The sequence below is a fragment of the Apteryx mantelli genome, chromosome 5, assembly GCF_036417845.1.
Source record: "Apteryx mantelli isolate bAptMan1 chromosome 5, bAptMan1.hap1, whole genome shotgun sequence".
Taxonomy (NCBI): domain Eukaryota; kingdom Metazoa; phylum Chordata; class Aves; order Apterygiformes; family Apterygidae; genus Apteryx; species Apteryx mantelli.
In genome coordinates, this window is record NC_089982.1 from 71508559 (window position 1) to 71580647 (window position 72089).

The window sequence follows — 72089 nt, forward strand, 5'->3', positions numbered from 1 at the left end:
GTTTTTTTGAATGTGCCACATTTGGAACTCGATATACACATACAGCAAGCATTCACACAATACATACCAGATCAATATTTCATGTTTACAGAATGATTTTTTTTCACCAGAGCGACACTTTATCTCCTCTATTCCTTCATCTGCCCTGTCAACTCCCTACCATAGGAAAATCATTTTTAAATTAAGAAGTCATTTCTCTCTCCTCTTAGATACAGTAACAGTTTTCTAGTTGCTGTGTGTTACAAATGGCATGACTCAATACATAGCAAGGCTAGCAATTGGCAAACAAGTGCCTCTTGCTTTGCTGTTGTGCTGTGACATTTCCTTGCCAGTTTTGCCAAGAACCCTGCAGCTTTCCTGATATTGGGCAGTGAACTTGTGATGAACCCTGAGGGGATGTACAAAAAAAAGTCGTGGGACCTGAGATCTTTCTTATTTTGGAACTAAAACTCCTCCAGAGAGAAAAAGAGATAAACTATAAGTCTGTGGTAGTAACAAAAGAATTACTTTCCTACCAATTTCTTTGTAAGATCAACTACAAAATATTTTCTTGTTGGTGAAACTGAAACTTACCATAATAGAAACGATCATTAAAAATTTGGGACAGATTCAGCAACACACTTGTGATCAGAGGTCCACACAGATTGCCTGATGTGGTGTTTCACACCTTATGGTGTAAAGTTAAATGGTTGGAGTGGCTTGGTGTGCTGGGTGAGGCATTAGACACCAAAAGGTTTCCCCCAGGTGCTCCTACATGTAGTCCAAGACTAATATATGGTCAGCGTCAGAGCACTCTGGGTCTTACAGAAGCACTAAACACCTCAAAGGGAAGGCAAAGTGAGTGTGAAGTTATATATTTCTTCTCCTATATCTCTCTCAAGACACTGTGAAGGGACACTAAATATTTTTGCTTTGGTGTACATGAGGGAGAGAAAGGTTGCTCTCCAGGAATCATCAATAAAGCACATAAGGGTGTGTTGTGTTTTGTGTAAGGAGGGATAATTTGTTATCATTTTCCTTTAGCTTAAATAATAAATGCATGTGTTTTGAGGATCTGAAAAACTATTTACAGTCTCTCAAGTATGCATGATTATCCCAGGCACTATGCTTCAAGTCTGGAGATACCGGTTTGTTATAGTATGTGACTTTATAAAAGGGCTTTTACAAGTTATTTTAATAGGATTACCATAATGCTCCAGAAAACATTGAGACAGACTGCTCACCTACAGTATTTTACACCATTTCGCAATTGTGAATTTCAAGAATGCAATACCTGATGCAAAGTGAGACCACAATAATGCTTATAATCTGTCCAAGGCCTCTGTATTGGACACAGCCTATCTCTGAATTTCAGTGTTTGGGTTTCATTCAAATGGCAGTGAGAGCCTGAATTTTGCATGAAAACTCCTAAAATAACTAATTGCCTTTCTTCTTTCTCTTCTATTCTAAGTCATGGTACTTTCTTGCTTTGAATTTTCAAGAAAATCTTTCCAGAAGAAAAATATCTTAATCATAAATCTCAGTAATTTTCATCTCATGCAAAGCTAAATATTGGAACAGACCCTAAGCTTTGAAACTTTCAGACTCCATTAAAATTATTTTAGCTTTAAATGTGGCTTCCAAAATGGAGAAGAATGAGAAGCATGCTGAACTGGAGGAATCTAAGTTTGCCAAGAAGCTACAGTTTGCTGCATCTCAACAATAAGGCATCACAAGACAATTTTATTATGAAGTTTTCATTATTTATTTGTTTAGCTGCACTTCTGTTTCTTTTGCCTCTAATTTCAGTGAGTTTATATAATGAAAAGGGTTACATATTTTTACTTGATGGTATGGTACTTGCTGCTAATCTAATTTCCCAGAAATGAGTAATGGCAGTGAAGGCGTGCAAATTCAGCACTCTTCAGAAGGGTCAAGTAAGTGATAATTTTCTCTTAAAGAAAGTATAATATTCTGACATAACGACCCAAAAGTAAAAGTAACTAGAAACAAAAGTCAAACTCTTCCATTCTCACACCAGAAGAAGATCTATAATATATAAGTAAAGAGTTGAAGAAATGAAAAGTAAATTAGGTTTTTAATGGTATTTTTATTCTTTCCAAAATACTTTTTTTGTTAAATATGATTTCTTTACTCTAATTTGAAGTGGATCTATTAAACCTAATACACTGAACATTATTTGATCAGAATAAATTGGATCAAGAGAGCTAACCCCTCTAATGCAAAACCATAGGGAAAAAATATAATAAACTAAGTCATCATTCACTGCATCATCACTTCTCAGAAGCTAAACAGTTTCTGGGTAGTATAAATTTCTGTCGCTTATTTTATCTGTCTCAGCTGATCTTACTGGCATAAAAAAGTACTAGGGTGGGAAAATGTTTTTGGAAGCTTTCAGACATTTATAAGCAGCTCCTTACACACTCACAGATGATCACTTTGTCAGTTTAAAAAGAATAAAAATGTCTTCTTGGACCAGAAGCCAAACTTTCTTTGACAGGTCTTCTGTTCTCTTTTCATGACTTTGAAATAGTCATCTCTACTGGCAGAGGATGGTGACAGTTCCTGTGTAAAACAAAGCAAAACGAAAGAGGGATCAGTAGAACTGCTTCAGAGATTAGAACCCACCTTCTTGCAATGTTTTTTTCTGTTGTTTCTCACTTGTTGTGAGATACTAGAGCTGCAGAAGAGAGCATGTCAGACTGAATGAATATTTAAATTAGTATAAATTTATACACAGCTGTAAGTTTGCTAATATTCTCCTTAGAACAATTTGTCTGCACTGATCATGATTACTGATTCCTTATTGGCTGTGTTCCAGGTTTTTTTCTAATGTGTATGTGTGGGGGGGTGCTTGCACATACACTGAGTATGCATATGAATGTGTGAGAATATTGAAACAAATATAATGGTGACCCATCCTTCACTCTTCTAAGATCAAGAAGGCAACAGTAGTGGAAGATCAGGTGCTTAGCCCAGCAGGCAGACTTAGATGGAAAGCTTTCGGATGAAGTATTTGGAAGACAATATAACTAAATATCTGTCTGTTTCTCAAATACAATAAAAATACAGTATCATTCATGTTAAAAATGATGATCTAGATTCAGACCTAGGTTGCAGGCCACTGGATTACTCTTAGCAACACTTCCGTCTGGAATGGGCACTGCATAGTGTCACATATTCACTACTTGGGCTGCTGGATAACTTGCTGGTCCCACAAGTGAGGCACTCAGAAAAGAAGGAAAAAGGATCAAACACCCTAAGGTTTTTGTTATTTGTCCCTTTTCTTCTCAGTGGTAACTTCAATGTTGGTGCTGGGGAGCAGAATCTCCTTTCAGCTGTAACACTGAGATAAATTATGAAATAATTTTGAATTTGGAGAGAAACTTGATCTTGGGTTATGTGCTTCAGTGGGACTTACACTGTCTCAGTTCAGTTATCAGCTCTGTTACATATAAGTTTGAACAACAAAAGGACTAGAGCTCTAGGAGTCACAGCTGTCGTAGTGCTAACCACTATAGCACCAAATTTTTAGAACAACAGTGGAGGGAGATAGTTCTTTTTCTCTTAAAAAATGACTGAAGCAGCAAGATATATCCCCCTTTCATCAGCAGTGAAAACATTTATGAGATTTTGAGATATCAATTCAGTTTCTTCTTTTCCCAAGAAAAAGGGAAGACTATAGCCTAATTATGGTAGTTGAGGTGGGATGGGAAGAAGACGACAAGAAATGTCCCCTAATTTCCTGCCGTTAAAACCCTTCCACATTACATGGAACAATATTCACTAAGAGAGTAGAGGAGATCAGGTGTGATTATGACTGTACTTAAAGTCTAAGAAGTCCTCCCCATGGCACAGAAAACCTAGATTCCTGTCCCTGTTCCTCCTCTGTAATTTTGTTCCTTTGTAATTTGCAATTATCACTCAATGTCATTGAAAAACTGACTCTGATACCACAAGCCTCACTCTGTAAAGGTATATAATACTTTTACAGAAGTGTTGGGAATATAAATCTCACAGTTAGATAGCATTGTGCTGGGACACATGTGAATACCAAAGATGAAATAACATTATAATGGACAATTTACCACTTTTTAGTTTGGCTCATGGGTGTGAGAGGAGTGGTGATAGGCACGTAAAAGTCATTGTGTGAATACTTGTCACAATAATTTTCTGACATGCAAATTTTCCTTTCTTCTTGAGACTGTAGAAAATGGGTGACATGATATCAGTTTTTGTTTTATTTGGAGTTTTTTAGTGCTAAACATTTTTGAAGAAGCTAAACATTAATACTTCAAACGACCATGAAAAAGGAAGGTGGATGGGAAGCTGTGGGCTGGTACCAGGCAAGTGTCAAGGCACATTCAGTGGAAATGTTAGTGATGAGCAGTGAGGGTCCTTTCTGAACTAAGATGGCCCATTTTTTCTATTCTCCTGCTGACAAGACAAGCATCAGAAACTTTCATCAAGCCTGACTTCAGTCAGGGAACATCAGCAGGAAATTTAGCAAATAATTAGCAATCAGAGTTTACTGTGAAGAATCAGGTTGTCGGGATATTTTTTCCATCTCAGGGTAGAAGTTTGATAAGGAGGTCTTGCAGTCTGACACAAATCTCTCTGCTTTCTTCATTGCCTCTTTTTCTGTTAATCTGAAGGTTACAACTTAAAAAAAAAATTCATATTTCTAGACTTGATTTTTTTTTCACTTTGATGAAGACACTCAGCATGGCTAGCCTAATTATTTTCTTCCCACTGTCTCTTATTGTCAGCCAAAATAACAAGTTTGAGTATGTAATGGTCTACACAAGCTACTTACCTCCCTCAGCCCTGTCAATCTAGTCCTTTCCAGCAGACAGCTTCAATATGAGGTCCTGTAAGAAGTCAAGCACCCACAACTTTCATTAAGTCATTAGAGAATTAAAAGTATATATTGTCTCTCAGGACTAAACCCTCTATATACAGCTCAAAGCTTGATACCTGAAATGCGGCCAAGTGCATCATTCTCATAGCTAAACCTCATTAAACACTGAAGTGCTTTTATCCTTGGACCCATGCTCTTACCAGGAGAAGGAAATTACAGCTGCATACATTTAAAGTTACACTAGAAGTGTGATATTGTTGCTAATGGAGGGACTATCTAGTAACCCTACTTTTCCAGACACTCTAGCAGGATGGCAAACAGTCACCAATATGACTGTTGGTGATCAGTATACCTATCTTAAGGAATAGTGAAATCATATTTCTACTAAAATCTTCAGTAAGATTCCCATTCACTTAGAACGGGACAAGATTTCCCCAAATACATCTATACATTTTCCGTGCATCTGCTTACATAACAGGCACCTGAATCATGACATGAAAAGCAGCTTCAGTTATAATAATGACTACATACACCTGTGTTAGACCCTTGCCTTGGAGTTAATGGACTATTTATAGAGTGAATACCTATGAATAAGGCCTTTTGCATAAGGCTTAGAGCAATTTGTTATATGTTTGGCCTAAGGTGCGGAGAAGGTACAGTGCAAAGTTTACTGGGGTGGGAGAGTCATCTGGAACAATTTGCTGCTGGGAGTATAAGAGTGGTGTAGAGCTATGTCAAGTGTGGTTTCCTGAGGATTAAAGAGGTCAAAACTGGCCAGTACTGAACTAGAACTTCTGAAACATATACATCAGAGCTTTTCATACACATGGTGCAGGATAAATAGGCATTGTAGTGGGACTTCTAAACTGAATTTTTTTTCAGTGGTCACAGATAAAAATTCTTCTTAAAACCAAAAGATACTCAAATTCAAGATAAATTATTATTTTTACTTCATACTCTCACTAGCCTACATTTTGATGATGAAATAAAAATCAGGAAAAAAATTAATACAGTTTCAAATTAAAAACTTCAATGAATGAGGTCATTACTATTAAGGACAAAGCCAATTTTCTTATAAAAAATATTGTATTCACTGTATTATGTCCATTTTATTTTCAATTTTTAAAATAACAAGAAGTAGGACAGGAAAGGAAATAGGTTGTGGGGGATGGAACAAACCAGACTTGCAGCAGTGGAAGCTGCTGTTCACGTACTGACTCCTGCCTCCTTTGGAAGCACCATTATTGTCATTATATTCATCATTTGCCTTTTCAGGATTCTTTGTATTCATATGGTGTCATTCACCTGAGGATCTCAAATGTTTTACAAACAATTAAACCTATTATCGTTCATTCAGTGCTGAAAGGCTTGCTCCCCGCTCTGATCAGCCCAAGCTGCCAGCCTGCAATCACCCACTTGTTAGGTTTTCAAACCAGTGCTGTCATTCTTTCTCCTGTCCCTCAGGCATGTTGGTGTTCCCCTGCAAGCATCCCTAAAGCTACTTCATTGTTCTCCTTCAATCCCTCCTTGAAAATCACATTTGCCAAGGTGTCAACAACATTAAAACAAACCAGCAATTTGACAAATGGGTACACTGTTGAAGCACTGAGGCTACTGCCTGTTGTAACAATGGGTAATACACTCCTAAATTTGCATATCCAACCATTGCGTCTCATGTCTTCTTAGATTATAAGATTAGTGGCCGGGGGGGGGGGGGGGACAATTTTTTTGGTCCATGCCTATGAGCTATTAAGTAGCCTGAGGTCCAGGTATGTAACTTCAGACTCTTAGGTGCTATGACATTACAAATATTGTAGAAATACATAATAAATCTAACAAATGTATGATCACTCTAGATGTGAGGAAACGAGAAGCCAGGCTCTTAGTTAACTTACTGAGTACTTAATCACACAGCCTTCTAGGATACATGAGCATACCCAATACAGCTGAAGTTGCAATTCGAGTGATAAATTATGAAGCATATAACAGTCATTTTTAATATTCACAAGGCCAGCCTATTCATGTTCATAAAATCACTCTCTTTACACGAGAGAGAAGCAAATGACCCTTTGGATACATGACAACTTTTATCAGTAATCTAATATATTTCCTAGGCACATATCGCCGGAGTATTGAGGACCCACAATACCGTCCAGTGAAGTGAATGGAAGGACTCCCATTGAATTTTATGGAATTTGAATCAGCCTCGAAGCCAATTAAGAAAACTGGACATTGCTTGAGTAGCACAGCATTTAGGTTGCTTTCCAGTGTCTATCAATATTCATTATTTTTTTAAATGGAAACATTTTTGAAATAGTACAGACATTGATTTAGCATCATAACACCGTGAAATCTCCACTTACCAGAGGCTTTACATTTCGGTGATATTTCTATTAAGAGTAATGTCTATTGCTTGGAAAGGTAATATGGAAAGAAATCACACAGTTTGCATTAACAGAGCCGTTGTGACCAACAGATGCCTTAATCAGACAATGGCATGAATTCATCCCGAGTGTAACTATTTATTCAGCCTATTCATTACTGACTTTTTAAGGTACCTTGTATGTATTTTAAAAATCTGTCAAGTGCACTTGTTCCTTCCCTTGCTTATTACCACACTCTTGTGTGTTTTCAAGCATTTTCCTTTCTTAACACATTAGCCTTCCGTGACAAAGAGTATCTCTTCCTTAATTCATAGCTCATAGCAGAAAGATGATTTTTTTAATTGAAGAATATGTATTGTCCTAGTCAGATCGGCAGACTTGCGTAGCTCAAACAGGCAGACTGGTCTATGAGGTGCAGAATCTAACTTAATTCAGTGAGCATTTGAAAGGTATTTATTAATCATTACTAAAAGGTACTTGTATCTTTAAATGCCCATATGTGATGACCCATATGAGCCCCAAACTTGCTGTCTCTGTGGGGGTAGTTAGAGAAAATGTCTTTGTAAAGTGGGGATAGCTGTCTTTTATCACAGTTCTGCAAGCTGGCCACACAAGCTGCCATGAAAACTCTTTCACAAGACATCTGACTGAAAGAGAAATTACTGATCAAAAGGCTTTAACATGGACTGAAAAACAGTTAAACAGATTAAATCTGCATATAGGATCTATTTCCTCTATACTTGGGATGAGATGCCTTACTTGTTTTGAAGAGTAGAAATCTAGAGCTATTAGAGAACTTCTGGTTTTGGATTCCATTTTCTCTGTTTTAACATATCTCACTTTCATTACAATTGCTTTTGTGTGGTTCATGGCACAAAGACAGCAGGGACGGAAACCTATGAGCTCTTGTGAAAAGTGTTGAGGAACAAAATGTTATTTTGATCAGAGGCCGTAGACAATGTGTGTTCTAACCCAGAACGGTGTGTTCACATCTAGCAGTAACAAGTGCAAAGACGAACCAACACATAAAATGTGAGCTGATGGTGGTGATTTGCTGATCCCGGGAAATTTTCTGTGATTGGAAAAATGTTCCATTCTCCCCTGGATCAAAATCAAGAAACTTGTTCTCGCTTGGCTGGCAAAGAGCAAATAAGTGGTCACAAAGCTAATATCCAGAATGACCAGAAGTCTGAGTGTCAAGGCAGTCGTTTAGGAGACACAAAACCTGGCTTCTATTTGTATTTTAAACCTTGTTCTACTGGAATTGAAATGAAAATCTCCATTGGTCATACCTTTGCTTTCAAATATTCTGTAGTTATTTTTCACCCTCGTTAGCTTGTTTAGAACCTGAAGTCAATGGAAATTTCAACAATGACTTCAGTGGGAGCAATAGCAGATCATTAAACCTCAGTACTTTATGGTATCTTTTAAAAGTCATCCAGAGGGAGCCATGGGATAGAAACTAACCAAAGTGATTGTTACCATATGTCAAAGCTCAGGGAAAAAGAAAAGAAAAAAAAAAAAAAAACAAGCTACTCTTTCACTTCTTTAAATACAGCATCATGTACAGACTGGAGAAAATATTTTAGGAAGTCAATGAACTGAAATCCTGCTCTCTGATTGTACTGGGTATGCCAGCCAGCTCTAATTGATGGTATGCTACAGCAGCTCCCTTACCTGTTTAATTAATTTGGTAATGTCTGGTGCTCTCCCAGTCTTATTTGCTTTCTTCCAATCCAGAATTTCTGAATTTCTTCCATCTTCTGTTTCTACTCAGATCATTCCTGCTGTTTATACTGTATCCATCTTCTTCTAGCATGGTGCCAGCTTACACAGCCATCCTAATCTTTCTCCTTCAGTCCTTTGCAACTCCTACTTCCTATTGCTCTTCCACCTGCACACTGTGTTCATTATTAATCACCTCCCTTCAGTTAGCTTTGTTGTCATATATACTTAAATTGTCCCTGCTCGTACTTTACTGCTCAAACCCTTGCAACTTCTTTAGAGTTTTTCTCTCCACATGTAGCAGCTCTTGCTCTATCTGTCACTTCTACCTGTGGAAAAGTGTTGATGCCTTTGTGTAGCCAGAGACCTCGGTGTATTGCTCTGCTGTCTGAAATCACCCAGCTCTGCAAGGAATGTGAAAAGTTTTGCTGAAACAGTCTTTCTGCAGTGCTTTACATGCCAGAAACTGAGCATTGACTTTTTAGAAGGAAAAACAAAGCAATCACAACTTGATCTGACATGGAGGAAGGGTGTGGGGGGACCTAGAGGGGGTATTTAAGCTCATCTGCGCCCTTGAAATATTTGAGATCTCTTGGGAAAACAGGAATGCCTCTTTCTGTCTTTATTCACCAGCTTCCTATTGAATGGACTCTTTGGTTTCCCATTGCATGTCCAAAGGGAAGAGAGAAAGCAAAAACACACACTTGCTTCCCCCTGGTCTCACTTAGAAGTAACGCTACCTTGGGGCTGGGGACTGCAGGCAGGCAGCCAGATTTCTAGCCTGGTTTCCCTTCTGCTCTGTGCTGCAGATTTGTTTATGTAAGTGCTTTTTGAAGCAGCAGCCCATCACCTTTAAATGATTCCTTGATCACCCGCTGATTTCTCCAGCTTGTCTTTTCTCACCAGTTAGGGCAGCATTAGAACTGTGAGTGATTTATACAGAAAGGAAATGCTAGTGGGGAGCCAAATAAAGATGAAGATAGTGGGCCTATTTTCTCCCTTCCCAAACCAAAGATCAAGCATATATTATCAGTCCAAATAGCCTTTAGATAAAGAAAAACGCTAGCCAGGAGAGAAAAAATAATGCCTTTAAAGTGCTACCTTGACTCTGCCTTGCAAAATGGTGACTAACTTAATAGGCCTAAAGATACTTTTGAATTTAAGTGTCATACCTGAAACAAAAAGCCTAGGAACTGAATGAGGGCTTGTGAGCCTGAAAGTATTTACATCCCATGTGAAGAATTTCTACAAACTATAATGGCTGGCCTAATAAAACCTTACCTCTTCTTGCCTAACACTCCATGTATAACCAGTTGGGATTACAGAAAGGTGTATGGGAGTACAGAGGTGCGTATAGAAGGCGTAGCAGCTTAGCAAGAGGTCAAAATGCTATTTTCTTTATAAACTTCTGCAGGCAGTTGCAATGGGAGCTGTTGGTAAGAAACAACCTGTTTATATAGGTGCATTATTCTAATTAGCTGTGACTTAACATTTTGGTGATCATGGCTACCAAATGCTAGGATCTAGTCTGGATGTAAACCCATATTTCTTACCACACTACAGGTCTCAGCAAAAGCATCTACCTGTGAATGCAAGACACTAGCCTGGCAGAGCAGGGCCTGGGACAATGCCTCCTGCTAAGTTGGTGGTCGTAAATATTAATTGGTCGTTTTTTTCTGTTGAACACTCATTACTCTTGTTCATCTTGTGCTTCCTCTGCTGACAAGTACCAGACATAATCCCTGTGAGAGGCATTTCTCAGATAGTTCCAGGGCTGGAATAAAACAAGTTATAGATATTTATGGGAATTAAAACAAGATTGTATTTGGGATTTCTGCAAAACTGTCCTCATAGAACCCACTTTCCTGTGAGCAATCACCAAGTTTGGGTAAATGACAGAAAGAAAACATCACACTGGTGTGACAAAGCAGCAACTATATTTCTAGATGATTGATAAGAAAAGCACTTCCTGGAGGTAATTTTGGCAGGCGCTCGTTAATTCTCTTCTCCAGCTGCCACTATGACTCATATACCTGCCAGCAAGAAGGGACCTCAAGTGGCCACCTACTCCCTCCTCAGAAATAGCATTAAGTTTACACTTTGAGCAGACTAAACAAAGTGTGCATAGCCTGCTTTTAAATACAACCATTGAAGAGGATTTTCTTAGCAGCCTGTCTCAGCACCTAAGAGTCAGCTAGCTCAGTTTTATTCCTCATGTCCAACTTAAATCTTCTTTGCTGCCAAATTACTCAACAGGCATAGCGAGCAATTGTTCTCTTTTCATAACAATTTTTTGCATCCCGCAGCTTAGCCATAGAATTTATTTAGTAGCAATGATGGGCAATCAGAAATGTGACATTTGAAAGCTAGTGGTAAGTTGCCCTCTTCTAATGACCTGAGGAGAAGGTTAGTGTGCAAAGCATTGCATATCCATCTCTCTTCTCCATTAGAAGGGAAAACTGTGATGCAGAATAGCAGGATTTTTCTTAAGGTAACTGAGTTTATTTACACTGCAACTGCTAGTTCACAAAGAGAGGTTGTTAAATGGCACACATGTATTTTCAGTTAAAATACCAAGGGAGCAGTTCTGCTCAAAGTATTGAATTGAGTTAAAGAGATTAAGACAGAGAACAAACTATCCTGAGGCTGTTCTCCTTGTGTTTCCACCGTTATCAAAAAAATCAACAACCTAATATTTCCTCAAAGATGAAGAGTGCCTGCACACAAGAAAACAAACTTGGGAAGGTGTATGAAACAGCATCATCTGTTGCCTGTTTCCACCACAGCCTAAAAGGGAGAGGAAGGTAGTCAGGATTCTTCCTCCAGATGAGCTCCAGAGAGAATGAGTACAAAAGAAGAAACAGATTCTGCCATGTTTACCCAATCTGATGTAAGGCCATGAACTCTTAGCTGAATTACATAAATTGCTGCCTAAATGTGACCCAAGGATCCAGTTAGACTCCATTCTGCCTGCTACAGACAAGCCTTTTGAAATGCTTGATTGTCTCTATTTGGACAGGGAGTGAAAGTTTCTATTTTGTTGGAACTGTAACGAGAATGGAATTGTCTTTCAAGGGCTTTTTGTTGAGTAGAAGCTATAGAATCCCATTTTCCTTTTATTCTGCAGCAAACTCATTACTGTGGCATTGGCCACAAAGCAATGTGTTATCCCGTTCATCCTATCCTTTGTGTCATTAAGACAAAGCCCCATCTCTTCTGCTATTATTGCTTCTTTTTGGTCTATCTATTTAATTAATACCCAGGCCCTTGCAAAGTCCTGTTTCTCAGAGCATGTTGGAAATAAACAGCCAGAGGTGCAATCTTGGGCAGAAATCCAGGTTCCAGCATCCACTACCAGGCCCCAAAGAAACTTTGTTTGCTAGCTTCACCCAAGGCTATATTTATCATCGGTTCCTGCTGTTTAGTCACTTGATTCTGTTTTTTCTGACTTTCTTTGTTATACAGCCTTCTGCACCTCATATTGCTCTGGTTCTGATAAATCCTCCTAACCTATGTCTCTTGACTTGCTATTTACCCTAAATACTTCTGGCTGTGTCTTTTTAGAGGGTCAGTGAACTATTTTTTCCACTTAGCTATGAAGAAATATTCTTAGAAAATCCATTAGGTTTAATGAGCTCTGCCATTATCTGTAGGCCAAAGATTCATTCATGGTAACTTATCCATGTCTGAAAAAGCTTCAGATGGCATTTGGTGCCACAGAGTTACCTGGCTGACAGCAATATTTGAGGAAGCCAGGAATGAAGCCACAAGTAGGTGGAACAAAATGAGTAGCATTTTGGGAAAACAATTTGGGATACTTAGAATCCTGTCTGGAAAAGATGGGTTAAGTTATATTCCTCATGTTAATAATTTATGATTTACTATGATCAGTATTCATATTAACTTATCAAAATTAAAACTGTACCAGCCAGCATGTTTTAAAACACATGCAATTTCCCTACCCAAGGAAGGATATATAAGGTCTGTACAAGATAAATTTCTTGTGAAAAGAAGGTCAGACTAGCCAGAAAGTTGCAATTTCAGAGAATCTCAGTATTTCACACTACAGCTAACCTGTTTTTCCAAGTTCCTTGTAAACAATACAAACGAGATTAAGAAATAAGTTTGATTAAATAGCAAAGAAATTTTATATTCCTTTCTTAATAGGGGCTTAAGAAATTGCCAGCACATGGTTGGGGGTGTTTTTTCTACCTTTTTTCAAATGTTAAAAACAAGGAGAGATAGTCAAACACATTTAAACTTACCTTGATAATAGGATGAAAATACATAAATCAAACATTTTGTGTGACGCAGTAAGAGATGCTGCTCGGAATGGCACAGTAGGAGAAATTACACAAACTGTTGCCCATAGAAAACATGGCATAATGAATAAAATTTGTCCTGAATTATTTATTTTTAGTGCTTTATTTTATCTTCTCTATCTTGCAAGGCCTAGAAATTATTCTTGATGAGAGCTTTTTGAGTGTCTGAGTCTCAAATTTAAACAATGCATTAATGCCTTGCACACAGTACAGAGGTAGGAAGATTAGAATGGAGTGCTTAGAAATGCACTGGGTTTGACACTTTTCACTAATGGGACCACTAGTGTGTACTACTTTAATTTACTGCCTTAAAATGTATCCATGAGATACAGCATTCTTGGATATACAGTGACTGAATAAAATTTAATAGATACACAAGTGGCAGAGCAGAACTAATCCTTTCCAAGGTACCAGCTCTGTCATAAACTGTATTTATTTTGGAATCTGATTAAAAACATGTCTTGCAGCATGAGAAAGACTTTAGAGAGAGAGAAATCAAATGTGGTGTGGGCCATAAGAGATTTCAAATGATCAGATCATCTATAATTGGAGTAATTTTTTTTTTCTTATTGAGGAAAGGGTTTTTTTGTGTGTGTTTTTTTTTTTTTTTTTTTTTTATTAGAGCCTGTAAGTCCTTTAACATCTTTTTAGAGCTAAGCTTTCCTGACTGTGGGTAACAAAGGAAAAGCTTTTCTCCTGAGTATATCTGTGCTGGGCTTTACCATACCAGACATGCTGCTGATGAACGATCTCCAAACCAAAATGTTACCACACCTTAATAAATGATCATGTGTCAGTGCAGCTTGTTTGTATGCGTTTAGCCTGTGACAAGTGCTACATTAAGTTTAGCTTTCAGTGAAAAGGGTTTTAAATTTTTGAATTGTCTCCATTGTTCCATGAGCTAAGGACCTACCTGTGAACAGTTACTGGAGCTGATGAGGGGTCTAGGTGATCCGAATCAAGTTAATTTCATTATTCATTAGTTTAGTGATAATGCTGCAATCTATTGCCAATCTAATGAATTGAATCAAGACTCAAACTGAGATCTTCAAAATTAGCACAATGCTTTCTTCAGATTCTTGCCCACTTATGCCACAATGAATCCTCCAGGTACTGACTTGCAATCTCTTGTTCATAGATGAACAAACACCATTAAAATTTGGGGTACTGGTAACTGCTCCCACCTCTAAAAAGAAGGACTAGAAGTAAGCATTCAAGCACAGAAGACATCCTTACAAACATTACTTGAAGTGACCTACAGATCACTGCAGAGCTGAATGTGGACAGAGTCACAGCTGAAGCTGTGAGGATATGTGCATTTCTAGTAAGGAAATCCATGTGGTCAGATCTGGGAAAGAGTCTAGGCTGCCCCATCCCAGCAAAGAAGAGAAGGACAGAGCAGATTTAGGAGCATATTATTTTACTTACTCCATGTAAATTTCCTTTTCTGTCTCAAAGAAGAAATTTTTTTCTGAGATTCTTTGTTATGATATAATTTACCCAGCTCCAAGATTAGAGAAAAATAGAAAATTAATAGTATTTAAGCATATAATTAATGATTTATTCAGGAGATAGTCCCTACTAGAATGCAAAGGCTGAGGGTATAAGGAATAAGATCTGTATGTAGCCTATAAACCATGTGCCTGGGAGAGCTCAAGTAAAAGATTCGTGCTTCCCTAAAAGAAATACAAAGGCCGACGGAAGTTTAAGGAAGAACAGGATAGTTTGGCCCCTTACTACACCCTCCATCTCAGGGAAGGTGGTCTGTAGTCATTAAGATTTACCTCCTCCTTTTGAAGCTCCCAATTCATATTCATGCTTTTGCTATGGTAGGTGGGGATTTTTCGAGAGACAGATTTCAAGGTAATTTACACTAGAAGTACAATTTCATTTACATTCATAAGTTTGCTCATAAAATTAGAAGGTAAATACTTGAACCTTACACCAGGGTCCTGTTTCTGAATCAGTGTGTGATACAGAGCAAGGAGTACTCTTACCAAGCCTCAATCTCTCCACTGAGGAGAGGGGATGCATATGAATTGGGAGCTTCAAATTACCTTGAAATCTGTCCCTCGAAAAATCCCCACCTCCCATAGCAAAAGGGGGCAGAGCAAAATGTAAGATCCTGAGCCAAATCTTACATATCTCTGTTTTGGATTTTTAACAAGATTCATGAACCTACAAGCAACCAAACTCTTCAATGACCTTCTGCTCATGTCTCACAGGTACTGAAATGCTTTATCTTCATGTGATCTTTCCTATTTACCTCACCTAAGTGTGTGGAAGCAGTGGTAGAGACCTAATCTGTCTCTATACCTGCCACCTTGTCAGACATTGCCTCTTTGTGCTTAATATACCACATGCATTAAGCAGGACATTCTAATTTCAGCATCAATGGTAGAAAAGAAAAGAAGTTCCTGCACAGAAAAAACACATGCAATAGCTTGCTGAACTCTTAGAGGGAAACCAGTTAGACTGCAAGACTCAATAATAAGTTTCCTTTAAAATATATCTGATTGCGTAACAGATTGCTGTATTAAAAATTAAATAAGGCTTGAAATATACAGTAATTTGCAGGCACTAGGGAGTGTACTTAATAAAGAAAGTGCATTAGCTACTTCTGCTTTTTGAAATCCAGTCTATAAATACTATAAATACGTCCTATTTATTTCAGTGTGGGAGGACCAGACTTTGTGAACCTGCTTGTTAAAATCAGCACTGAGTTCAGTTTGATTGATATTTTTTTTAGCTGTGCCTTGGTCTTAATGTTGTCTCAATCAGCATATGACAATTGCTACTCAGGTCCCTGGGGATACTGTACCCTGTGCATGCTCTAAATGCAGTGTGAATGTGGAACTCGATCCTTCCCAGAAAAGTAATGGGAGCTGAACAGGATCCTAACCTCTCCCAAGGGCCATTCAGCAATTCAGGACTCAACAGTATAACTAGTTATACTAGTTTGGTAGTGGTTATGCTAATGTCTGTGTTAACCCTCCAAGCATAATTAACGCAAATTAGATATTTCTCAGGATTAAACAGAGTCTGACTGAGCTGCTTTCAGTGGGAGGAACACAAAGGCACTTGAAAAAGATCCCACCAGATATCATTGTCTGCATCTTACGCTGCCCACGGTGCACTTAGAAATCAGGCCCTTGGGGGCATAGATCTCACAGAAAACCATTCATTGACTTTAGGTGAGATATACATTCCAAAGGACCTGATTCACAGAAGGTCTTGTACCCTGCAATGCTCACTTCTCATGGAATAATTAAATATTCATAACAGAGAAGATGTGGGGAGAATGAGTCAGTGGACAAATAATTAGAGAACTCACCTTCAGGGCAAAGTTCTGGTCCCTTTCCCAATAGCTGTTCAAATATTTTACACAAAGTAGAACAGCTTTATCAAGGAAGAATCATAGCCTTGATTCATGTCTAAGATTGGAGGCCAGGATACTTTCTTAAGATATGGACATTCAGGTTCCTTTCCGAAGCAAGAGATTTTGGACCCAAAGAGGGCTATCCCCATTAGCCACTAGCTGAAAAGAGACATTGCCACAGTCACTGTCCTTCAGGGACCTTTGCCTGTGCAGGTGGTGGCTCAGAGGCAGATGCCCCATAATAATACTGTAAAACGCAGTGGAGCAGCTTTGCACTAAACAGGCACAGAGAATGACCTAAGAAATAAAGAATGACCTAAGTTTTCACACCTAGTTACTGTAGAATTTGGTCAAAAATTTTTAGGGCACTGTCATGCCATTCTGGGGATATGCTTCCACAGTATTGCTCCTCTCCAGCCATGCAGAAAGAAGTTGTCAATCCACCACTTTCAGGGGTACTTTACCCTTTTGTTTTTCTAAAGCTGCATGGGAAGTGCTAGGTAAAATGAATGTGTCTCAGAGAAGTTAAATGAAACGACTGTGCATTGGGTTTATGCAGTTTCCTTCCTGTCACATTCAAACACCCATCAACAACCCAGTCCAAGCACACACTGGGCTAGGTTAGTGAGCTCATCAGGCATGCTATACTCGCCTTCTGACTTCCTCTTGGAAATAAAAACAGTGGCCCTAATGGGAATTAATTAGGGCTGGGGGTAGAGGGAGGGGGGTTCCACCATGTTTTGTTTGTATTGTTTGTTTTCTGTAAACCCATGGATGGAAAAAAATCATATTACTTCTCCATGCAATATAGCAAACGTAATAAAAAATGAACACATGGTAATTAGCTTCTCCATTAAGTATACCAAGCATAGACAATAGCAATCGTGCAGTGCTGATTACAGACATTATCCTTGCCTAGATTTTTTTTTTCCACCATTCAATCAACACTACTAAATAGAAACTTCAGTGTTCAATATTATAAGACACTAGCTGGCAGTTATACAAAGATGCCTTACACAATGTCATCTGGCTGCTTGCCTGATTCTCATATTACCTTCCTGTCTTGCCTTATACACTAATACGCATGGCTGATTAGAAGAAAAATGCAGAAGCTGCTTCCTTCTCTTCTTGCTTTTTTCTCCAACTTCATGCCTTGAGGGAAAAAAAGGAATCACATTTGCTAATTTCACCATCAATGTTTAACCTGGGAATGGGAACAACTCTCTTTCAATTCTGCATTAGTTAAAATTCATATACAAACACTTCCTTGCACTACACTAATTGGCTAGTGTTTGATTTCACTTTGAGAGAAATGTTGATTACTGTTGTTGTACAGAAGTACTCTGGTAGCCTCAGTAAAGACAGTCCTTTGGTTCAAAATAAACATTTTCAGGGGTTGTACAGTATCCAGGGGTTAGATGTCTGGAAACAGGATTTCAGACTGAAAGTCCCAGAAGCTCAAATGACTCTGGAAAACATCCAGGAACTCCTTAAGTGACTGCTGTCGGTGGATTTGCTGACATCAGCCAGCCACCTCAGGGGAGTCACAGTATAGTTATGCCAGTTTCTTCAGTAAAATAACCTGTTCTCACAGGAGGAATATTTTTCACATGCAGGTAAACCTTGTTTTTCTGTATGTTTGTTTACATATATTTGGCTTACTCTTTGGTTTCTTTTGGTAAAGCTATATCAAGGTAGGTGTTTTACATCCGGGTTTCCTTGACAAGGCTTCAGTTTTTTCCCCTAGATAGTTTAGTCAGGTTGAGTTTGAAGTCTGGTCAGGTGTCCAGGATTTCCAGTTGTCTAGCAGCCAGATCAGAGTACTTCTAGGTATCTGAAAATCCTGGATTACCAAGCATACATATGAGCATACTTTATATCAGAATAATCAATGCCAAGGGTGACTCAGATAGATGTCCAGGTGCAAGTCATCCTGACAGCTAACAGGTCCTGTACATCCTAGTGAAAGCATACTCACAGTTCAGGAATATCCTGCTGAAAAAACTGGGACCTTTATGTCAGGGATATGAGTTCTTTGACATTCTTAATTTATACAGCTATGCCTAGGTATAAACCAAAGTCTACAGACTGAAATCTTGGCCTGTAAGCTAGCAGTCAGCGCTGGAAACAAACTGACTTTAGAAAATGTGGACCCTGTAATGAGCTGCCCAAGTGCATGTAAAGTAGCTGGTCTTATGTGGGACAGGAACTTCTCTGAGGATTAGACACTAAATATTGCAACCAGCCCGCAACGCAGGCTTGAAAAATGATTTTCCCTATTTATTCCTGTCCATCACCATAACGAATGTGCCTAGAATTAGTCTAAGATTTAAGGATAGACCCTCAAATTAACCCATATAAATATATATATATACACATTTATATATGCTAATATATAAATATATTAAAATGTGTGTGTGTTGCACAGATGGAAGAAGCTTTAGGCCACCTTCAGCCTTCTCCCTTCTCCCTTTCTAGCTTTGTGACTGCTATACATCAGCTTATGCAAAGAAAAGGACTAAAAACTAAGCACAAGTTGAATGGAGATTCTCCTTGAAAAGTCTACTTTTTCAAAATCTGAATCCCATGAAGGCAAGTTTTGTGCGGCCAGAAGACAAGGTCTAGCATTGCCAAGCACCAAGGCAGACAGTTTCAGCTGCTGCTTTAGCCTAAATTAGATGACACAGGAAAGCTGGGCTGGGGAGGCCTCTGCTTATCTGTGGTGGCCCAGAGATCCTGAGGTTGGAGTTGCTTAGGTTTGACTTAACACAAGATATGTGAGTAGCTGCAATTATACCCTCTAATAAAAGGTGGTGGTGGCAGCTCACAACCCAACTGTTTCATGCCTCTCTACAGAATATTTTAAACATCAGGAAATTCTTGTCAAGTATTTGTGATTAAAAATCAGTTAAGCAAGTCTGTTTTGGCAGAAAAGCATTCCTTCGATAAGTTACCCACCAAAGTGTATGCAGAGTGCAGTTTCATCACTGTTGCTCTTCTTACATTCTGATTAGCCAAAGAATAACAAAAAGGTGAGTGAAATGCAGCGTTTAAAAAATGTATTTAAAACCATGTCCACAGCATACATAAGGTTTTTTTATACCTCAGTTACATTTCAAATGATGACAAAAACCGTGCACAGCAGGGAGTGTTTGGACTCTTTTTGTTTCTGTGAGAAAAGCAGTAAGTAGGACCTCACAAATCCCGCCTGCCTCCTACTTTTAGAAGCCAAACAGTTCAGTGCTTAGATAAAGAGTGCTTTAAGGGATTCCAGTCTGCTTGTGTCACCAAAGGCTGATGTTTTTTTCTTAAGAAGAGACTGAGGGTAGGCTGGGGAAAGGAAAACTCATTAGAAAAATGAGGTCCACACTATGGTTATGAAATGTGTCTATTTTACTAATCTCTTCTCATTTCCCTCATCAGCTCCACTTCTTGCAATGCCTGCAGCATTGATTATAAGTTCAATCTGGCCCTCCATACAGCTCATTTTCAGCATTTGAAGAGTATATATCAAATACTAGGCCACTTAAATAGATGACCTCTTAACCCAGCAAGTGGAAAAATACTGGTGTCATGTAAGAATGCTTCAGACCTCAAACCCAGCCCCACTCCACAGGAGAATATGATCAAATGCCCAGCTTTGATTATGGTGTATGAATGTGTGAGTGTGTTCCTGGAGAGGAAATAACAGGTACTAGAGTATTTTTCAGTCCAGAAAAAACATAAGGGTCTGTGGTGGGAAGTTAAAGTGAGACAATTTAAACTAGAACAATAGCATTTGTTTTGTTTTGTTTTTAAGCAGCAATGGAACAAACTATTAGGAAAATTAATATATTATCCCTCTATGCATGTCTTCACATCAAAACTGGATATTTTTATGGACAATGTCTATTATCAAAACACAAGTTACCAGTCTCAGATATGGGGTAACTGAGTAATATTTTGTGTTCTATGCTGTACAGGAGCTGCCATGAAATGATTCATCCTGTCCAGAAAGATTTTGATTCTGTCTGATTCTGAAGCCCAGAAATAAAAATTATGTGTACATAAGCAGGCACAGAACATGAATAAATAAAACCACTTGTGCACCATGACACTCAAAGAATGGCAACAGAATTTGTCCCCTGTGTCCTCAGTGCAGATCAAAGCCAGTTCCATGGAGCAAGACTATGTAGTATATTCCTCCTGGCTTCTTCAACACCACCACCTTTCATGTCTTCTTACATGTAGGCACCTACAAGGCTAGAGAGTAAAACATTTCCCTCATACATCACCAACTCTTCCAAAAACAGTTTAAGAAAACATATTTTGAAGATCTGCTCCCACATCCCTCAAATTCTATAGGTAACTGAGTTCATGTCACCTTAACTAGGATCAAGCTTTTGACATGGAATAAGCAGAGTTACTGTTCCAGCTATCTACGTGATGTACTGTGTTTGAGATGCATTATAGATATTTGTTTTAGAGTCTTACATTTTAGTTCTTTCAATTTAACAGGAAAAGAAAGACAAAAAAGAAGAAAAGGAAATGGATGTTTCTCTTAACTAGAACTTTCCTGGATTTAAAAATGACTTTTAATTGTGCTTTCCTGTGCAAGTGGTTATATTTTTGTATTAGCTAATACGTAAAGCAAATTTTTTCAAAAGCACTTTAAATGTGCATCAATATTTAGTTCAGTAATGCATTTTGAAGCTTCCTGAAGTCTTTTCATGGTGAAATATCCTGATCTTGTACATCTTGTGGTAATCTTATTAAGTGATTTGCACCTCTGATTTTTTCAAGTCAACACATGGTGTAACATGACATCAAATTACATCTGACCTGCTTGGTTCCCTCAGCACCACACTTCAAAATAGATATATGTACATTTTACAGTAGATAGTTTTTACTTTGAAGTGTGGTCACAATAAGCCAAAGGTTGTTAGTATTAACTATATTATCTGCACAGCAGCTGGTAAATGCATGGATACCCAGATTGTTACAGTCATTTTTCATCTCCTTATTTTCAGGCTAAAATAACGTTATAGCTTATAAACTAGAACCAAATAAGGTAATGAACTCAGATAATGCTTAGGGGAGAATGATAGATAGGATGCCTTGGCACAAATTAAGCACAGTCATTTAAGATTTGTAATAAAATCTGGCATCTTGCCAGTTTGCCAGCCATTAAATTAAGGGTCATTTAAGCTGTGACCAGGATATTTGTTTTTTTTAAAGAAATAAAGAATATACTCTGAATGCTTGAACTTAAATCATTAAAATACACTTCTCTATCTTAAAAGAGATATTTTTATCCTAGGCTGACATGGGTACACTACCCTAACAGACTGTTTTCACACTTTGAAGTGGATTCTTATAGACAAAGTTTAGCAAAAGGCTCTAATGTATCAGACAAAAACAGAGACAAAAATGCAGTGAGGTAATATCATGGAATAGCACTGAAATAATAGTGAGAAGAAAAACTAAATGATGGCTGCGATGCCTTGGGATGTGCTTGGAGCCATGGTGTATCTCTCAGCTGCCTGCTCTTTGAAAGAGGGAGTCTGCGTCATTGCTGGCAGAGAAGAGTCCTCCTCTGGTCCTCCGTGCCTTGGCCCTCAACACTTTGGATCCACCAAACGTTCCTCAAGGTGTAAGTCCATGGAGGGAAAGAGGAGAAAGACCGGCATACCTATCTTTATTGGCCTTTGCATGCAGACAGAGCAGCCTCAACTTATCAGGCTGTGGTTTCATGAACATTTGGGCAGATCTAGGGGCTCACCAGTGCCAGCAGGCAAAGTATCACCTTTGCTTTCCCCTGCCACTCAGTCCTCCCTCTCCTAAACTGGCATTTCTTCTTCTCCCTTCCTCTTCTGGACACTGTCTCATGTTGAGAAACACAAACAGTCCCACCAGTCATGCACATCTGAAGTAAAATTGGATTGCAGATAGTGTATCCAGAGTTTGTAAATTTTCCCAAGTAGAAAACACCACACATACACACATACCTATATCTGTATACACATACATGCCTGCAATGCACCTGACTTGTGTAGAGTAGGTGCACTGTGGACCATTATTACACCAGTCCTTTAAAGAATGGGCCAGACTTTTTCCCGTGTCCAGCTTCAGTTTAGTGGAGCAGAAGTGGAGGCTGTCTGAGCTCTGAGCACAGCTCTGGTCCTCCTCCCAGCCCTAGGCCCAGGCACACATTACAACAGCCCACAGTGGGGCCATCCCATACATAGGCATAGCCAGAATCCTCCCTATTTTGGTCAGTTTTCTTCCCTTTCCCAACACACTCTGAACATAAGCAGTTTAAGGGAGAAGCGACATAAGGACTGTAATTCTAGCTCTGCGCCAGATAGGAACTTCTTCACTCCCAGGAAAATGGAATAAACAGAGCATTTATAATTGGGAGATGCAGTTCTACAGCTGGTAACAATAAAGGAAGCTACACTGCATGAAAAGATCAAGTTTTATATCTGTATCATCTAAATCAGGTCAGTTTAAATGGCAGTGTCTTCAATTCTGCAATGCATTTTCCCCTTAGTTTAATAATGCCTTGGCAGTGTAACCTTCAGTTTATTTCACAAAATCCCTTTTTCCAGTCTTTTGGTGGGGGAAAATTAAGAATAAGGCTCCTGTATAGGAGGAGTCATGGTATGAATAAGCTTGTTCAGAATGTAGTATTGAATTTTGCCCAATTTGCATGAATTTTTCAGTATATTTTGTACATATGCCCAGAGCTTTGTGTGCATTTTAATTACATCTCAATATATTGAGTGCTGCCTCCCTTTGTTAATGCTGTCAATGTCATAATGTCAATGGTAGACAACACAAGATTGATGGAAATTCACCTCAATTTGTTTTTTCTAATTGATATATAACTCACTTAGTTCCTTGCTCTTTCTTGAAAGAAGGTGTTCCTTTATCAGCAGGGCTGATAAATCTAATGGCCTGAAAAGCTAAAAGAAAGAAACTACCATAAATATGCTAAATTATTCATTTGAGTAATATGTTTGATTTTATTTAATCTACTTTTTCTCTCAGCTTATTTTCAAGATTTTTTTTCACAATTTAACAAGTCCAAAAAAAGACAGTGGTGAACCGCATGCTTCCTTTTATTTTGTTATGTCATTTCTCATTCCTTTCCCAATACACTTATTCAGAGTTTATCCCTGTTTATTTATTTTCAAGTTTTATTTTTTATATTTATACCTTTGGCTTCAGGGGTTACATTTACCCTGTGGTTGTACAGCACCTAACACATTGGGGTACAGACCTAGTGAGTCTCTCTTGTAATACAAATGCGTTTTTGCGGCAGTTGTTGTGGTTGTTGCTATTTTTATTAAAGAACAAACGTTATTTGGCAACTATAATCATTTGATTTTTTTTCCAGTTATGGTATAATGTTTTCACAAGTAAAGATTTTCATTACCCTAGTTACCGTTCCATGGAGACATTAACAAAGATATTTCTCCTATGAAAGTACAGTTTGGTAAGCAAGCAACTGTTAATACATAAACTAGAGGAAATATAGTTGAGAAAACAGAAGCTCCTGTATGGCTGGCAGCTATAGATATATTTTGAAAGTGAATTTGCAGTTGGACTAGATAATCCATGCAGTTGCTGTAGCCCCAGGGCCCAAAGTTTCATCTAAATTGTGGTGCTTACTCATCATTTACATAGAGAGTGGGTGCATGTGGGATTTCGGCAGATATTTGCCAAGGAGCTAGCTGAACTGGGAGGTGTGAAACTGGGTTCAGGCTAAAATTAAAAAGAAGCCTATCATTTTAACCTTTAATATGACAGGAGAGTAACAAACATGACAGGATATCTGTTGTGTAAACACGTAAAAATTTGTTAGAGGCTGACTATCTACAGATGAACTGGTTGTTTCCTCATGTAGATGGACTGCTCACTTTAACTACGCACTCAGTGTGTGCAAAAGGACAGCCAGCTCAATTCTCCTGCCCTTTCAGTCACCATTTCTAGCCATAGGGAAAAATGACCATGTGATTAAGGAACTGGTCAGGGGCTGAGGCAGTTTGGGTTCAGTTCCCAGTTCTACCGCAGGGGTTGCATGCAACAGGATTAGATGGTAATATCCTTGTTCACAATGACAGGTAATTTCACTGACAGAAACAGGAGATAAACAAGTACTGAATAGTAACTCAGTATAAGCAAGGCTGATTCTGTGTGGAAGGAGGTGCTGGTATAGTTATTTGGTATACCAAAAACCACGCTTGGCCCCATATGAACCCATGTAAATGAAAAGTGTAAATAGGGATATTAAAAACAAGCCCTTTGGCTCTCTATATACTTCAGGTCTTCATTTGCAAAATAAGAGTAAAATATTGATTTGAATAATAATCATTTGTTCTGTCTTGTCAGTTTGGATTGTAAACTCTTTGGATGGAGAGTACCTTTTCTAGGTGTACAAGTGATACTTATGGCCTTGAAGTCCTGAATTCTGCCGGGATACCTAAGCACAGATAAATAATAACAGCCCTGAAGTATTTCCTCAAACCTTTGAGTTTGTTAGGAATTATATTTTAAGAAGAGACGAGATTAGCCTTTTGCTGGGAATTGTGGAGTTTTCAGTCAAGTATAGCAACTACAAGAAAGTCCAAGAGGCAGCTTTCAGACAGTACAGACCAAGGTCCATGATTCATTTGAATAGTAATAAAATATAAATAGGGGCATAAGGGATTTTACTCACTTGTGCTTACCAACAGGGACCATCACAAGAACTGTGGAAGTAAAACTGTCAGTGATGTAGCTGCAGTCTAGAGTGAAGGGCCTGAGATGTCACCAGAAAGATCTTACCTTCAGAATTTCCTACCTGTCTTCCCAGAATGGGGAGGTTCCGATGATTCAGTTAATATTGCAGGAAACAGCTGCTTTGGGGGCAGGCTGTCAATTCCCCCTACCCCACAAAGTGTGAGCATCTCCCAGTCAACTCCCTGAGTTTCTTGTGTCCCCTGGGGAGAAAAGTCAAAGTCTTTTATGACCTTTATTTAACTTGAATCTGGATGCTAAACTCCAGGTTTATTATTATTATTATTATTATTATTATTGTTATTATCAGACAAAATAAGCTCTCCTTTTCTCACTGGAAAAATTCTAAGGCTTCAGAGCATTATTCATGATAATTCCTATAATTTTATCTGGATCTCATCAGAATTGTTAGCAAATTTACAGAACTCTTTACTTCACACATAATGATAAACAAATGGTTTTTGTCCTTAGACTAATGAAACTTGCTCTCTAGACTTTATCCATTAAAGTTTAAACAAACACCCTTTGACATGCTGCAAGCAGTTTTACCTGCAGAATAATAACATTCCCTCTGTTTAAAGGTTCGCCATCTAAGAATTCATTGATTAATAGGAAAAAAGTGTGACAAGATTTTCAAGGAGGAAGCAGATATTGAACAGACCTCATATTTTGCAAAGGGCTCAGATTTTTCTTTCTCTTTAAGGAACAGCCTTCTGTGAAAGATGGAAATGAAATCAGGCAACATTTTTAAATAAATGATCTTCCAATCACTATGATGTGTCTACCTAAATACGTTTGTTTTTCTCTTACTAATTCTTCTGCTAAATCTAGTATCCTTGAAGCTGGGCACAAGGCTCTGAGATGTTTTTGGTTAATCACTCATTTCATAATGCCAGAGATGTTTTCCTTTTCACCTTATCATCTTTCATTCATCCCTTTTTCTACTAAATCTCCAAGTACACTTGGGACTGGCTATCCCAATAATGTTTCACGGTCTCCTGAGATACAGCCTACTTATTTGCCTAGAAGTCTTTTAGACTGATTCACAGATGAGCACGCACTAGGCTACAGGTATTACAGCGACCTGCTGGCACCAGCATAAGGTGCTAATTTTTCATCTTTTTGAATAGTTGGACTTTATTCAATTCCTAAAAGAAAGGAATTTCTTTTTGTTTCTACAGAATGGTCCTCTTGAGAGTTCAGGGCACTTCCTTTCTTGATTGAACTGTGTATGGTCCTTCTATACTCTTTTGTGTCTGACTGACATATACATAACTCAGGGACACAGATTTTAGCAATACATGCACAGGAGCTTTTCAAAAATCATCCAGACATTCATTAAATTTAAAGCTAGAAAGGACCATTAGATCATTTAGTCATTATATCACAGGACATTACATTTCACTTTGACATGGAGCCTAAAGACTTGTTTCTAACAAAAGCATAGCTTCTACAAAGGTATCAAATCCTGATGAACATACTAAGCAATGGAAAATCCACCTCTCCTGTGAATAATCTATTCTAATGAAAATCACCGTTAAAAATGCGTGCCTTGTTTTTATTTTTATTTTTATTGCCTTCTGCTTCCAGGCATTGATTCTTGAGGATACTACAATACTTTTTCTTCATTAAGATTTTTATACTCTGTCACAAAGTCACTTTTCTGTCTTCTCTTTGATAAAATAAACAGACTGAGCTTGGTGAGTTTTTATCTGTGAAGTATTTTCTCCAGGTCTCTCATCATTTTTGTGGCTTGGTATCATTGTCTCTAATTTCTCAACAATTTTTTTAAAATGAAGGTGTCAGAACAAGAGGCATTATTTTAGCATTAATCTCATTCTAGCATGTGGAAGTAAAATTATTTCCTCATCTCTCATCAGTGATCTCCTGTGTACATGTCCTCAGACTGCATTTTTTGGCATGTTGTGAAAGTAGTTTTGGAATCAGGACTTTAAAACCTTTAAACTCATAGAAGGATCCCAGTCAATGAAATTTCTCCCTGTACATTTACTCCTTGAGGTCTACCATTTAGCCAGTGCTTAATCCCATTTCACATAGGCCAATTTTTTAAATAAGGGTTCTATGCAGTGCTAAGTCAAATGTCTTGAATGTCAGGTTTATCCTGATAAACCAAAAACTAAATTAAAGTTAAAAAATGACATCAAGTTAGTTTCACAAGATATCTTTGCCACAAAATCATACTGTTTGGCATTCATATATCTTATCACGTATCTTTTATTTCTTTATAGATTTTGTCTTTCATCAGATTTTCTGCTGTTTCACCTTGTATTGATGCTACTCTCTCTGTAATCTATGTTATCCCTCTTGGGTTTTGAGTATCAGCATAAATCTAGCATTTTTTTGCATATTTGTCTTTTCCCTGGGTCTCCATGATACATTCCTAGCCAGCTCTTTTGGAGGTCTTGGAAAAGTTCTGCTATTTTTTAAATGTTTATCTATAATAGGCTCTATCATCTTCCCAAGTCACTAATGGATTGGATAGTAATTCAAAGCATTAATGTAGTAAAGAACTTCATCCTGCTTCTTTCCAATTCTCCAGTGCCCAATTGCTTTTAGCTGTCAGAAAAGCTGTCAAATACTTTATATGGCATCACACTGCACATTTTGCCAAAATACTTTTTCCATGGTTCTTTTTGTCACTGATGTTATTGGACAAATGCACAGAGTCCAGTGGCTGCCACAATCACTACTCACTTTCCAATATGGGAGGCAAGGGCCTTATGTTACTGTTTATTAACTAAGTCTATTAACTAAAAAACATTTTTTATCAAACACTGACTTCCTCACACTTGGAAAAGAGAAATCATACATAGTGTGACCTGAACTTCTTTAAACTCAGACCTCTATATCCCACATACAGCTTACAAGACGAAGGAAATGAACCAAGTGACCACAGATTTTCTCTTCCTTATGGTGAGACCCCTGTTTGAAATCCTGGGTGGCACTCATGCTTCCTGACTTTAGGCACCTGGCTTCAGTTCTAGTCCAAAAGCTATCTCTGTAGACTTCTGTATGGAGATACTGGTTCCTCCAGAAGGCAGCTGTGACCATCACCGCAGGCTCCTCAGCCAAGGCCAGCCCTGGAGGAGTCTGTCTTTTTCCCTTGGCTATACAGAGAACCAGGAAACAGACCTGCTAATTTAACTCCCTGTACACCTCATTCGTTTCCAAACATGTAGTTTCATGAACATTGGATGCATTCTTTCCCACAGAGGTGCATTTCTGGCTGATCAACTTCCAGGAGCAAGAAGGGGCAACCTGTGGGCATGGAGGTAGCCATGGGTGGGGAGTCTGTAGGGACTCCCTCCCCTCTGGGTTCTTTGCTGCCTGATAAGGTGAGAACTTACACTGCAGCCTCTCTGGTCGAGGCACCTACCATATCTCTCTGCTCTATTCAGACACCAGTTTCACAGTAGTTGGAGGCACTTCATTATCTCTGAGACTTCTGTCCCTCAAGCAAATGTGATGGGAACACACAGGGGGTTCAAAGTTATTAGTAACTTATACACACATATATGCACTCAAGGTATAGCACTGTCAGGTTTACTACACGTGGAACAACTCAAAGTGCTATTGGTCAAGGAACTGAGAGCTGTTACACAAGAAGAGACCCAAGATTTTGGCTTGCTATGCATTGGAAAAAGAGAGTCTGAAAGAAAATGGACTTGAATTTAATAAATACATCTTGGGAGATGGGCCAGTATATGTGAAGGAGAAAAGATAGTGAAGGTAAGGAACAATACTGGCACCAGAACAAATTGGTATATATTACCAGAAATAAATGTAGGCTGAAGTCACTGATGTGATATGGTGCCTCGCAGTATCATGGCCCTGGACTTTGTACTCAGCAGTTCCTCTCAGTGCTATGTCCTATGTTTTATGTTTCTACATAAAACCCGATTTTTGACAGTTATCCCTCTTTATACCAGTTTCTGTTACTTACAGTGGAAGTTCCAATAGCCATTAACATTTGGATACTTCCCCTCCTCTGCATAGTCCTGAGTAAAAGATGAGGTAAATTACCAGGATTTCTGCTTCTGTCTAAGCTCTACCAGTAAGTCACCCTAGACCTGCTTTTGTTTTAGGGTAAGTTTGGAGGTGTTCACCGGACCTCTCTCTCCAGTAAGAGAGGGGAGAATGCCTTTGAAGAAATCAGTTTAGTCTTAGAGAAGGATTGCTTTTTGGCACTTCATTTATCAACTGAAATAAAACGTGTTTGGGTGGAAGAACATTTCTGGTCAAAAATATTAGAGAGCACACAATAACCTGCCTGTGTGCTTATACATCACACATAAGGATTTCTTGGGGGAGAGAATCAGGATTGCTTTTCACTTTATTTACTTTTATTTGTTTGTTTATTTTTTTCTTGTTAGACTAAAAATATTTTTCCTAACATTTGGATAATCATGATTACTGCAGTAACACCTGTGACAGCTGTAACACCCATCTGAGAACAAAATAGACAGAAGGTGGAAACAATATGTAACTACTGTCACGAATATAAAGAAACATAGAGGAGAGTTCCTCTCAGCCAGACAAGTGAAATGAGCAAATGAATATTTATTACTTAGATATGTAGTACTCTTCACGCATATTAAAAGTGACCTTTCTCCCTCCAAAGCTGTACCTTTTCTCATAGTACTCATCAGTGCCTTATACTGATGCAATTAAATGTGGGGACATCCAGAAGACAATATCAAAAAAAAAAAGCTAAAATAAAATAAAATGTCATTATAAGCAAACAGGAGAAAACACTCAGATTTGAAATACATTTCTCTGTTGTTAACCTAAGCACGGTTAAAAACTCAACATATCAAAAGGGAGAACACTTAACAGCTGTCAATGAGATATAAAACAAAACCAGATCATCACAAAGCTGTTTATTGTTAGTATATGGGAAGGAAAAAACTTCATTTTTCCTTCTGAAAAGTTGTTGCTTGAGAGAACTTTGCAAGCAGATTTAAACTTTCTGTAATAAATATGCCATTCTTAACTATTCATTGACTAATTTCCTGCTATAATTCTTGGTCCATACCTCACTTGTAAGCTCTTAGCTGCAAATATTAGGGATTTGAGGGGTTTTGATGAAAAAAAAAAACATGGTGCAAATAAGATCAAACCTCTTAAAATAAAATCACTCTTAAAAATATCATTCTGATATGAGTGCTTGCAATTTCAAAGGTTTTAATTTTATACTATTTGGCCTCCACATTTTTTTTTCAGATATCTACAAAGGATGAAAATTATCCTGTTGCAGTGATCAAGACGAGCCTGTATGCAGCAGTGACATGTACAATAAGTGTGCACTTTCTGCAGACTAGAAACATGACAGAATAGCAACATACTGGGACTTTTTTTTTATTTCCATGCAGATAATTGCAGATATTCATACTGGTACACCTGAAATCCTGTTTCAACCATTGCCTGTGTGCAAAAGTCAGTCTGAGGTCTTTACCTCACTAGCCCCATTTGATGGCTGCAGCAACGTGAAGGCTTTGTAGTATCCTTTGTATGGCTGAACTTCACTTTCAAAGCAAAGAACACAATAAGGACATATAGCATCACTTTTTATCTCAAAGTAACAATTATGCAGTAAGTTACAAGATGTTAAGGTTGTCTCATAGATCTGAATACATCTGAGATGTCTTTGGTATCTCTTCTCTTCTGCCTGTAATAAGAACATCCTGGCTGTTACTGCTACTTTTCATAAAGCACCTTATTTCCAAGGTGTGAAAATCCCCATATGTCAAAGATTTTCATTCTCGTGCCTCCCAAACGTAGTCATTCCATCATGGTTTTTTAATTTAATGCCCATAGCCTTAATTAGATCAAATCAGCTAGAAAAATTCAGATAGAATTTTCATTCATTTCATTTTCATTCATAGAAAGTTCATTCAATCAGCAACTAGAAAATTAAGCTACCATGAAATAAACATGTTAACACAGAGGGAAGACTGCATCCAGTCCTGCTTTTTCCTTGGATTCAGCCCCCAGCCTGCCTTCATTTGCCCCTGCTTTCACTTGACAGGACAGTGGAGCACCACGATAGCAAGCATTAAAGGCCTGGAGTATTCACTTATCCTCCCAGGCACCCAGGATCTTGGAGCTCCATAAATGATGTTTTATCAGGTGAACACATAAATGAAGGCTACAGAAAGAACGCAGCCCAGCAGTGGAGTGATGGCTTGCAAATTTACCACATTCATTGACATTTGTTTTGGCCATCAAGACATTTTCACCCAGTTATGTGTTCAGCTATTCATAGATTTTTAAGACCAGAAGGAATTGCTCTGCTCATTTAGTTGACGTCTACAATGTAGATAAGGTCGGGGGGGGGGGGTCACACAGCAATTTCTGTATCAAGGCTGTAACTTCCAAGTGACTCCTAGCTATAACACACAATTTAGAAAGACATCTAGCTCTGTTTAAAGACTTCAAATGGGGGAGGTCCATCTACCATGGAACAAACTCAGATGTTCAGATATGTAAGTAAAATGCTACTTGAAAACACTATTTCTTCCCTGGAGAGAGGCTGAGAAAAATAATTAACCATAGGTAATGCATATCATTTGCCTTGCTTAATATGAAGGCAATCTTTTGTGCACTGCACAATCCTGTGAACAGACACACAGCAAGCTTCAAAAGAAAAGCTGAGAAGTGACATGTGCGAGTGCAACACACTCTTGGGGCTAGGGTTTTCTGTTACCTGTGTACCTCTATCAGACCTACCTCAGATACCTCTGTACAGCGAGGCACTGTGCTGTGCAGACATACTCTGAGATGAGAACAGCATGAGATCTAACAGCAATGTGGAACTAAAATCTACCAACATGGTCAAAGGATTGTATCTTACTTATAACTTCTAACTTGTTTAATACCCAGAATTTTTATTTCTTTCTTTTTCTGAGACAATGTATACTGACATTCTGTGCTCAATCATTCTTTTCTCAGTAGACAGGATTATCATCAGTCTTTTCTTCCCCTATGTACAGGGTTATCTTCATGTCTTTGAAAGTTGTTCACCTGTTCAAACATAAATGGATGGAATATTGAACACTGTAGCACAAGACATGAAAGTTGCTAATATATTTTCCATTTTCACCCATTTCCCACTGCCTTTCTAAATCTTGCATTCAGCATCTTACAGCTAGCAGAATTTAATTACTGAAACACATCAATCATTGTTTTTAGGTCCATTGTGAAAAGCAAATTAGATTTTCTTGTGCATTGCAACAGCCTTTCCTTTGTTTTGTAATAGAAATGACATAGCACATGCATGAAAAGCACAGATATACAAAAAAGAGAAGAATTGGATTGTGAGCGCAAAGGGCATATTTATACTGACAGGCACAAGAATACCTCCGGAATCAGAACTTTATCGTCCTGCTACATAAAGGCATGTTAGCTAGCACACAAGTCAACAGCAGTTGAATGCAGTCTAGCAACACTCATGTAAAACAATCAGCCAGACTAAAAATCTCCCTTTGCCATGACATCGCTATACAAAGAACATGAGAATAGCCAACTTGGTCAGAACCAAGGTCGATAGGAGACAGGGTTGTAAGCTACAGCTGTCATAAGTGGATAAACTAGGGAAGACTAAGAAAAGGGCAAGAATATACAATGCCTCTCCTTGACGCTGTCCCAGCCATCACCTATTTTCAGCTCAGGGATTTCCTGGGTTAAGTGTGGCTTTTGTGTAGTTAGTATCCCCCAATGAATTTCTCTTCCATAAACCTGTCCAGTCTGCCCTTGGACCCACCTAAACTTTTAGTATTCAGTTAGGATGCAGTCATCCTTTCACAGGCAGTATCACTGCCATATTATCTGTTGCATGAAGAATAACCTACTCCTGTTTGTTTTGAAGCTTGTTCTTACTATCTTACTTTGATGATCCCTAGTACTTATAGTGGAAGAGAGAGTGAACAATCAACCCCTGTCCATCCTCTCCACCTCACTCCTGATTTTATAGCCCCATAACACATCCTCTGTAATTTGTCTCTTTTCTAGAAAGAAGAGTCTTAACTTACTTAGTTATTCCTTGCACAGAACACATCCCATATATTGATAGCCCTTGACAATCAAGGACAATAGAACCTTTTTCCAGTTCTACTATATCCTTTCTGAGATGAAAAGAACAGAACAGTACAAAGACACAGACATGCCATGCATTTATATAAAGGCATAATGATGAACTCTGCTTTGTTCTCTGTTGCTTTATCAATAGTTCCTAACATTCGTGTCTTTTCTTTTCAGAATTGCATGCTCAGCTGTCATTTTCATGGAATTATCAATTATATCCCCAAAATCTCTCTCTTAAGTGGCAACAGTTAGCTCAGAACCCCTCATTTTACAAATGAAATTAGGATGATGTCCTTTCTACGTGCATTACTTTACTTTCACCTGCATTTAATTTCATCATCTACCCAGATTGTCCAAGGCCACATTTTGGTTAGTCCAGGTATGTTTTTTTAGTTATGTTCAGTTCTTAGCATGTTTTAACATCTGCTAGGACCACAACACACCAAAACCTACACACAGAAGTTGGTATCTCAGTTGCTTCAAACGGAGGTTTGCTACTGAAACGTCAGTGTGAGAAAAGCTGAGGCATCAGTCTCAGAGGCCCTGGCCTGCCGGCAGGTCTCAAAGAAAAGGTTTAGACAAGGAAATAGAAGAATGAAGCTGAAAGAGCTTTCCATCTGTCAGCCATTAATAACACATCTCCTTCTGGAAATCTAAACTGCAACTTCAGTCATTTTATAGAGGAGAAGTGAAATTCATTATCTCTGTATGTACATGGAAGTCTCATCTAATATTTGAAAATCAAAAAGATGAAAGAACATTTAAAGGTTTAGGAAATTTAGTTCTTACAATGAATTCTCTGGGCCAATCCAGTCTGTGCCACTGCTTTCCCTGTAAAATTTGATAGTGTTTTTTATTGAATTAGAACAAGCTTTTACTACACTTTTTTTTTTTTTTTCAGCCATGATAAACAAAAGCCAGAATACAGTGATCTTCTGTAGGGAAAATCCTAGTAGTAAGATGCAGAACAGAGAACTTGAACTTGTTTTTACTGAGTTTAGTGAAGAGACATTGTCACATACAGCTTTATACATTTGCATGAACTCATGGCACTTTGCTGATCACTGTAATTCAGTCTTATCCTATGATCCAAATGCTGTTTGAAAGCATGATCTGGTTTTTGATTCTAATTTTAAGTGTTATCTGCAATGATATTACCACTTACTTTTTTTTATTCTTTTTTTGGCAGAAATCCATTGTCTCCTCAGAAACACCTGGAAAAGGTTCACTGGAGGTTTGTTTTACACTGTTGTACTTATTTTCCCTACTTTTTGGCTCAAGTACTTTATTTCACTATTGTATTCCACCAAACAGCTTTATGACAGAGTTTCAACCTTGATATCTCATCCAGATAATTACTTTGCAAGAACAGTTGCAAAACAATTTTTTTACTCAGTATAGCTATCAGCCAAATTCTACTGGATTTTTCTAAATGCCTTCCTCCCTCGATCCTATCCAAAATGTGCTTCAGAGGGTCACAGAACATTTCATTTTTCCGGAGTTATTGTAGTGTCACTGCCCGCCATTTACAATTACTGTATTTCATCTTTCTCCGCAGCTCCTGAACTCTCTTTTGTCTTACTTCGAGTAGTAGTAGTTGCAAAGTGCTTGGGGGTCCATCCGATAGCGTTGTGTACATGCAGCATCATTACCACCACTAATAGTTAACAGCCTTCTGCATCCTCCCAGAAATGCTTGTATTTATTCTGTCTAGAGCCAGTCTTTAGGAAATGAGATGGCACAATTCATTACAGGCCAAGTATGCAATTTGTGTTCTTAGATCAGATCGGCAAAAGAAAAGCGATGCTGCCTGGGAAGTCGGGTCAAGAACTTCCCAAGTACAAATGGATGCCAGGGCGCTGCGGGGCCGGTGTCAGCGAGGGCTCCCTGTGGGGCAGGGCCGGGCCCACCGCCAGGGCCAGGGGTGGCCCCAGCCCCAGCACCGGCATCGGGCACCTCCTTGGGGCTGGGCAGGGCGGGCACCCGCAGGCTGGGGCTGGGGTCAGGGGAGGCTGTGGCCGGGCAGGCGCAGGGCCGTGACAGGAGCCGAGGGCCTGAGGGAGTGAGGCTGAAGTGGCGGCCGGGGGGAGGGGCAAGGAGGCCCCGCGGGGGCGGGGGAGGGGCAGGGCCATTAGGGCCGTTGGCGTACTGAGGGACCTGAGGGTGGGTGAGCTCCAGCTGCATCCATCCTCCCTTCTCTCCGTCCTCCCTGCCCCCCACCTCTTTTTAAACTCATGGAAACGCGTACCAACAGGTCCTCGCATATTAATATACCTCATGGGGCGTTCATAGGCCAAGGTTTAACTGGTGCATGACTGAACGTCTCACTGCTGGCTCCATGTTCGGATATTAGCGGTGTTTGTCATGCTACGTAACAGCCCCGATCAGCAGCTGGCCTCGGGCGAAGGGAAAGCAATCAGTCTTTTGGGGAACTTTTCTAGTGGCCGCCAAGAATGTTCTGCATGAGGAAGCCTATTAACGAGCATCATGTGAGGGAATGTTTACAGAAAGTCAGAAAATGCTGACCTAGGATAAGGCAAATGTCCCCTCTACATAGTTTCACAGTTGAATAACTCTCTGATATTTCATTGAAGGGGTTTATAGATAAGGGTTACTAACTAACTACACAGAAGTGTTTTTAAATCACATTTACATGAACAACAGCCTGATCCCATACAGCAGTTTTTGAGTGGACATTACATTCCAAGGGACAAAGAAATGTTACTGAGGTGTAATATCTGCGCAAAGCAAAATCCTAAAGGTCAGGTAGAGTATGTGACCCCATGAGCTTTTTATCCCCTGTCTCACCTCATGACTTAGGGAGTATAATGATAGGTCTATGAAATCCTTGTTCAAAAGTGAACTTGATGTGTTCCTAAATAAAATCCAATAAAACTTAAAGTTGTAAAATGAAAATAAACTACACAATTACCAGTGGCATATATTCTATTATTTATAACCCAAAAGGAAAAGGACATTTTTAAATTTCTTTCCAGGAACTTTGCCAGAGGAGTGAATATTTGCATAAACTATTCCTTTTAATCCTATTTTGCTTTTCAGGCTATAAAAAATATGTTCAGAGCTGAAATATGGAATATAAGCTTTTAGGCTGAAAATGTCATCTTCACAAAAAATATGTTAGAGAATTTTCTCAGACCAAATATTCCATAGTAATTTCACGTCGATATTTTATCATGTTTGCTTCTAAACTTTCCGATGCCTGAAGTGTAGCAAGTTCTCAGGCATTTACGAAGCTCTTGGTGGACCAGTGCCAATGTTCCTTCATATCATGCTGACACACTTCTGTCACCTGTGTGATTGTCCTCTTGTCACTGAGCTAGAGGGGGGGAGCACAAGCTTTTCACCCCATCTTCTACTGTTTGTGCACAACTGTTACGACTTTTTTTATTAGCTGCATTTAAACCAGAAATGAAAAAAAAAGGAACTGAACCAGTTGTGACAGGAGAGATTAGTCCAACTTGTTGCCACATGACATTCCTGAAGTTAATACTCAGTATTTCTGCTTTGAAATAATGACATTTCCATTAAAGAAGCTAGTAATCAAATCACCCTGACCTAAAACAGTCTGCCTTTGTAACTGAGATTCTATCTACAATGGCATTTAACATAAAATGTAAACGCAGAAAATGAATTTTCCTTTTATGTATTACCTTGTGCTCTTAGCAGATAAATTTCAAAAGGTTTTATGTTTTATCTCTCATTTAAACCTCTCCACCTTTTGCCTGTCTGTGCCTATGGAGATTGATGCACATATCCTTAGCTATGTGCTTTACGTAGGCATATGATGGTGATATTATGCAGGAAGTTTCAGAGCAATTTAATAAACAACCTTTACCACTGCATGTGAGCTCTGCAAACTAATTGTGCCTGCATGATCTCCTAACATTCCCAGTCTTCATTCCAGCAACAGTCGGAAATAAAAATTGCCTGATAAATGTTCCTGCTTTTCTCAAAAATGCCAAATATGAAATTGCCTTTAAAAACTGGCCTGAATCTTGAAGCCAGTGGTCTGAATTTTAAGGGATCTTGTTGTTTGGTTTTCCATCTTTGATTTAGGAAGAAAAAAACTAAAAACAATGGTTTAGGGTGAGGAGAATAAAGTAAATAATAAAACTTCTCAAATTTGTGTCTTCCTGAACTTTTTTATGCCTCTACTGATGGAAAGTAGTATAAATTGCCTGTTCCCCACATTGGCGCCTCAGAGACTGAGTGATGTTTCTGTAGGGAAGCAATCACATGGACATTTCCCAAATTTCTCCCAGAGAAGTGAGCATAAAGAGCACAGAGACTATGGCTAGTGCAGCCACATAGCCCATTAGTCGAAGATGCAGCGTATTGGGGCTACAGCCTTTTTCCCCTCCTAACAAAACTTGTTTACTGACAGACCGTGTCCCTCTCTCTTCTTGGGGCCGCACACCCATGGGATACTCCGCTTAGAGAGTTTGAGGCAAAGTTGGGCTCAGAATTACTTAGACAACGTTGTCCATCAAGCGGATTGATTGAATAAAGGAATCTAACCCAACAGGGGTACACATTCCCAAGTATGGGTTTGCAAGGGTGTATAGCTGCTTGTGTGAGAGCTGGATCTGGTTAAATATTAATGATTAACACTGCTGATGAAAGTGAGGAGAACAAAGGAGTGAGTCTAAATGACCTGGAGAGGTCAGAACTATTGGCAGGAAATAGCAGTCTCAGGTACACTTTGGAAGAAAAAGAAAAGATGAATAAACATATTTCAAAATAAGCCTGAATGCTGAGATTGAGTGGGATGGAAAAAACTTGAAGAGCAGCTTCAGAAGTGAAACTGTTAACAGGAAGCTAGAAACACTGTGAAATGGCAGCAACAAATGCAAAAAATAATGTTGGGTATCTACTACTACTTACTTAACCTACTTCGGGGTAGGATGATGACTTTTGCCCACTCATTTCTAGAGATTTTCATGTACACAGCCAAGATACAGACATTTTGAAGTCTGCCTGTATACTCAACATATTTTATGACAGCGTTGGAGCTGGATGGTAAATAACTAATGTTTTTATGAAAATTTTTGAAATATATTTGGTGAAAATTATTGTCAGGATTATTTCTTCTTGCAATAATAGCTTCAAATCACAACCTAAATCTCCTTCATTTTCAAAAATATTTGTGAATTTTTGTTTTCATAAATGGAATCACAATTCCCATATCTCTACTGGGAAAAAAAAAAAGACGAAAACGTTCATTTTGTAAAAACAAAATAATCTTTTGCAAGAAAGATGGGAAAACTTCAATCAAAATTGAATCAAAATTGAACAAAAATTGAATCAAAATTAAAAAGTGGTTGAAAACACAAAATATTCTCACAAAATATTTTAACAAAAACATCTTGTCAACTATAGATAAATATTGCCTTCAGACTCCTATGCTACTACTCATTTTTTGTCCAGGAGACATCTGAACATAGCATCAGACATTAATACCTTTGTTATCATCACCTGGACATGAGCACAAAAGATTAAAAGAAAAAGAAATGAAAACAATGTTGGTGTGAATGTCTGTCTGAGAGTTACATGACTGCATCTTCCTAAGAATTATGAGCCTGTAGACTCTTCAAGATAAGTACCACATGTGCCTTTGGATTTCTAGAAAAGCCTTTGTGATAGATTGCCATCATGGCTGGCCCTGCTTGGTGCCAGAGTAACACGAATCATTGCTACCATCACTGCCTGTCAGCTTGGTAGTCGCACTGAAAGGTGATAGCCTAACAGCCTTTTCAAGGACTACTCTGGCCCTGCACAGGGGCCAGCACAATCTGGTGTTTGCAGGATCTACATGCCACAACACGAACAGAAATGATTCCCCGCTCTTGGTAAGACACGCTAGAATCTAGAATGTGCAAACCTCATTCCATCACCCTCTCTTTTTATCTACTAGAGGAGGTCATTTTCTGTCTAAAATTGCCAACGAAAACGAGCTGCAGCATCAAACTGGCTGATACAGGCAGGGTCAGCTGTGAGTTCAGACCAAGTTACTCAGGGCTTCATCCAGTCATGTCTTGAAAACCTCTAAAGACAGAGACTACACAGCCTCTCTGGGCAGTCTGTTCCACTGCTTGACTGTCCTCATGGGGGAAAAGGGTTTATTTGTGAGAATGACAGAAAATTGCAGACTACAAGACAACGCAGTAGGTATATTTTATCTGAGCTGGAACAACAACTTAGCACTGTAAGAAGAGAGGCTTCCCAAACCTATTTGTCACAGGCTTGGCAAGATACAAGTGAATGAGCTACACAAAAATCTGACTGACCTTTTGCAACTAAGACCACACAAGCACACACAATGCAATTACCCTGTGTTATTGTGATGAGAGAAAATTTCATTTCAACGCTGCACTTAGACAACAAGCCTTCTGATACCTTACTCTTTTTTTTTTTTGTTCCAGGAATGATGTCTGAGGGAAACTCTGAGTCATGCAGAGAGGGAAGAGATGAACAACATTCACCTTGAACTCTAGACATAGATGAGACCATTCCAACCTGACATTGGGAAAGTCTGTTCACTTCCTAGAACAGGATCATCAGATCATCATAGTTTGTGAGAAAAAGTGGGACAGCAGGATATAGAAACCTCCTCCAACCTATCTAACTTGTCAGTTATTGCACAATTATATCTTCCAACATATTCCAGAGCTACTGGTTTCAGCTACTATCAGAATATAGGACTGGTGCAGCCTGAGCTCAATTTAGTGTAGCATCTCTCTTGCATTAGAGGCATGTTTCAGGACAGGCAGATAAACATGAATCTTGGTGATGATTAATAACATTTTGTCCTGTATGTACTCTGCCCCAGGAGCCTGAAAGAGAACCACAATGCAGAAGGCTGACTGTCTTGTTTTTAAATATGGGGGCAATTCTGCAGGCAACTTTGCTGTATGCACTCTCACTTACAGATTGATTGATTCAATCCAGACAGACATTGTGCAGCATGTAAATCTGTATTGGTTTTAGCTGAGAGTTTGCATAGGGTTTTTTTTGTTATTAAGCTTCCTTCAGATTCTTCTGACAAAATTGGTTTAAAAATGTGGGTTGCTTTAGTTGCTAGTGCACAGAGTAAAACAGAGCTGTTCGAGGTCTGTGCCTGCAGTCTGTCTGGCCTACCAGTGAATGCCTGACAGTTGCCAGTGAAACAGCTGAATTTGTCGTACTTTTCAAATGGTTGAAAGCAAGGTCTTCTGCAAACAGAGATCAATTTGCCTGTGGTAAGGACCTTTGCAGCATCCTAGATCAACTGGAGCTCCTGCGTATGTGCAATAGATCTGAAAATGTGCAGCAGGCATTTTCTGAAGGGCTTGACTTTCTAAACCCAGAAGTAGCAAGTCTGAGGGAAACACAGGTCCAATAAACTATAGACCTAGAAATCTGAGGTGTTTCTGCTGTTGGAAAGAGTAAGAAAACTAATGAAGGGTTTTTTCCCAAATTAAATTCATGGACTACATAAAATGCAAAACCAGAAATGTCAAATGGTCTTATTTAGTAAAACAGAGAAAAAGGGCTATTTTAGAGCTGACTAGCATTTCAAATATTATGGAGGAGGACCCTTGCATCAGGAAGCAACAAGGCCAGGCTCCTGCACAAGTGATTGTGAGCTGGCCACCGAGGCTGACTGCAAGGCAGGCAGTGACCTCACCAACAAAAGGCATGTCACACACTGATTAAAAAATGTGCACATTTATGGCTCCCAATGAAAAGTGGTAGAACACACACAAAAAAATATATACGTGGGCTATTTTTTAATTGTCTGCACCATCTTCTAGTGAAGAGTTTCATACCTCCTAAAAAAGAGTCCACATTGACCATATACTCAAGGTCTGGTCTGAGGTCTTCTTTGTGATTCCTTCCCATTAGCAATCACAAACCCTACCAACAAATGATTTATCTCATTTGGACAAGTGCTTAGTGGCTGCCCCTTGGTGTCATCATCTGTTATTCCAATACACTCCATGATTTCAAGCTTTATTTGAGATATCTGGAGGTAGGGCATTCCTTGTATGACACACTGATTATATTAAAGCATCAGTCTGACATGCATGGTCTCTGGGTTAAACTGATCCCAATTCAAATTACATTTAAATTCATTTGAATGTATGGCTTTTGGCTCCAGTACAAATGAATAAAATTAAAATAAGGGCTACCATAAAGGCAACTGCTCTTGTCAGCTATTTTAACAAGGCCCTGGTTGATGTTGATTTAATCTCAAATGCCACACCAATAAAATGTATCTATAGGGAATTTCATGACAAAAGTTTTGAATTTTGAGTGGGAAGTACAGGAGTGACTTACACCATCAGAGTCCAGGAACAAGTAATGGCCTTAACTTTTTAAGCACTGTGCCATCCTGAAGAATTTGTAATTTTGGGATAGATCTGCAAGATGGGCAGGGAGCCTTTTAAACTAGCCAGTTTGAAATGCCATGGAGAGGGATCTTGTGTAAGCCTGTATAGCAGGGAAGAAAGTAAGCAGGAGAAGAGGTATGAGGAGGTGATGGTAGGGCTAGAATGGAGAGGAAGAATAGTCCCCCCCACTCCTTCCCACCCTTTCCTGGATGGTAGAAACTTAAGTCATGATATTTCTAATGCTAATGGTTACTATCCTGTCTATGGACATCCAGGCAGGCAAGCTATTGAGCTAGTCCCAGTTAGGAGTTGATGATAACTCTATTTGCTTTATCTTTGTCTTTGTGAAACCTTGTACCCTTTTTGTTACTATGAAAGACAATTGAATAGGATTGACCCCTTGGCAGATGTGAATTGAAGCTATTTCCAAGTCATTTTCATGGAGAGGTTGCAAATTTGCTGTTCTATGGGTTTTGAAGTGTGAAGGTAGAAAAGTAAAAAGCTGGAAAAGGTTTATACACTTGTGAACTCGGGGCAGAATTAAAGTGAATGAAGAAATTTCCTGGAAGAGTCAATGCACTCTCCCTGAACCATTGGATATTTTGGTTCACTTAAGCCATGTGTTTATGTTACTATTATTTCCTAAGTTCACCTTGGTAAAAACTAACTGGCTCTGCCTTGATACAATGAGAAACAATTGAGCAAGATAAAGTGAAACAGAATGAACAATGACCTTTCTTTCTGCAGAGCCCATTGCTGAGAGAGGCAGGAAGAGATCTATCTGGTAATGTTTATCTGACTAAGGCAATTTACTGGATGATAGCTTTCCCCAGAAGATCTAAGTACAAAAATGGCATAATATCAGCTCACAAGGGACCCACTAATATGAGACCTAAAATGAAGCCCTCTGTGCTGAACCAACTGTATATTTCATGTGTAAGCCATGCCATTGAGATGTTTAATGTTTCCCTGGAGAGCAATAGACCAGTGACAAGAAAAATAAACAAGAGCTAAAGATGAAGATGTCCTTGAACTGAAAGTGCTTCACTTTAAGAAACCGAATAAACTGAGCAGGAAACTGTGAAGCATGATGGCATTAAAATAGGCACTATTTTTTGTGTCTTCAGTGGGATGACTGTTTTCTTTTATACCATAGGTCTCCATGTAATTAGGAGGACAGTGGTTTCAGCTCACAGTCTACTACTAAAAAGTAGAACTCCATCTTCTGATGGCAAAAATTCACTTCCATGGGAGCAGAAACATATCATATGGCCTCCTATATCTACCTGGGTACCCTAACCATTGGGCTGCTGTGTATCAAATGCATCAAGCCACTAGGTCTAGAGTAAATATAATTTAGTGAGCAGAGGTGCCAGGAGTATGGCTGGTTTCATAAGGCATGAGCACAAATAAACAAGAATAATGGCAAAGAACCTTTTACCAGACTGAAATGAGAAGCACAAAATGTCCTGAGGCATAAAATGGTACAGTTTATATAACAGCAAGATTTTAAAGTGCAACCGGTTCATTTAAGGTGGCTTTCAGAGAGAAAAACTAATTTCTCTAAAACCAAAAATTCTCTAGGAAAGGTAGGGTTTTTTTTCTGTACATTTTCAGTTTTCCATCAGGATTTAAACATTTCTGACCCAAAATTGCTAGAGATTCCCATTCTATGAGGTAAGATTTTTTTTTTTGTTCTTTACTTAAGAGAAAAACAGAAGTTGAGGTGTCAGAGTTGCATGAGTGGTAGAAAATTCAAATTTTATTCTGTTCTAATTTTACCTCGGGACTTGTGGCTGTTCTTAAAGTTAAGGTATTGATCATTATTTCCAATCAGCCATGCTACAGTCCTTATTTTCAAGCCAAGGTGTTTAAAGCGTGTCGAAAAGTAATCTGCACTATTACTTTCAATTACAGTTTAATAATTTACGAAATTACTTAGTATCATACCTGCAATATGTCAGTCAGGCTTCATTACATTGCAATGAGGTCTGATTTAACATAGTCATTATTGCTGCTGGTAAGGGTTTGTGGGGGAAAGATCCTGCAACTTTATTAATTTTAGCCATTTTAGACTAAAATAAGCAGCTACAGATAAGTGACAGTATACAATGGGGTACTTAAGCATGCCTAAAACTATGGTATCTCCTGACTGCAAACACTTGCTTCTTGGTATAGCTCCATGTTTTGGGCTCTGTGTGGGAAATGTTCTCCTAATTTCTTACAACAAATTGTTTTACAAGCAAAGATGAGCTATGAAAACTCATAAGAAAGGCAAACACTTGTATAACATTCCCTGGCAGCTAGTATGCAGACAGCTTAACTAGCATTAAGACCCACTGGAAATGTTTATAATGACATCCTTTTCATACAAAGCATACTCATGTCCATCCATGGTCTTAGACTGAATCCCGTGATGTGGTTATGCTGACAGTGGGTTTGATTTTATATTTCTGATGTATGAGACCACTGGTGATACAGGACAAAATAATGTGCCAAATAATAAGGAAAATTTTTGTTCGCTTTAAATAAACTTTGAATGATATAGCATTTGGGAAAAGCATGCAAGGCTTTTTTCTTGGCATTAGTTCTGAAATGCACCTTTTGATGGCCAGAACCAAGGGCTTGCTAACTTCTGATGAACTGAGATCACAGGTTACTCAGAACTTTGAAATCAGTTCAATAAAGACAAATATTTTTCTCCTGGGTTTTTCAGGGCACATCCTATTTTGTATTGTAGCATGAGATCCTGCAAACATGTAATTCAACATCATGTAATGTTTAGAAAGCTGCACTTATATTTTGTTGCTAATATGAAAAATTAGTGTCTTGGGCTTCAGTCTTGCCATCATGGGCAAGCTAATTCTCATGATCCTTTGTGTAAACCTTCGGATGTTGCTAGAATAGGGCAAGGATCCACCATCCTGCCTGCCTGCATCCTAGGTAGAGTTAAAATAGGGAAAAAAAAAAAAAAAAAAAGCTCTCCATTTACCTGGGATTTCAACAGGAACAGAATTAACCCAAAATGTAACCCTTCCAAACAATTGAAAACTGCCTTTATTCTAGGATTAATATTTCTGGCTGTAAGCCCCTTGAGGTAATATTGTCTTCAGTTTGTACTTGATACAGCTCCAAACACAGCATATTTAAAAAAATAGTCAATATAAGTCTTTGCTGCTGCTTTCAGCTCATTAGGAGTTTTCTCCTGAATCGAGCACTAGTGGCTGAAGATGATTTGAGGCATAAATTGGCAGGGCCATTCCGTTGCCATGCTGTTAGAGAGCCACAACAGACCAGCGAGACCAGAAAGGTTAACCGAGGCTTCTGCTGGGGAGATGATAGACTTGCGTGTAGAATTAGAGTAGGAGCAAATATAAAGAGAAAAATGAATCATAGTGTTGATGTCTGGAAAGAGCAATATTATGACTATATGAATTTAATGACTGCTGATATCTAGTTCAGTGACAGGTAGTCTCATCCGCAGGGACAAAAGTACACAGTGTGCTTTGAGGAGACCTGGAGGCAATCCTTTAGCTCAAATCCCATGATAGGATAATATGCTATGGCTCTTTTTATGCTGGAGGTGGCATCCTTTCTAGATCCCTTCTGAGTATGTCAGTTGATGATAACAGCATAACTTGCCTTAGAAATTTTAATTCCCCCCGACACCCTTTTCCTTACAAAGAAGAAAAACATGAACATTTCCTTTGAGCTGTCCTGAATAAATACTTTAAGAATATTAAAAATGAGAAGTGGATTAAAGCTTTCTGACTGAATTCCAAGCCATGTAGTGTGCTTTGTTAATTTTAAAAGGAGGAATGTTGTAACCTTCAGTGCTCACACTGGGTGACAGACAGGCGTTGTCAGTGTTAAAAACATGTATAATGTATCTATGGCTACAACTAGATATATAATCTATTCTGGAACAACATCTCTCTTTTCTCCTTCACGTAAGAAATATAGTGAGTATCAGGTAGAGCAATTTTGTGACATCATGGTTGTACTACAGGAACTCCTGGATGTCATTAGCTGTTGCACTTTGTTTCCCCATATTTTATATTCAGAATGCATTAGCAGCTGCTTGTTTTGAAGTTCTCCAGGGTATTCTACAACGAAGTTGCCTGGTAGCAGAACAATCTGTGTTCCTCAGATATGCAAGTGACTAATTTGCCATCAGTCAGAGATGAGACTTAAATAAATAAAGATACTTCATAGGGCTGCTGTGCCTAATGATAAGCAATTATATAAAGTCATATTAAGGCAGTTCTTTGTGAAGGTCCTGTGAAATTGGTTAAGCAAAAAGAATAACTGCACCATTTCAGTGATTCATCCTATTGCTCATTTCAGTGAGAGCATTATCTCAGTTAACTGATGCAATTAATATGAAAATGAGGAAATCATTGTTTAAGGAGATGAGGAAAGAGAGGGGGTCTTAATGCGGCAGCAGTGAAGAAAAAGAGACACAGAGAAGGAAATTTGCATAGGTCAATGGTAATGTAATGCATTTAGCACATATTCAAAGCTTAACTTGCATAGTAATACAGATCCATTAAATTCTCATTATGATGACCTGTGTCCAACACAATTCAATTTTTCTGAATCTTAATGATAAAAAGTTAATTACGGTAAGGTGAAAACCTTTTGTACTTGGTCTTAAAATAAAGCATTGAAAGGGCATTGAGACTATCTTTTAGATATGGCAGGTAGTTTCACTTCTGCTTAATTCAATATTTTATTAAGCATGACAAGATCTGAAGTTTGGCTTCTGTGTGCACTGCAGATTTTTAATGTAGTCAGTGGTAATAAATAAGCCTTTGTCTGTACAATTACAATTTAATGCTAGTCATTTTCCACTTACAGGCTTCAGTTACAGATCACATTGTCACAGTTTGTCCTGGTTTTCTTATTTTTAGTAACTATAAAGCCTACCCAAATTTGGGAAAGAGAGGGAAAAGACATCTTTTCTCATTAAGCATTGTATACATATTCTAGCTTTTGTTCCCCCAACATATCTTTGAGCCAATGACTCTTAACATGATATAGTTCAAGGTGTCCAGCAGCTGTTTCTTGTCATTACCTGATTTTGCTTCTCACCACAGCTACAGGTGGAAGCAAAGTGTCTGAGAGCTGCTCAGCCTTACACAGTTTCCTCCCCCTTATCCCACATTCTAAGATAACGGTCATTCTTTAACTTGCTCATCCTAGACAGTGAGTAAATGCTCTGGTTTTCTAGTGGTCTGAGTCATGCTTTGGATTAAGCAGAGGTGCAGAGATATGCTGTAATCACGTTCACCAAGGCAGGCTGCCATATGAAACACGTTGTTGTTCTTAAAAGATGAGCAAACCAGAGTGGAATGTTCCTAACTCTCCTTTACATTAAAGTCACCATACATCACTCAGGCCATGTAAGGCTGCTTTAAATTGTGATTAATCTGCATTTAATAGATTTGTAAGGCACCTCTATTAACATCTGTGTAATGTAAAATGGTCTTAGTGCAAATGAAAGCCAAGTCCTGCGCATATTATTCACCTTGTCAGATTATTTTATCCTGAAATCTGTATTATCCTCATTACAGTACATGGACTCCTCATTTGTGGAGATGATCCAAGTGATGACTTTAGCCACCTAACACAGAGCCAGACTTCAGGACTGGATTCATTTGACAAAATGCAGACATCTGCAACAGGTGTCTGTACCTGAGCTAATCCCACAGGGCCCTCTTTGCAGACAGCAGAGAGTCACCTAGCTTCCTGTCCATGTGTGATCAGGAAGAATAGCTTTGCACTGAAGGCACAAAGCTATGTGAAAGAAAATAAGACAGTAAATTTCTAAAGCCAAGGCTGAGATCCAGTCCCTGACTCACTTCTAAGGCTACAGTTTGCAGTGGTTTAAATTGCCGCAGTCACCTGAACGCTCCTAAATTCTGCTTTTAACTGCTTCTAGTACTTGTCTGATTCCCTAGTGAGCCATCTGATCTCCCAGAGAGTCAGTTCAGCTCTCTCAGCCAGCAGAAGACTAATCCAGCTCCTGCCCACACATACACACAAAAAGGGAATTTTCTGCCTACTGAGTGAGCACCTGTCAGGTGAACACCAGTGCTATTGCAAGGGGGGGTATGCACTCTCTCTGAGCTCATTTCACCCCAAACACTGTCCCAAGCTCCTTATTGGATGGCTTGTCTGCCATGGTGCTCTCAGTGTCTTTGCACCTCACAGGAACCATGCTTTTAAAACGGTTTGAACACCTTTAAATGCAGATAAGCCTCAATATCTAAAAGTAAGTGGGAGTTAGGTGGCAAAATATTTTAGTGGATCAGAATCCTGGTAGATAATGATTGATCTCAGTAAGAGTTAAGTGTCCATTGAGGTACAACCCTGGGCAAGTATATACCTTTATAAATTTGTGCATAAGGATTTCAAAGTCTGTATCTTTGTGAACATTTTTCAAATCACAATTTCATGTTTTAGAAAAGGTGGATGCATTATGTAAATTGCATGGATATACAGGTATTCTTCTGGCTGCTCCAGCTGTTTTTATCAGGCTCTGTTCTGTTTACTTCCTGGCTGTCACATGTCGACCCTCTTGAGATGGCTCCACATAAGGCTGGTCAGTCAGTGAATGAAATCTAGTCAAAAAGTAACTTGGGAAAAAAATAAAGAGACTATGCAGACATTCATGAATACATTGCTTTTAATCTTTCCTGATTTGTCATTTCACAACATGAGAAAAGTAAGAAGAACTGGATGAAACTGTGTGGTCAGTCTTTGAGTATGTGGAGAAGTATTTCATAAGAAATAATTATATAAAATTATTGTGATTAGACTTAGTAGGAGAAATAACTTATATATGACTAATCTTATTTAAGAGTAGTGTATTCACAACTCTGCTTCACAAATACCACTCTAATTCATAAGCCTCAGTTAAAGAAGAGAATCAATAAATAGTGCTATTCATAGAAAATGGATATTTTGTGAGGAGGAAGATTGGATTATAAAATAGGTGGGTTTCCCCCAAGCACAAATTAAGATTCTTTTAGGGATAAAGAAAAATACCAGGTAATGACAAATCAGAGGAATAATCCAATTAAAGTTTCATTGCCTTCATTGTGTATGAAGATCTGACAAAAGCATTTTATCTCAAGCATTGATATTTACCAGAAGGGGAATTCTATTTATAAAAACAGAGAAAATCCACCTTTCAGGTCAAATGCCAATGCATTTTGCTAAAAGAACCTCTAATGTGCTGAATAAACAAAGCAACAAGCAAAAGAAGTGCTAGGAAAATCTTATGGCTACAAAGGTATATTGAGAAATTCAGAGCATGCCCTGTGATGTAAAATCTTTGAAATTAGATTGAGCTCCTTTATTGCCACAACCTAACATTACAAATCCAAGATATGCCAGCATGAGAGACAGACTATGGTACAGATGACCTTTTGATGGTTGTACAAGTGCCTTGCTGCAAACACAGCAATAGTTTGCCAACGAAAGAAGAGACCTTAAACATGGTTTGTGACTCCCATCAGTATCTGCAAAAAGTTATCCAAATGAAGCATTTATATAAACCTCCAAAATCCTTTTTCTACATCATCCTTCTATGAACTGCTATTACTGTGTGACAATGTCTTGACATATCATTGTCCAATTGCACTTGCAAATTCCTTGTAGAGTGAGGCTCTGAGGCCAAACCCTTTGTTGATATGAATGATCCACTGAGGTCTAAGAAGCTAGTCTAAAGACATGAAAATCGTTGTAGAGGAGCAGAGGAAAAGTCCACTGACTCCAATATCCTGTTTCTAACCACAATCAGTGGTTAGGGTAGAGTATAGAAAAATAGGGAATGTTTAAAGTAAATCTCTCCCTTTTACAGCTTCTAGGTTTCGGGGATTTCTTGAGCTGGACATTGGTGCTGGAATTGCAGTACACCTGGTTCTGTGTAACAGTTGGTTGAACCTCCATGAATTAATGTCATCACTCTGTGAAACATCGTATATTTTTGGCCTCGCAAGACCTGGTAGCAATGAGTCCCTCGGTATCACTGTGTTTTAGACTGTCTGAAGAAGTCTCCCTTTCCAGTTTTCTTTTGGAATTGTTTTCACTCTCTTTTGCATCAAAACGTTATCCAGGCGTCTTTTCTCTATTCTCCACTATAGTATCCAGCTTAGTCAGGGGCAATAAGACATTCCAAAGAGCCAAAGCATTCAGGAAGCTTTTCATGATGCATAAAGAGCATGTTGGTTCTTCAGTTCTTACCAGCTTCTACGGTAATCTCAAGTTGTTCTTATATAGAGTAACATCCAGGTCCAGCTGTATTTTCCATATGCATTCAGTATCTTTGATCATCAATCACTCTGAATAGATTTGTCTTCCCTAACTTCAGAGATCTGAAATTAAGCCTTTTGTCTACACTGCTTGCTTGTGCCCTGTCTTTTGTCAGATAGATCCCTCTAGAGGGTGATTCAGGTCACTTATCTTAGGCCCATGTTTTAGAATTAGATGAATTGCTGCCTGTGAGTGCCTTTCCCTCTCCATTGATGAGATGACTGGCTGAGACTAGATGCACAAGTTTTTGATAGCTAAACTTAGGAGAGATGACTCTCACATTGGATGGCTTCCAAAAGCCAACCAAAAAAATACATATATATATATATATATATATATGTATACCTTGCATTTGCACATTGTTACAAGTATCAGGATACGATGTAAAAGAGTTGGCATGGGTCCATGCTCATATATTGCCTTAGCTCCTGATTCTGCAGTACTAAAATCGATAAGGGTTCCATGCAGAATTTTCCAAAGCAAAAATGCAATAATATCATTATTTAGATTTCAGTACTGATAAAACATATAGGACCCAAGTGTCTAAGCAAACCCTCAGGAAGTGGCCTTCTGCCATTTCCTCCAGTATCTGTTCTGTATGATCCTAACCTCAGAGAGTGTACCCTGCCTGTATAGCTTAACTCAGCCATGGAGCTACATTCAGATTTCAAACTTCCTCAAAGTTGAGAGGACAGATCCACAGACTGAAAAATGCGTGAGACCCATTTCTGTTTTAAATACCATCAGTAAACTAGAGCTGAAAGGTTGTATGTGCCATTGCCAGTCAACGAGGCTGGCCACTACCCTTATGCAATTGTGCAGTCCCTCCATTCTGCTACCTGCTAATAGCCGCTCTGGCAAATCAGAACATTTGCAGCCAGCTTTTCTCAGGACAGTGTCTTGCATGTCATAAATTGTATATTTGGGTTTCTTAAAAAAAACACACAAAAAAACAAAAAAATCCTACCTTACTACTGAAGTCCTAGAAAACCAAGGAAGGCAAAAAATGGCATCTTGCCAGGCTGTCTGTTCCCTTCTCTGTTTGTTCCCAAGCTTTTGCTTTTGGCAAGAACACATCCCTCTGCTGCAGTGATCCCTGCATAAGATTTAAGTAATCACCCTGATAGTTTGCTAGACTGAATTTTGCCAGATATGCATACAAGAATGTGAAAAGTTATTTTTGTGCAACAAATCATATTCCACTTTAACTCACCAACAGAGAGGGGACTATAGCAATGCAAAAATATTACTGCTGCGGGAGAGGCAAAGGGTCTTATTATTTCACTTACACCTATATAATGCAACTGCCTCTTTGATAGCCCTAATACACCTCCTTCTGATTTACATTGGTGTAAGCAAAATCAAATAAAACTCATTATGCCCCTGAACCCCAGTAGGGGATCAATGTAATACAGACTTTTACAACCCAAATTTCTTTCTGTTATAGCAAAGGAACAATATGGGTTTACAGAAGGGCCAAGCTAAAGATAAACCTTCCCTTCGCTTTCTTAGGCTGCAATCAGAAGAATCTAAATGACCATCTGAGTGTGCAGACTAAGGTCAAGAAGGACAACAAAAGTTCAAATGAGAGCCTGGGAGCTGAACTTGGAGATAATCTTGAAACTGAAAAATGTGAGGTGCACAGATCATCTATCAATCATGCAAAGATTCAGAAAACCAGAACATTAAATAAGATTATTTTATTACTCTCTTAATAATGAGGTCAAATTAATTTATAAAAAGTCAGAATGTGCATACAATTTCTTTGTATTGTTAAATGTACTTGTTTCAATTTTACTGCTTCAGAATTGCAGGATATTCAAAGTATTTCAAAGTGATTAAGACACATTTGTGTTAATTGTAGGGTAGGGACACACTCAAAACAATTTTAAAATAATGTGCTCCCTAGATTTGTTTCAGCATCTCTTTTCTCTCTGACTATTCTTCTCTAGTACTTCTTTTAGCACTCTTGCACTGTCATTTTGACTGTGAATCTGCAAAACCCCCACCATTTCTGGTGCTAGAACATTCTCCTCTGCAGCTCTGCAAGTTGAAATAGGGTTTGTCTGTAATTCCCTATTTCAGCGCTTTTCTGATCTCCTCAGAAAATAAATAGTAGGCCAGATCCTTGGCTGGAGAATCTGCAACAGGAGTCAGGATAGCTCCATTGGTTTCTGTGCAGCTGACTGCTAGCTTACACCAGCTGAAAACTTGTCCACTCTCCATTCTCCTTGTCTCCTCATTTCTACCTTCTTCAGTTATTCTTCACTTTGGTGCTGTATTTAATGCCAGAAACATTGTAAGGACACTCTCTGTATGAAATGCATGAGATGAAACAAATCATATACTAAATAATCAAGAGAAAGAAAATGTCCTTCTTCCTATAAATAAACCTGAGTCAGTAAAAGGAGCTATAGTAGACAATATTCAGAAGTCTGTACTGTAATGTAATAGAAGTTCTTTTGACAGCCAGAGATCCAACTTTCTGGGACTGGGAGTGGCTTGACTTCCTTTAAGAACTGAAATGAGATGACGGTATCTTAAAAGATGCTGACATTCACACACACCTTGGAGTGCCATTTATGACAATGCAGTGAGCAGCACAGGAACATCCTAGATGAACATGCCCCAGCACCATAGCCTGGGATACAAGTGAAGAAGGTACCTCACACAAGGAAAGGGTGGTAGCATTCCCCATGGTTACCTCAGTCCACAATCTCACCTGTGCAAAAGGAGAGAGAGAAAGATCCGGCTCCCCAAATATGAGTCCCAAACACTATGAGAAAAGAGATTTCCTGATTCCCAGTTTTGAATTTCTTCTGAAATGAAGTACTGTCTACTCTTGCAATCTCCTGCTTCAACCTTTGCATTTCATTGCCATTATTGAAATCACCATTCTGTTTTGACACTCGGAGATGTTCTAATCAATATCACTGGAAATGTCATTTAACTTTTCACTTGGACGAAAGGTGATGCTGACATTCTACTTTTCCTGAGTTTCCCAGGAGAACATTTAATCTCTCTGACCTTGCAGATATTTAAGGAGCCATTCACAAGATAACATTGCATTGTGACAGCCAGCAGGGACTTTCTCAGAGACAGCATTTTGCCTACAGGGACCACAGAAAACATCTGGATTCAGATAGGAAATAATAATAAAAGAGAACACATTATTATTGTTCTTCAGTATCACTCAATGATATATTATTATTTCTGCTTGTTGGAAACAATGCTGTTGGGTTTTTAAAGCAGAATGACTGTGACCTATGAATCTGACAAGCAGAAATTGTGGTGCTAAAGGGATATGAACAAGATTTACATGTTGCTGAACTCAGACCAGCCCCAGGCATCTGTACAAGGTTCCTCTTCATGGTTCTCATACCTTTGGCAGGTAGAAGGAATGCACCCAGTGGATGTGCTATCAGATTCAGGGGGTCAACAGGGATGGCAGTTGCTGGCTGCTCCACAGCCTCCTGTTGGCTATATCTAAACAAATCTGGCACAGGCCTCAGAGGAAAGCTGTTTGCTTTGCAAAGCAATAGGAAGAGATATATGGGTTAAATGGCAGAGATCAGTGGGACCCTAGTGAAGCTGCTTTGGTCGGTCAGGTGTGGGCACAGCAGAAAGCAAAATAAATTAAACTCCTCCAGCTGGAAAATAAATATGAAACAGCAAGTGAATTTGTGCACTTCATGACTGAGCGAGCAAAGCTTAATTCTCTAATTATTACCTCTATTCTACCCACTGAGATAAAGAGCAAGTTAGGAGAGATAATCAGGTTCTAAAATACTGTCCCCTCTTGAATTCAACCCAAATGTAACAGTCAGCAAACGTTCTAAAACTGATGTAGTCTCTTGAAAGATCTATGATAATATAATATTTGCTATTTTGCAATTTTATATGTCAGTAGCAAGTGAAGAAAATCTTCATTCTAATTTATTTTTTTAACCCACTTTTGATTGCTTATTCAAATGGTTGAATCACAGAATTGTGCATCTACTGCACAAAAGTCTGATTAAGGATTCTTCATCATATTATTCTTAATATTCATATTCTTCTAATTTAATATAAATTCTGCTATTATCACCCAGATGTCATCTTGCATTCACAGTCTTTATTTACGTCAATGGCATATCGTGTTAGGATTGATCAGAAAATTCCCTGGCTTCACAAAGGCACTTCTGTGCATGTAACTACTTTACAACAGAGAAAAAGGTTTTTTTTCCCTCTTTTTAGTTTTTGCAATATGCAAAGAAAAAAAGATATCAATAGAATAACTCAAAATTCTAATTACAGTCAGGTTATGCATTAATTATTCCATGACCCTTAAGAGTGCCTGATAGCTAAATAACATTCTAATCATTTGTTTCAGCACTTCAAGATGAAGCTTTAGTCATTCAATACCTGCACTAGATAAAAGCAGAAAAAAAAAAAAGGATTTGATTTGGGTCCATACAATTAAGAAGGGTATCAAGGAAACTGATCAGTTGCTCCTTCTTATCTTGTCCCTTTCTTTGTGAAAACGGAAAAAAACAGTTCAGAAATAAGGGGTTGATGATTGAAAGCATGCAAACTTAACACAAAGTGGAAGACAGGCAAGTTCACACAAGATATTGTCAGCCAGTAGCTCTAGCTACCACAGGTGGCCAGAGAGCAAATAAGCAGGTGGAGCTGAATTTTGAAAAGATGACACAATTCTGAGTACAAACAAACTTGCTACCACAGCAGACCCCTTTCCAGAAGGGCTCTTACCTTGTGTTGTGCACAGGGAAATGGAGCTAGGGGAGGAAAACACACAGCTCCATTATCACTGTCACCGTATGGGACTGAAAGAATGATCCCTATTGCAGGAGATGGCACTAGCAAGGTGATAGTGCCCTGTTTCCTCAGTAAATCCATGCCATTAATAATGCCCTTACACACACAGTAGCACAAGGAGCTTGGTGAGGGAATTGGCTGTTTGGAGAAAGACGAAGTCTGAAATGGCTTTATGAGCACAACAGAAGAGGATCCACAGAGCAAAGTGGTTGGTGCTGAGGACCCAGTGTCTACACAATACACATTTCTGTGTTTCCGTTAAGCAAACTCTAGTCTAATCTGGTAGGTTCATTGCTAGCATGTGAGTGTGCTAGAGGTGCTTCTGGAGGGCACCTTCCAGTTTAGGTTCATTTGAAAGGAATCCATTTTATGCCTCGAAGCTGCTCTGTGATGCTAATCAAAGTGTATGAAGTGGGAACAACTGGGAAATTAATTTCGAAAGCACTTTTTTGAGCCAAACTTAAACATGAATGTAGACATACACAAAAACATCACACTGTTTCATTTCTTTCCTGCTATGACTAATGTGGAGCTACAGGTGTCTATTTCTCATGCCACTTACTAGGCTACATTGAGCTATAGAGATAGTCCTTGTCTTTTAACATCCTAAGAAGCTTTGCTCCCCCTGCAAGCCAAGTGCCTAGCAACAAGTGATTAGCACGGTCCTTATAAGAGACCATGAGTGACTGCTCTAAGATTCTGGCATTTGTTCCCATATTGCTCTGAAATAGCCCAGGCACTCTTTCTTTCTAGGTATGTTGCAAATTAGTTGGGCTTGACAAGGACAGAGGGGGAGTTCCCTGAAGATGAAGGATGGGACGGAACTTCAGCAATGACTGGTGATAGAGATCTACTCACAGCGCTTAAATTTCTGTGGGCCTTACTGTGCTATTTGCAGTGTGAAAAGACACCTAGATTCCATGATAGTTATCTTTTAAGTCATTTTGAATATGAATGAATACAAATATCCAAATAAATGCTCATAAGTTAGTGTGGTGTTTGGTAGGAGATATCTCCCATATGTTCTCCCCGGCACATTTAGAAGGGATTTCTTTAATTTCATCTTATTGTTGATACGTACTGGTTGCCAGACTCTGGTAAGGGACCAGATCCTGAAGTCCTTGCTTGTTCTTTACCCAGTACTTTGGCAAGTTTTTCAGGATTTTCCTGAACAAAGATGGAAGCAGGGTTCCCCAAGTTTTCTCCAGTTGCTATGCTTTGCTATGCCCTGCCTTTGGGTGATGTGCTGCCCAAAGGACTCCTCAGCTCTGAGCTTTGGTCACTGCTGCATGGAAGACACATGCATTGTCAGAGACACCTGCCAAACAGAGAGTCATCTCCAGCAGCCAGAAGTAAAATACAGAGGAAAACAGCAGAACACTGACAATCAGCTCACCTGGTTAATGAGAGGTGTGGATGTTCCTCTTTTTGCCTGGGATTATGATCAATAAACCTAGAGCTAACTGCTTCAATCCCATTTGCAAAAAGAACAGAAAGGGAGGTTCCACCTCTCAGGATCTAATAATCTAGTTAGGACATCCCTATAATGTCAAAGGACCAGGTTCAAACCACGCTTCGGGATGATTTGATTTTTGTCACTTTTTGCTGGGGATCCCTCCTGTGGGAGCTATTCTTTGTGCATACAACATTAAATATTTAGCAGGGACTTAGACCTCAGCTTCCTAGGTCTCAGCGGAGTGCACTTACTAGACTAGGATATAGACTCGGTCAGACCAATAATTACTTAACTTAGAATTGAACTGAATCGAATCAAATCTAGCAGAACATCTTCAATAGGAGGAATACCCATGGAGAATAGCTGATAGCTCAGGGCACATTGTTAAAAAGTGTGTGGGAACAGCTATTCCAAGAAAACAACTTTAGGGCTTCAGGATTGCAGCTTTGAAATCTTCACATCAGCTACATGTAAATGATGGATCTAGGTACCTAAAGAAGAACTTTAACAAGTTGGTGGTGTGGCACAGCACATCTTGTATCCTTGTGCAGCACTTTAGAGCCTTACCATGTCATTATGGACCAGACTGTGATGTCTGTAAAGCAGGAAGAATCTCAAATAAGCTAGATGGGATTTCCTAAGTGGAGGAGGTCCTGGGTCTTTCAGAAGGGAGCTGGGAGAGAGCAGCAGAGAATGGTGCAGAGGATTCTCAGACTATTGAAATGCCTGGAATCTTTTATATTTGTCTCAAGACAGATGGAGGGAAATTAAAATCTCCAACCCTTCTCTTTCTTTGTTGCACCACTGTCCAACAGAGTCACAGTAAGAGACAGGTGTGAAACCAAAACCTAACCTATATTTCTCCCAGCTATGCAAGAGAGATGTAGAAAAACACACAGATTTTCCTACATTTTAGGATGTTGAGTACAATAAGCCCCGGGAGATCATGTTGCTGAGAGACACATGATTTGGACAAAAGTGATTACCATTGCAACAGAGCCCAAAAGAAAGCAGGAGTGAGAGTAACATGAGGGGAAAAAAAAAAATTTCTCCTAGGTTATTGCAGGTCAAATGCTACAACGAAAATATATACACTAAAGCTCCAGCACAGTTACTGGACACAAAACAGCTGCAGACATTGGAATATAATGGGAGAATCATTAGAGAGGACATTGCGGAAAAACATTGGTCTCCTTGGAGGTTTTCAGAGACCACTATGAAGAATATCATGTAAAAACCTAGCCTCCTTGATTAGATTATCTAGAGCTAATTCAGTGTATACAAAGGCTAATCTATGGAGGTGCAGGATGTGCTGTAGTGGCAGACAATGAAAGTGCTCCATTAATTCATATGAAAGAGAACAATACCATAACAGAGTTCGAACAAGGTGTTCTTGAATGCTGGAAACACACAACTAAGGATAAAATGTGCGTGATTGTGATAAAATATTCTAAGGTAATTGCCTGAGGTTGAAATCCGTCTGTAAAGGTCCCTGGAAGCCATGAGGATACCAAAATGTTGATGTGAACTAACTTACTTAGGGCTCTGTGCCCCATACCCAACATCTAGCCCAGAGAGATTTCATGGCTTTTTTGTTGTTCCCAGTTTCAGACTGACACTGGGCTAAAACATTTGTTGGTTAAAATGACAGCTACTGTGAACACTATATTTTAAATATTCATTCTGTGTTGTCATACCTTGCACTTAACAGCAACATTGCATGGGAAGTTCAAGGGTATTTGGTATGTTCTGCTGCCCCCCAGTCCCTTCAAGGGCAGGGGACAGGCTCCAAGTCAGATGATGGAGTATCTGCCTCCCAAACGTACTCTTGGCTTGCACATTGTGGATGAATCTAGCCCTGTTGTGCACAGCCCAGACCAGTATGCTGCTCAGCTGTGCAACAAATAAATAGATGGAGCAAATGGACTGGACAAAAATCAAATTCTTGCCTCAGTAATGATAGAATTCCCCAAGGTTTTTGATGCTGTCACTCATTTCAAGATTATAGGTTTTAAGGACAAAGCAGTTGGACAAATATGACATCAGTGTAAAAAGGCTGGTATCTGCTCTCCGCTGTATTGTTGCAGTGACAGATATACATTTCTGCCATAAGAAGAGTTATAGAAAGAGACAGGTCTTGCTGACAGGACAATACATATATTTTGGGGGAGAAGCCAACAGTACCAAAAAAAATGGTCCTGCTATTTCTTTAAATTTGAGTGATTACACAGATAATCTCATGTCTCTTTGAGTCACAGCTTACAGGTCTTCAGTGAATCATTTAATCTCAGCAGGCAATGTGTCGTTCTAGTATCCTGATGGGCATTTTCTCCCTGGCATATGTTGAAATTCAAATTCAGTCCCTGTCCTATGCCAAAAAAAATTAGCTAGATTATGAACTGGAGCTGTTTGCTTGTCATTATCAGCCGACATTCGAGGCATGTTAAGAATTTTCATTGCATGGAGTAACCAATGCATTCACATGTCAGCTCTACAGTGGAAACAGAACCATTGTGACAAAATACAAACTCTCCAAAGATTTGCCCTAAAAACACAAACTTTCAGTTAAATTTACTTTTTGTTATTTTCTTATTTTTATGCCTTTCCATTTCTTTTCTAATTTCAGAGAGAAAATGATGAAATCACAGAAGGCTGCTGCTTCAAGAATCAGGAAATGTCAGCAAGTTAAAGAAAGAGCTTTGTTGGGTGATGTATTCGGCTTCATTTTCAGACTGAGGAGTTTGAAACAGCTCGGGACTTCTCTGAACTTCTGAATGCTGGTCATTAGAACTTTTAATATAAGCTTTGCCCCTTTTTGAGACTCTTCTATAGATTGAGGTTATTAGGCAGCTATAAAATCTACCATATTAAATTTTGAGTTATATAAGTTACTAGACTATAAAAACTTACATTAATATAACATTCAGATTACAAACAATAACGCTTAAAAATAATCAAATAGTAAATTTACAGCAAAGTCAACCATTAATTCTCTTCCATTTGCTCCATTATAACGGATTATAATACAGGATTTTTTCTGACTGTTAATTTATTCCGTCTTTATTCCCATTGATTGCTACAAAATAAGAGCATTACAGCAATTTATCTATAATCATAAGTCTACCTATTTTTTTCTCTCACGAAAATAATATAATCTCATAAATAGAGCTGGGCATGCACTGTATTTCTCTTGTACAGAAAACTCTTTAATTAAAAAAATCCTAATCCAAGATAGAATGAAAACCAAAAAGATAAGAGAAATTAAATTCAGAAAGAAAATCAAATGGCATGGTTCTTTTAAATTAAAATTAAACCATTTTATCTGGAGTTTAACTTGCTGCAGATGTTGTGGGTGCTAAAAGTTCATGTGAGTGCAAAATGTGATTGGATATATTCATGGAAGAAGAATCCACATAGAGACACCAGCTCTGCCTCAGGAAGTCTCTGAGATGGAAACTGCTAGAAGCTGCTAAAATGTTCTGAGAAAATGTCCCAAAGTGTTTCCTGGAAGTGGAACAGTTAAACTTTTCCCTAGATATCTGATATAGGTACTGTCAGACACAGGATAGAAAGCTGTTGGGTCCTTTGGTGATATTGGTGTACCAGTCCCTCGGAACCAGTAATTCTAGTTTACTGTAACTTTCTGTTGCTTGATATTTCATTAAATTAAAATAATGAGGGTGAAAAACAATCAAAACCTAAAATCAAAATGTTCTATTCTGAAAAGATCAAACCATTCTATTCTTGATTAGTTTTCCAGAACAGAATGACCAAGCACTTTCCAAAGTAAAAAGATTACACCAGGAGATGTCTTACATCCACTGTTCTCCTTCAGCTTTGATTCATATGCTTAATAATTAGCAATACAAAAGCTCTGGGAGCAAGACAAAAAGAACATTTTTGTTTAAATAGGAGTGGATTTGCTTTGATCAGTGCTTGTAAGTATATGGAAATGCCATAGAAAGAAGAGCAAAATGCAAAACTTCACAAATAAATTTTACATGCTAAGGCCAAACTTTTAAAACTAGTCTTCAGTCTTTCAAGAAAAGAATGCCCAAATTTAAGACCCTACTTTCTTAGTTAGTGTCCTGAATAAATAGCCTGATATTGCTAAGGTTCTGTAGCTTCCATTACTTTGCACATCAATTCTGAAAGATGAAACTAGGGACCATGGATAGAAGTATGTATACAAAAATTTGCAGATTTTGTGATAGGTGTTACAACTCTGGTTACTGTTTATTAGGAACAAGCAACATACTTAACACATAGAAGAGACATGGAGATGGACCTTGTCCAAAAGGCTTAGAGTAGCAAAACTAAGATACATTGAGCATCTGAAGTGAAGAAACAATCTGGAAAGTTTTCATTTCTATTACTTTTAGTGATGTCTTGTGGCCTCTGTGGAAGAAGTCAGTGTTTAGGACTCTAACATTATGTATTAGTCATTACTGATGAGTGTTTACAGTCCTCCAGCTGAAAATAAAATATTAGACAATAATCAACATCACTATCACATCACTGGATAAGATATTTTCCAACTCCAGAATTCAAAAGCACTGCAAAGGGATAATAGTCCAACTTTCCACAGGCAGGAATTTTAAAACTTGCAAAATACGCAGGGTTTTCCCATAGAAGAATAATACAATTATAGCTAATGGAGAAGCAGAATGATTTGTTAGAGCGAGTGGGAAAATGATTTCAGCTATAAATGTTGAAGGAAAGAACAGAAACTAATAAATGTAAAACTGTCTATGCAACTGTAGAGTCATGCCTCACAGTGCTATCGACTTGTCCCCAGCAAATACCATCTTCAAGAGAAAAATTTACATTCAGTTGCCCAACTATTTTCCTCCAGCAGATGATGATAAAAGAATAAAAATGAATCAAACTGTAATCAAAAAATTGCTCAGATGCGCACCTTAAAGAGATCCTACTTTTGCAAAATAAACAAACAAAGCTAAATAAAGTGGTTTTCCATTCCAACCCTTGCTGCAAGACTGATTGTATGCTTGTGACCGTTTCATAAGAAATGCATAAAAAAAACCTTTTGAAAGAGGAACAGGCAGCCAGGATTCCTCTCCCTTATGTGAGCACCTCTGACCATGCTGGTGCAGCCTTTCTATTCGTGACCTAATGAAAGTTTAACTATTTTATGTGGCTTCAAAGGATGAGGGTGGAGAGAGACTTCTTCACCTCCAACACTGGCACTCAGTCACCCTCCCTGCCGCTCTCCAAACCCAAGCGGACGCTGGGGTTTGGTCGGCCTGCCCTGACACAGGGGACAGGGTGCTGGGTGTCCTCCTCAGGAGCCTCCCACACACTGAATGAACGCTCTGATCGCTAGCCTGTTACGTACATGGGAACTGCCGGTAGAATAAGTATGTTGGCTTTAGAGAAAGAGCTGCAATGAGCATGAGCAATTGAAGAGATAGTGGGATGTAAGTTTGCATTCATATGAGATAGATAAATTAGAAGGAAAATTCAGAAACCAGGAAGATCCCAGGATTTTGAGCTCTGGAAGCAAATGACAAGGCTGGATCTGAAGAACATGGAGTGTGTTGTGCCTCATATACTAGGGAGTTGAGAAAGAAACACTTTTTCAGGCTTAAAAAAAGTGACACTCTGAAGGGGAAAAGATGATTCTTCTTTTCAGCCAAGCCTTATATAATCAGTTAAGTAAAAAGAAAATAAATTAACAGTTGACATTTTGCACTTTTGCAGTGAAACCCCATGTATGAAGCACCCACAAATAAAAGCTTCACATCCATTTTTAACTTCATTTTTTTTCAGGCACTGAAACTTACTGAAGCACAATAAAGCAATGAGCTAAAGTAGAAGGAAGCAGACTGAAGTTATTAACAGGCTAACAGCATGGCCGTTGCCTAAGGCCAGAAATAGCTGATGGATGATATGACAACAGTCAACAGACAAATCCTCATTACAATTGTAAATTTTGTGTCCCAAACAATTTAATCTCCACAATATCATCCCTACATTCACTTTTTGCAGCAGCTGCACTACCACCTTTCAGTTTTGGCATAGCTTGCTTCAATTCTGTATTGTTGGCACAGACCATATGCTCAGCGATTGTTACCATCAAAGTAAAATAATAATCTGGAGGAACATTGTGGCTGAGAGACAAGGGGTAAAGTCCAGGTGCATACTGGCCAGCCTACAGGACAGTGACGAGAAAGGCTGCTGAAAGTTGGATTTTCTGGGGAAATTAAAGGTGGAAGGGAGCGCAGTGCCCCACGAGCCCTGACAGATGCACAATCCATATCATATGGTGAAGAGGGGATACACAGCCACATTGTGTCTGGCTGCATTGACTGTACTCTTGTGTCCTCGGTTCACAGGAAAAAAAAAATCTTTAAAAGAATACAATAGCATTTAAACAGAAAACTGATGGCAAAATTAGGCACTCGGAAAGTGCCACAATTAAATTTGCCCAGAAGAACTACCTCTTGCCTACTGAGGCATGTAAGTAGGAATTGTGTGGTCACATGCTCTTCTCACACAGCATTTCCTTACATAAAGTCATGTAATTATAGGTTGTATCATAAAGCACATGCACAAAGGGACTGAAGTAAAGATGCCTGGACAATCTTTATTCCACCTTCCCTAAGCATCTGGCTGTTTGATTTGCAACTTTCAGAACACTTTTTATGTGAAAGTTTGGTGTTGTTCACATTATACAGAATATAACATGCAGAGCTAACTTCCAGTCTGCTGTAAACTCGCTAGAGTCACTAGACTAACACAAGTTGCAAACGTGACCTGCATATAAATAAAGAATGTTTTTTTCTCACCTCATGTATATTCTGGTTGGGGATTGAGCCAAACTAGCTCTGTGGAAGAAACTTACTTTACCTTCCTTTAAAAGTAAAGTGGTGATGGTAACTATCTAGTTGCTTGATTAATGAAAATTGTCTTCAGTGTAAAGCCTATGACTAACATGTTCAATAGGTCTCTCTTTATTGATAAATTACCATACATCTCCAAGCATGCTATAATTAGGTAATAGGGCAGAGCTGTAAATCTAATTCAATTTTTATTGATGTATCTCAGCTCTGTATCCCATCCTGTGGGACTGCTGGAAAACCAAAGCATTGTTTTCAAACCTTTCTAATTTCAGAGAAATACATCCACTGCACCCATAGAGATCTTCTGGCTACAGCCCATCGCTGAGTGCATTGAACACAGCACTCTTTCCTCCCGCACCATTTTTTGTTACTTTTTAACTTCTTTCTGTTTGTTTCTGCCCTTCAAGCTCACATGAAACAGAAACAAAACGGAAAGGTGTTTTCTTACAGCTTAGATGCTGCAGACTTAGCTTCTTTTTTCCATTTTATTTGAGCTTGGGTTCAGCTCACATGTAAATTGACTAATATGTTGAATCTGCCTAAAACACAGAATAGTGTGTCTGTGAAAGAATGAGCCATCTCAGCTTACTGAGGTCCTACACAAAAATGTAACAGAGTCCCTGTAAAAGAATTGACTCTTCTTTTTTGCTTTGGGTTATTACCCCTTGGTTTATAAGTGCTGCAGTTTGCTCATGTTCTCAGCAAGGTAACCTGAAAAGAATTAAAATTCGCTACTGAGATCTAATTATTTCATCCCACATGTCATTTTGCACAGTTCAGGGGGAGAAAAAATTAAATAAAGATTATCAAAATTTGCACAGTGGAGTAGAAAAGTTACTGATCCAAATACCCCTCAATTTATTTCATATGGAAGAAGTAATGACCATAGTTGTTTTAAAGGTGAAATTCAAAGATGAACAAACTTTTGACTAATCCTAGATTTGTATATTACCCCAAGCCATGAACCAAAGTGTGATTGCCATTCAGGTCCTCCTTCCACCAAAAAAGTTTCAACTAACAAACTAATATTTTCTTCTTTACTCTCCATGGTTCTTTTTCCTTTTTCTGTGCTTGCCTCTGCCCGAAACATAATCATCCCCCCAGGTAGCTCTGCAGCTAATTAGGGCCAGACACTTAGGTAATGTAAGTGATTCATTCCAAGGACTTCAAGCCAATGCTATACAGCAACTGAGAATCTGGGCCTCTCCATACCTTTATTTTTCTCATGCATTGGGCTCCTGTAGCTCACAAGGATTCTTGTATAATAAGTTCCAAGAGAAACATCAAAAAGATAGTTTGACTAAATTAGGTTTTCAAATGTTATGATACATTGATATTTCTTTACAAAGGCAGATTCTAATATTTAATTTCTGAATGTCTAAGTTCCCTCTGAGGACTGGATGGAAATAATTTTCCTCTCTTGTACAAATGCAGAGAAGTGATTTTAGCAATGTTTATGATGCCAAATATTTTAACTATTCCTCCATATCACAGTGAGCATGCTACAGACTCTAGTAATCACAATATGTGATTAGTTTGCTAATATTTCACTTCTGGTCGATATTGATTTGTTTAGTTTTCTGAATTGTCTGTTGCCTTTCTATTATCATTATTATCTATTACTCTTTGGGGGCTTGCATATTTTTTCCAGCAATTAGTTTAGGTTAAGGGCTGATTTACAGATAAGTCAGATAGTCTTCAAAAGCTGTGTCTGCTGGCCATCAAACTGTCTTCCTTGGAGCCACTAAAACTATGTTGCCTTCTGTTGCTATGTCTAACTGCTTGTGGGCAGAAATACACACTTCTTATGTGATGTCGGAAACCTTCAGAGAAAAGGATTATAGGTATTAATAAGAAGCTGCTGAGAAGATGGCCACTGACAGAAAAATCACCATTTCAAAAAAGCAGACAGGAAGTTGGGACTTCACTTGCTGGATAGAAAGACATATTATACATAGGAAATAATTTTTATTTGCCATTTTATGATCTAGATTCTTCCTTCAAGACTATTGTGCATGGATAAACAACAGCAATAAAAAAGAGCTGGACATTTTGAATATTACTGCAAGGCATATGTTCTGGCTGTCTTAGTTTACAGGAATGTATCTTAGGCTTTCATCAGGATGTAAATCTCAGCTCTTGCCTAATTTATGGAAGTATAAAAAAATTGCTCATTAGAACCAACAGGCTTTTCAGAGGGGAACGCAATAAATCCACAAGCTTCCATACTTTTCAGTGCATGATACTAGCTCATTTGAAGAAAATAGATGCTTCCACCTGATCAGCATCCATTAGGCTCAGTGTCTGCACAGAAAGTGTAACGTTTTTTTCCTCATTTCATATCTTTGACAATAATCATGATGCCTTTTTGTCATTTAATCGATTCTCTTCACATAAAAGGTAAGCACAAGTGGTGAACAATGCCAGTATTTGATAAACTTCTAGCTTAATTTTTTGTCACTTTCAGTATTTTAAAATGTAGCCTTTGATAAAATACAAGTGAAAGAAATACATGTGAAATATGCCTGGTGTGTTGTAGATGCTACATGTGGAAAAATAAACCCACTAGGATACTTTCTGGCATTAGTGGGTTCTCAACACAGCAAAGCAATAAATCCCTTGTTTATATGAAATCCATTCTCATCCAAAATGTCTTAATATGCTGTTTACCAGATCACATTCACATATTTTATACCATTGTTATTCCACTTTTGTCAGTGAATCACTACTGATTTGAAGCAGTATCAGATAAAAACCAGGTTGTATCGTACCTCAGAATGACTGCAAATTCCCTTTCTTTTGTGAAAGGTTAGTTTAACATTAGATCAAGCTTCTCCTGAGATTTTTTTATGAAATTGAAGTTCTACTGAAATATCATGTTTTGAGATAACCACATGCCTTAGAAGTCATGGATTACGTGTATCATGTAAGATACTAAACCTGTCAAGATGTTGTTTTTAATATGTCTTTTAGTTAAGACCGTATCTTGACATGAATTATTCCTAGCATAGTCTCTCACACACTGGTTCAAGCAATCATCCACTACATCCATCATTTCTGTTGCTGCCTCACCATATGTCTCAGCAGGGGGTGGGGGAGAAGTTTCCAGTTAATCATTTTTTTGCATTTGGTATGCAAATCACTTTGAACTGAATGATATGGCAATTTCAAACAGCATTGTCCTAAGAAAGACTGAAGTTTCAGCACTGAGTTAAGTTTGATAGGCTTTACTCTTTTTTTTTTTTTTTTTGGCTTGTATCTTAACAAAATTTTACAGCTAGAAAAAATCCTCAAGATAATCTCCAGCCTATTTCCTCCTCAGAGATATGTTAGCAAAAAATTGGTTTTATATTATCTTAGCAAGAGGCTTCTGCTTGTAATATTTCAAACCTTCATCTGCCCTTGGCTGCCATGACATTCATCTATTTGACAAAATTGAAAAAAAAGTGCCAGCCAACTAGTGAATGCTCCTTTAAGTAAATTTGTTAGCAAGGCATAATGGGTACTGTGCTCACTGAGGCTAGACTGGCAACGGCATCATCTAAGGTCTTGTGACTCCTACAGGCAGTGGGTAACACAGTGTATCAAGACTCAAGACAGAACATTTGAACAATAGAGCTTTTGCTTTTAAGAACAATCTATTTTCATCAGCTGTGAATTAATCCACAGAACTGTGGCATTGCGTAGGTTGCTCTTGGCTCTCTGAAGATGCATATAATGAGATAAACAATGGTTAGTTAAATTCTGAATTCATTTTCTAACCTCATGAAAAGCTCTGCAAACTGCTTTTCACAATATTGGGAATTGTCCAGCTGTAAATGCACTTCAGTAAAGCACAGAGGCTCAAATTTAGGAATCAGAGCAGAGCCTGAATTAAATCTTTGCACAAAACTAGCAAGGCACTGAGACCTGAATTTCTCAGCTGCATTTGCCAGGGTGTTTGTGCAGTCAGGCCTCAGCTAGACATGGAACAAGACAGAGACGGGAAGGACGGATTTTATGAATTATTATCCTTCTGAGCTTTTTCTGAGAAGGTCCGTATTGTGTATAGACTACCGGGTAATCTCTCAGGCTGCGTACACTTTCTTTCTCTGTAGAGAGTAGCAGAGATCCATGGAAGCTCTCACCACTGATAAAAACAATCGCTTTTGATTTTATGCTTTCTGTGCAATTAAGATCTATTTTATAAGCAGCTTTTTGTTTTGTGGGATCATCAGGTCAGCTTGGAACCTAGCTCATGTGACTGATACAGCAGCTTTCTGAGAACATTTCCATTTTTCCATTCAGCAAGAAAATCTTCATATTTCTGATAAGGGCTCCTCCTACACAGATGGATTACAGACAATCCAATTAAACAAAAAGTGAAAACAAAGAACATAGGTCTAGATTTTTTTATTTTTTTGTCCAATGATTTTTCCATATAAAAGCATGTAGGCAGGTGCAGGAACAGGGATGGTATGCAGATGTCCTTCTGCCAGGTGAAGGCACAAAGTACTAGATTATACACTACATATGACTATACTTCCTCTTGGTCCCCCTTTGATCTATTGAATTTTGAAAGCTCTTTTGCACAGTGGAACAGTTTCATTCGTAGAGAGAACAGATGCTCTCTGCCTCCTCATACTCCACTCTGTCTTCTGTAGCCTATATCATAGTGTCTGGGCCTCTCTTCTGTGGGAAAAGCAAGAGATTGGGGTTTGAATCATCTCCAGCAGGGCAGGAAACTGAGATGGAGTCTCTAAGATTCTGAACATGATCCAGTTTTCACTGTAAAGTAAAATATAGTATAATATCAGAAAGCTATGGAGTTTAAGTCCCTCCATGAGTAAGTCATAGCTGAGTAAAGAAATTCAAAATTACAGTTTTCAATATATGCACCTTAATTGGGCCTATATTCCATCTTAGACACCTACATCTTTTTCAGATGAGACCCTTATACTGTGTCCTGGAAACCACCCTAGCAGAAGAGGTACAAATGCTACATTCCCTGCTATCAACAGAGAAGTGGCTCTTTCTCAAGCTGCCTGAATATTACAGGTGACCAAATTTCTCTGCTGAGAGTACTTCTGTTATTCAGAAACAGTAGGTTTTGTGGTTTTGTGCCTGTGAGGGCAATTTTATTCAGCTAAAGTAGTTCTTTGGAGCTAAGCTGTGCCACAGCATCTGGAATTTATTAAGGTATTTCCCTCGCACACCAATACTTTGAAGCTGGGCCTGTATGCTCCTAGGTCGTGGGTCACATGGAGACCCAAGCTTCAGAATCTTTCTTCGTTAAACTATTACCTTCTCTTTCTCAGAAGGTATATTTGGTTGTTGAATGGGCAGTTGATTCCCTCCACAGATACCTACTTGGATCCTCCCATTCCCAAGCACCAAACCACTAATATTCACTAAGCCACTCGTTACTCATTTAAGTTACTACTCAAAAATCACTGGCCAAAACCACTGTGACTCATGCCGATATTTGGGTCTCAAGGTATTTGCATTTCAGGTGCAGAAAAGGTAGGTGGGACCTGTCTGGGGCAGAGGGTATTTCTCCTGTGGCAGGGATGTTATATGTAGGATGCAGGAGGAGCACCATCTTTGTCCTAGACAAGTTGGAAAAGGATTATCTTGATTCCCTAAAAAAATGGTTCTAGCTCTATACTGTAAGAGTATGGACCTTGGATGTGACTCAAAGCTTGCTTCATCTCTTACAAAAGGAACAAGAAAACAGATGTGGATGAAAAAGATTGAATAGTCTTTGTCCAGGAACACAAGCTGGAGAAGGCCTATGGAGGGCACTATTTCAGCCAATTCCTAAGGGGGAAGGACATTTCTTCTTTAGGTGAAAAATGACCACTCTCTGAAAATCCTATATTTTATTTTCCCTGGGTAACTCACAGACATTTTACAATGGTAATAAAGTTTTAATTTAAAGCATCAATGATACAGTCTTTCAAGGGGTAATGCTTGGTTTAGTCTTTGGCAGTTCTTTGGTCCAAATCTCCTGATCTTCAGTTTTCATGGGCCATTAATGAAGAGATGAACTGCAGAAGAGAAGCTTGATCCATTAAATCCATGCCATTAGTTCTTTTGTCCTCTTTATCAATTGTATCCAGGTAGTAACTGGAATTTTCCATAAACACCTATTTCTTGCCCCATTTTTCTTTCCTGCTTGGGCAGTTATTATTTTAGTCAGAGCATTGCTTTTGCCTACAAGATCTCTTGCGTGGGGAGAAAACTTGCTGTGAATACTGATATTTTATTGACTTATTTTATTTCTCAAAAATGCTATGACTTTGCATATCTGTTGATCTAGAATGTATTGTTTTGCTGTCTAAAGAAACATTAATCATAAATTCAAGAAAGACAGGGGAACAGAAATAGCAAAGATGAAGCTGGAACAAGAAATGCATAAAACATTGGAAAGATGTAAGTAAATTTGCCAAGCATGCCTGTTAAATCCTAAGAATATCAATGATTTTATAGAAATAATTGCTTACATGCTAAAGCAAAATGTTTCTGATTGTGACTGCTGTATTTATTTGATAGCCCCAGATATTTCAGATCTGAAGCATCTGAAGTATTGAAATCATTATCCTTTCAAAGTAAAAAGAAATATCAGATATGTAAATAGAACTAACGATAAAGATTTTTTTATACAAAAAAATGTTACAACAATTTTGAGTAAATTATTTTAAAGAAAGAAAATGAAACCAGATTTTCTGCTTTCATTCTGAAAAAAAAGCCATGAACATTTTTAATGTAAATAGCTATTCATTTAAAAATCTGTTCAGTTGAGGAGATATTTTCTTTGACATATTAACCCAGAAAATTCTCAACCATTTCAGTGTTTGAGATCCTAAATTGCAATAAATTTTGGTCAGTGGCAATTTCTCTATGATAGCCATTCTGCTTTGTATAATACTGTGTGTTTTTCTTATGTTTATTACCTTAGAATTTCAATCTTATTTAACAACATTAAGGAAAAGGGAGAATAATCTTCCAGCTAGGTAAAGCCAAAGCTTCAAAAAGTCTACTCTATTTTGGATGCCCAGTTTGAATACTTCCAGGCTAAGCACAGAAAAGGCAGAGGCATCTGAAATTACTGGGTTTGCGTTAATGACTTACTCAAGGACACTCTGAGGAGGAAACTGCAGAAACATAAATGAATTCACTCAGTTCAATACCATTCCCCATCCAAGGCCACCTTCCCCCCGCCCAAGGCCACCTTCCCCTTTTCACCACATTACAGTAGGAGGGTAAATCAAAATCAGGATATGGCCTTCTTCACTGCAATGATGGAGGATAATTTAAGCATATTGAAGGCAACAGGTAAAAACAACTATTACAAGAGGCTGATCAAAGTGTCTCTAAACTTATAAAAACTGTCCAGTCCAGGATTTTCTGTCTAATCACATGGAGGTATTCTGTCATAGTATCACTCAGAGGTTGTAATTGGGGACATGGTCCTTCTGGCGCAGGTCCGAGTAATCAGTCCACTCAATCCTCTTGCTTGTCTTCTGCGGCAGGAGGACCTGAGACAGCACAGCTCACAAAGTCCCTCCTTGACCATCTCCTACCACACCTGCACCCAGCTACGCAGTGAGAGTCACCGCTGATCTCCATAGGCCAGTAAAGGCGAAAGGAAGAAAGAGCAGGGACAATCAGTTCCTCTGATACCTCTTCAGTACTTGCATGAGGGTGGGCGTTTCGTCATGAGGTCCTGTTACCACGCCAGTCTGAGAGGAGGGAGTTTGTCACATGAACCCAGAGGGCCTGACACTGTATTTCAGCATAGAGAAATTTGGAAAATCTCCACCAGGAAAAAATATTTTTCTAATGTTAATAAAAAGAAAGAGAAAAAGATTATGCTGGAAACACTATACAAAAGAGATATCTATTCTCTACGTGCATCACTTGCATAAGATTTGGATGGATTTTAGCTAGAGGGAGTCAGCTATTCTGACTGTGTATATATTAAAGACTGCACAAATGGGCATAGTCTCCATTCAGATAATACAATCATCCTCTAGCTCCTTTATATTACTTAACAGCACCAGCGATGCATGTTGTTTCAGCTTGCTGCATAGCTTACCTGTTTCCATGCTTCATCCAACACTCTTCCTCTGTAGGAAATTGAGCCCACAGTCTGCTTTGGCATATAGATTTTCTTCTTCTTAGGAGCTGTTAACATCTCATCAGTCAAGTCAGGATGCCAGCTAAAAAGCAATATTCTTTTCCTGAAGCTAAGGGAAAAAAATAAACCATCAGCAGTGAAACTTAAAATAGGCATTTTATTCTGTTTATTAACTGCTAGATTTCACTGTAAATAAGCTTCTTTTGTGTGTTACTTCTTTTCTGTCTTTTCTTTTTTCCCTACAAAGACATGAGTAACTCACATCCTATCTAGTGTAGTACCAATCTGTAAAAAACATGAAGAGCATGTTTAACAGAAAGGAAAGAAGAGAAACACAAAATAATAATATCTCTCTCTCTGCCTGCCTGTCTGTTTCTCTCTTCCCCCCATACCATCCCCCCACAGTTTTCAATGCCGTCTTACAAAAACAAACCTTCGGACCCCCAGCAACAAACAGCCAGTCGCTTATTAGTAAGAATCCAGATGGATACTGCAGAGTCTGACTACTTATGCTTTTGAGGTGCAGATAGCAAAATTGCTTTTTGAAGAAGTAAAATCCTACAGCAGTTAAAGTTCAG

The 72089-nt window shown here is 38.6% G+C and overlaps 1 long non-coding RNA gene across 2 annotated transcripts; it reads left to right on the forward strand.

The window, feature by feature from the left end:
- Window positions 1-23071: 23071 nt before the first annotated feature.
- On the forward strand, window positions 23072-59524 carry LOC106498782 (uncharacterized). Of its 2 annotated transcripts, XR_010884287.1 has the most exons (4): window positions 23072-23153; window positions 34727-34771; window positions 39981-40186; window positions 59153-59524. It is a non-coding gene; the product is annotated as an uncharacterized lncRNA (long non-coding RNA). The 2 variants fall into 2 exon arrangements; XR_001295041.1 differs by lacking the exon at window positions 59153-59524 and having other exon boundaries at window positions 39981-41718.
- Window positions 59525-72089: the final 12565 nt, after the last annotated feature.